The sequence below is a fragment of the Camellia sinensis genome, unplaced genomic scaffold (assembly GCF_055761805.1).
Source record: "Camellia sinensis isolate YWXY unplaced genomic scaffold, ASM5576180v1 Unanchor1, whole genome shotgun sequence".
Taxonomy (NCBI): domain Eukaryota; kingdom Viridiplantae; phylum Streptophyta; class Magnoliopsida; order Ericales; family Theaceae; genus Camellia; species Camellia sinensis.
Genome location: NW_028128987.1, coordinates 1807683 through 1879771, shown reverse-complemented (window position 1 = coordinate 1879771; position 72089 = coordinate 1807683). Strand labels below are relative to the sequence as shown.

The window sequence follows — 72089 nt, the reverse complement described above, 5'->3', positions numbered from 1 at the left end:
GAGGGCGTTTCTAGCTTGTTTTGACTACCAGAGCTCTAGGTTTAGGAGCGTTCACTATGGTTTCCCACCCCAGCAATGTCTTTTCCCTTAACTTGCCATTTCAGGACCTCCATCTCTGTTGCCATCTTCCGAACGATGGCGTCTTAGTCTCTAAGCTTGTGCTCCAAGTGTTGAGTGTGCGATCCTCTTCGTCGTCGATGCCCTTTAGGGCTCTGCGAACGTCCAGAACTCCTCGCGCGTTTGTCTCATATATCTCTGGGTAGCCCTCTAGTGGAGGTCTCCAGTCGAGCCATGTTTGGGATGGCAGGAAGGTCGTCTCGCCTCTGAACAGACTCTGGAGTGATGCCGTCAACGGTGGATAGTGGGTTCTCGTCGTTGTGCACCGTTGAAAGTGGTCAAAAGAGCTTTGAAAACAAAGTGTTAATGTCAGGATTCCCATAGATAGTGCCAATTGTACAGGGATGAAATATCTGTCGCCTTCTGTACGACTTGCTACCAGCTCGTCTCTTTGAACAGAACTCCAACTCATTGCAAACAGAACAAAGATGAGTTATCCACAGGTGGTTTTCCCAAAAATCCCTCTGACAGTCAAGTTAGCTTCCTTGGAGAAGAGAGAAAGTAGAGCACAAGAGAGAGAATTATAAGAGTTTGCATACCTCTTCCTGAATCTATGCACCCCTCTTATCTAGGCTAGCCATGCAGCCCTAGATTATGCGCGCACTATCTTTGTTGTCCTTTCCTGGACGTGTAGTTGTACTACCTTCTCATTTTCCTACACGTGTACATAGGGATGTAAATGGTTCGGTACGGTCGGTATTTAGGTAAAAAACTACACTGAACCGATAATGTCGGGTTTATTATTTTGAACACCGATACAAACCGCTTCTCCCATCAAACCGCACCGAACCGAACCAATTGAAACGGTTCGATTTGGTGTGGTTTAATCAGTTTAGAATTTTTCAAACTTGAGCTACTTTTAAATATAATCATTAATCTATATACAAATATTAAATTAGTTATTTATCTACAATTTCAAACATATCCAATCCATCCATTTAATACATACTTTTCAATTCCTAAATTAACAAAAATAAAAATAATTTTTTTTAAAAAAAAAATACCAAGGTTTCAAGAATAATGAGTTAAAGTTAAGATTATATATAATAAGAGTTTACAAACTTAGGTTATAAATATGATAAGGTTAACTAATTAAGGTTAATAATTTATTATACTTATTAATATCATTATATTATTAGATTATATATATATATATATATATATATGTATTATAAATACAATATATGTTGAATCGGTCAGTTTCGGTTTCGATTAGTGTATAAAATGTTTAAACCAATACGGAACCGAAAACCTAAAAAAATTAAATTTAAAAACCACACAGACCAATTTTTGTTAAAAAAAAAAGACCAAATATAGTTGGTTTGGTCCGATTCAATCGATTTAGTTGATTTTTTTGATTTTTCTTACATCCCTACGTGTATGCATTGATACTGCTAAATAGTATTGGCCAAATAACCAAACAATATTAGGGCATACTCAGAACGGATTTCTCTCTCTTATTAATGATCTTTTGTGAATTACTATCTATTTCTATGAGCTCCAGATCTAGCTCACAATTTGACAAAATTTGTAAACATTGTTGTTAATTAATAATATTATGGTTTTTAGCGTTTCTCAATATATATATATATATATATATGTATATATGTATCATGGATACAACCAGCAAAACAATAAAAGTAAAATATCTATATAATGGCATTGATGATAATGGTGAATTTTGATAGGAGTGAATTAGAATTTTGAAGTGAAGAATAAGACGAAGACAAAATAATTAGAACTTGAAAAAAAATAAAGGGAGTTAAATATTAATGATATGTTAGGTGGTTTGGATGTATTATAAAAAAATATCATTAATATTAAAATATTATTTATTTTAAATTTTAATATGTATTATCCTTTCCTTATTAATTAATTTATAATAAAATATAATAAAAATTTTAATTTTAATTGTACGAACGAAATTATTATTTAAGCGAAAATAAAATCACTCCCACGGAATAGAGTTGTGCGGACTACACTACCAATTTCAAACCTTAAAAATTAGAGTTGGGCTGGGCCGAAGCCCACTCACTCTGTGCCCTACCACTCTCCGGCACACTCTTTCACTCCATTTCCAATCGCTTCGGATGTTGTTCAATTTTTCCTTTTCCTGATTATTATTTAGAAATCAGATTGTGATATTTTGATAATAATTTTTGAGTTTTGGAATATGTTTCAATCAACTACCATTTGGTTCTTTCTCTGAAGATTTGGGGCTTTGAATTTGCCATATATACATTGATCGATCCTGTATAATATATGCACACACACACACATAAAAATGTTGAGAAGAAAACTTTCTTCATTGATAGCAACTTCGATTTTCAATACTTGTTCTTCAAAAATCCAATCGAAACTCTGCTCGATTGGCTCGCCAATTTCTCCATCACCATCGTTTGCTACACCAACTAATTTCAATGTCCAAGCTCAGAGTTTGAGGGCTTATAGCCTTCTGAGTTTGAATGATTTGAGAGACAATAAGGGGGCAAAGAAGCAGAAGACGAGGAAGGGTCGTGGGATTGGGTCTGGAAAGGGGAAGACAGCTGGGAGAGGTCACAAGGGGCAGAAGGCCAGAGGCACTATGAAGTTTGGCTTTGAAGGCGGCCAGACTCCGCTCCGCCGCCGGATGCCCAAAAGAGGGTTTAAGAACCCCTTTAGCCTCACATTTCAGGTATATATTGCTTCAATCATATGATTCCAGTTCTAACAGTTTTAATGATGTTAAAATTTTGTTTTAATTAATAATTCAGCTAATTTTATAGTTCTATAGGATTTTTTTAGTTAATTCTGATAAGGTTATTTGTAATTTTCTAAACCGGCAACCTATATTTTAAACAAATTTCAAGGGGTGTGTTCTTTCATGGTCATATGATTCGAGTCGGAAAATGCTAATCTGATATCTAAAATGATGACAAAATGCTTCTTGAATGCAATGTGGCAATTAAAAAGAACAAAAGATATAGTTATCTATCTATCTATCTATCCATCTATAAAGTGAACACCCTTATGCTGCCTTGAAGCGTTGGTTTTTTATGCTGTCACGCGTCCGCTTTTTTGTTTAAAATTTTAAAAAGAAAAAAAAATAGATAGATGAGAGGAAGGGACTTGAACTTGGACTTATAAGACTCTTACCACTTGACTAACACATCATATATAATAAATATTTTATTTTATTTTTACTTATTCAAATTGCACATGCATCGTGTACGCCAACTGCTAATATATATATATATATATAAAGAAGTAAGAAAGTAATATGTTTGAAAAAAATATTCAAATTTGTGGGGGGGGGGGGGGGGGGGAATGTGCTACAAAGATGAATTGAAGATATTTATCAGAATTCCATTATAGTTGGATTGACTTTGACTGTAAACATTGAGTATGGTTGTTGGGCATAACTCAGTCCTAACTGCTGAGTGATGTGGCCGCATGGCTTCAACATTTAAATCGTGCAAGAACTCCGAAGAACTAATTGAATTGAATTCTATTTCAAATTACACAGACAACAAATTATGTATGTTCTTTGTAATAAAGTAAAATGTCTCAATTTCTGAATTAATGAAGGGCTCATTCATGACCTTAAATTTCCAACGGCGAACTTCCTTGAATTGAATTGACCGCCCAAGTCACAGTAGTTCTTCTGACTTTTGCCATGATTTGATATTCTCTAAACTTGCCTGGCATATGAATATTCTCTAAACTTGTCTGGCATATGAATATCCTCAGTTCTATTACCCTATTCTTTATATCTAAGTTCAACAGAGCTCTCACCTCCTCTTTATCGAGGTCATCATGTACCTTAATTGCACCTTCTTTTCCAAATAAATTTTTCAGAAGCAATTCTCTATCCAGCTTTTTATCTCATTGTTATGGCATTTAGTTTTGGGTTGAAGACATGGTCAACTATAGTTTCAAGTCAAATAGGCTCTCACCAGGATGTGCATCTCTCTAGGTGTTGTCAACATTTACAACTCTGTCAACTACAACTCAGCAAAGCCTTGTCTCAGCAATTTGTTGTTGCATAAGTGAATCTTTTTTCTGCACTATCAAAGAGCTTCATTGAACTGCATGCAACATGATGCAGAATTTTCAAATTTAATCACCAAATCTGTCGTTGGAATGCTGCAAAAACAATACGTAATAGATCATGAATGATTTGGTACGTTAGGCATGGGCTTTTGGACTAGAGATGGTTTAAAGGGGCTGAATAGTGAGTTTAGTGAGGGTTTATAAACAAAGTATCAAACTAGCCAGCAAATCTGTAAATGCAGAGAAATCTTGATAATTACAGAATAAAGAAGAAAAAAAGAGGAAAATGTGTGGACACTCGCACCTAGGTTCTTAGGCATCACACCCAAGGAATGTTGTATCACACAACAATGACATTGGCTGAAATAGTTATTCATTCATTCGTTGCTTCCTACTAAAGCACCTGGAAAAGTGTTGACACTCACACCTTAGTTCTCAGTGGCAAAGAGAACCTGGGGTCCTAGCAAACTTGGTGCCCTAGTAATTCTTGGGGCCAAAGAAAAAGCCTATGCCATGGCTCTTTTGAACTTATGAAGGCTATTATATTTTATCCAAACCAAATAAAGCAGCCCAAACAGAACAGCCCATTCTGGCAGCCGAAATCACAAAATTACATAATTAATTTCCTAGGCAAATTCTAAGTTAGAATCTTGCTAAATAACCTTTGAGTTCAGTTTCCCGCGTGGTTTATATTATAATACTTTCCATGCATTAGACTTGCATAACAACCCTGTCAGTGTCAACTCATGTTAATTGTTGCCTTCCTCTTCTAACATTAACCTCTTTGTGCACAACGTCACTCTCATCAAGATGCAAGAGACATTGTCTCAAAAGACTTTAGTCTCCTAGCTATGGCATGATGGTCAAAATCATTATGGCAGCACCGTTGCAATGCTGCAGCTCTCTTATTTCATTATGCTTAAATCTGGACATTTCTGAAAATACTTGTTTCCAGTCCTCAGTTATAGGGGCTTTAACTGATGTAACAACCATCTTATTAACCTTATAATTTTCTCGCGTACTCCTTTTTGTTTGTAATACCAACCACATGATAGCTTTTCTCACTCAATTTGCTGACATGTTGGAGTTTTGGCATTAATGATTTGTCTTGTTGTTTTGGTTAATTTATAGTACAAATTTCAAACAACCATTATGAAATGGAAAATTATATCTTTCATGTTCATGTATCCTTTCACCTAAGAAAATATGATCATATATCCTTGTGATGCAAAATACTGAAATGGTTTACCATACTTAGCTGTTTGATTTGAAACACTTGGTGTATATTTCCTACTTTCAACTCAATATTCAAGAAAATGTACTGTTTGGGGATTTTTTTGTTTCAAGGAGGTTTTGTATTGTCACTTTTCATTGAGTTAACATTTTGATAAATTAATTATATTTTGGCAGCCTGTGGGGTTGGGAAAGATTGCAAAACTAATAAATGCAGGGAAGATAGACTCATCAGAGTTGATCACAATGAAAACTCTTAAGGTAGGAATTTTGCTATCATATGATTTTTCTAATTGAACTCTTTACTTTGTATGCTATGGTTGATAGTGACATTATTACTATCACAATAGGATGCAGGAGCAATAGGGAAGCAGATAAGAGATGGTGTTAGATTGATGGGACGTGGTGCTGAACATATAGAATGGCCTATTCATCTGGAGGTAATCATTGTTCAAAACATTCTGCATGTGATTCTTTTATTTTTTATTTTTTGGTAATCATTGTTCAAAATATTATGAATTGATGCCTAAATAATTTTTTTGACTTCCTTTTTCTTTGTTTTCTTTGTGTGAAATTCTTGCTTGTCCTGATTCAGTATCTCTTTTTTCCCCCTGGTTGAGGTTTTATGGAATCACTTTCCACTGGATGTGAGAAACTTTTTGTCTGCTTTTTAATTGTCTTCTAAGTACTCTTATATAAATGGGGATAACAAGTTTCTGCTAAGCAAGCTGATGTGATAAGGATCTGCTGTGACTTCTTGCCCAAGTCTATGACTTGATGAGAGTATTTTAGTGCTTTTTTTTTTTTCATATTTTTTCTTACCACACAACACGTGTGTATATATATATATTGATAAGTATACTCATCCTACGAATTATTCAAATGATGATTTTAGAGTTTCTTAAGGAATATGAGTTATAATACCATTGGAAGCAGGGGCCTATCAAAACATGTCTACCGTTGTGTGTGTTTGTGTGAGTGCAGAAAAAATTCAATGCAATGGTGATATTGTGTCATCACCAACACGCCGTATTATCATCCACTAATAGACCACAATGTGGGCATAGTGAACCCCACTATGCATATGCAGTAGTTATTAGATTGGGTTGGATGGTAGCCCCATTTAAATATTGGGGTTCAGTCATCCATGTGGTAGTTTATTATTGAATTATGATATCACACGTTGTTGGCAATGACACGGAATCACCATTACACCGAAGTTTTACTTGTGTGTGTGTGTGTGTGTGGTGTGGAATCACCATTACACTTAAGTTTTGCTTGTGAGGGTGAGAGAGAGAGAGAGAGAGAGATCTTCTCATTTCCTTGTTTCAGATAAACAGAAGTTGAACTTTTGAACATATCTGCCTTGTTTGGGAAAAAGTCATTTTAAAAAGTCAACTTATTCTCTCTATTTTTTTTTCACCTTAAGTCACTGAAAAAGCCAATTCCTAAACATACCCAGAGTTGAATTCTATTGCACATGCATATAATATGCTTCACCTAACTCGTGCAACAGAACTACGCATATATAATTTAAAGTTTGTTAATAATAGTCTATTTGTTCCTTTCTCTCTTTTAAGAGAAAAAAATAAAAGTTGTTCAAAAAGTATAGAAAAGAAAAGAAAAGAAAATAGAAGTTACCATAACTTGTGATTCCGAACTTCTTGTGGACATTGTTTGTTAATAATAGTCTATTTGTTAATAATAGTCTATTTGTTCCTTTCTCTCTTTTTAGGAGAGGGGGGGGGGGGGGGGGCGCCGAACTTCTTGTGGACATTGTTTGTTAATAATAGTCTATTTGTTAATAATAGTCTATTTGTTCCTTTCTCTCTTTTAAGGGGGGGGGGGGGGGGGGATGGATAGAAGTTGCTCAAAAAGTAAAGAAAAGAAAATAGAAGTTACCATAACTTGTGATCCCGAACTTCTTGTGGACGTGGATGGGATGTTTCTCACAATCTTCTATCTAGTTTAGAGTTTGTAATCCCCACTTTTCCTCTTTCAACAGATGACTGATATAAAAGGTTGCAGGTTTCGAGGGTAACTGTTAGGGCAAAGGGAGCAGTTGAAGCTGCAGGTGGGTCCGTGAGGCGAGTTTATTATAACAACTTGGGCTTTAGGGCACTGCTGAAGCCTGAGTGGTTTGAGAAAAAGGGCAGGTTACTGCCAAGAGCAGCAAGGCCTCCACCCAAACAGAGAGACAAAGTTGATAGCATTGGTCGACTGCCCGCTCCGACTAAGCCAATTTCTTTTACAGCAGAAGAGAAAGAAGCAATGTCTGCTACATCTGTCTAATGAAGCCAATTTTTGTTGAGATTTAGGATAAATTTGATGATTATCTATGTTATAAACAGATTTTGTTCTGATGTTACTTTTAAGTTGCAGCATGTTGTGATATGCCATGCTGTCAAATGTTCAGGGGCGCCGAACTTCTTGTGGACATTGTTTGTTAATAATAGTCTATTTGTTAATAATAGTCTATTTGTTCCTTTCTCTCTTTTAAGGGGGGGGGGGGGGGGGGGGGGGATGGATAGAAGTTGCTCAAAAAGTAAAGAAAAGAAAATAGAAGTTACCATAACTTGTGATCCCGAACTTCTTGTGGACGTGGATGGGATGTTTCTCACAATCTTCTATCTAGTTTAGAGTTTGTAATCCCCACTTTTCCTCTTTCAACAGATGACTGATATAAAAGGTTGCAGGTTTCGAGGGTAACTGTTAGGGCAAAGGGAGCAGTTGAAGCTGCAGGTGGGTCCGTGAGGCGAGTTTACTATAACAACTTGGGCTTTAGGGCACTGCTGAAGCCTGAGTGGTTTGAGAAAAAGGGCAGGTTACTGCCAAGAGCAGCAAGGCCTCCACCCAAACAGAGAGACAAAGTTGATAGCATTGGTCGACTGCCCGCTCCGACTAAGCCAATTTCTTTTACAGCAGAAGAGAAAGAAGCAATGTCTGCTACATCTGTCTAATGAAGCCAATTTTTGTTGAGATCTCTTAGAAATTTGATGAATATCTATGTTATAAACAGATTTTGTTCTGATGTTACTTTTAAGTTGCAGCATGTTGTGATATGCCATGCTGTCAAATGTTCAGTGTTTTGGAAAAAGATGTGGCGGCAATAGAGGCCAGTGCCATTCAGAGCTCCAAAACTCGAGGAAGTTCTCTGTTCTTATTGATGTACTGTGTTTTAGATTAGTTTGTTAAATCCTCTTTTCTTATTTTTTTATTTTTTATGGTTTAGCTTTCTTTTTATTATTTAAAATCATTTGAGTTTGTATAGAATTTCTAATTAATGAGTCGTTACCCACTAAATAAGATTAAAGAGTTGGAGAATTGTGCCATAGATCATATCAATGACTCGCACTTCATTACCACACCAGTGAAGTGATCAAATATCTTCGGGATGTTCTTAATAGAAACGAGGCCTTAAAGGCTAATATTTTGATTTAATGCTATGACCAACTATATAAAAAATTTATAGATGTCACATATTAGTAATCTCCTACCATTTTTGCTTGGTCAAAAAATAAAAAAGTAAAAAAATAAAAAACTGAAATAAATTGCAGGGATAATAATGCTTCATTCAGAAGTTAGATCCTGAGAGGAAATAAATTGTGCGAGGACAATTTCCCAATTTGAGAAAGAATTTTTCGGTAGCTTATCGAGTTTGAATAATGCTATGTGCATCAATTAGTGTACTAATTAATATATCAATTGATGATGTGACATAATTTAAGATATTTTTGGTATTTGTAATTTGTATAATGAGTGAGGTCAATAATAATGTCATAACTAGTATTGGTATATTAGTCAGTATACTAATTAGTACGTATAACACCACCGATCTAGTTTTGGCCAACTAGATCACCCAAAATGAATAGCTTGCCAGTTTGAGTCTTCCTTTTCTCGTGTGTCCGACTTACCGGACTCATTTAAATCACTATACCCAGCTCCCCCCATATAGATAGAGATTCCTATGGTCATGTCAATAAAGAATTCTTGCACATTGATCGCCCTTTATATTTGTATCAAAAAAATAAATTAATTAATTAAAAAGGGTTGTCGCTAACTAGCGTAATTGCAAACAATTGACGGACTCTTTGTAATTGAAACTTCTCAGTGGCCTTACAAGTGAAATCTGTAGCCAGTTGATTTCTCCATTCTTTTTTTCCTTTCTATTTGGCAATAGATTTGTTCAATCTCAAGGGCTTAGGCCCAGTTGGTTTTTCCTTGTACGAGTCCACTCCGGACTCCTAGTGATGAGCAGTGGATATAAATTATATTTGTTTGGTTTATGGGACTCCGAATTGGTAGTTCCTTCGAACTATAAAAGGCATTGGATGAGAATATTAGCAGTCCTTCAATCATCCTACCTACCAAAATAATAAGGGAGTGTAACAAGAGTTTGATATGCAAATGCCATGAAAATCATCTTTAATTATGTGACACGATTGAGAATGAAAAATTGAAGCAGATGCTTAAATTTGGGAGACAGAAATTGTTTTAAAATGTGGGGGCATTTTTTTTTTTATATTATGTATTATATATTTGTTTATGGGAATTGTTTTTTCCACTCCACTTTGCTCCAAATAAACTCTCTTCTTTATTCTTATTATACATTATAAAAGACACGTGATGAGGGGTTTTTTAAATGAATTTTGATGTGAAAAATATTGGCATGACTTCAAAATGAGAGAATACTAAAATGATGTTTTTCATTTATATATTAATACAAATAGGGTAATGCTAACAAGTGTTCGGCACTGATTAAAATATATTTAATGTTGTATTGATTTATTTTGATTTTAATAAATTTATATTTTAAACATGTTTATTAAATTATATGTATTTATTATTTAAATACTTCAATAAATTTTTTATTTACATGCATTGCAATACTTAATTAAGGGCTACAAAAGAAAAGGACAAAAAAAAAAAAAAAGATTAAAGAGTATGAAATACTTTTCTATTTTTTATTTTTTTTTAAAAAATCTGCTTTTAATATTTTACATTTTTTATGCATAAAAATAATCATTATTTATAATTTATATTTAATAATTTCAAGACTAATAAAATAAAATAAAATATCATTAATTACTCTTAACAAGTGTCTTAATATGACATATTAAAAACAAACAAATTAAAAAGGCATGTAAGCATACAAAATAGGAGCACGCAAATTTTCTACCACTATTTTGAAGCAAAAATTAAATAATAAAAAATCTACAAAGACGTTAAGAGAAATTATAAAATATTTACATAAATTTTACAAATTATAAAATGATCAATCAATAATTAATATTTAAAGACAAATGCTAACAAATGATCTAGGGCATTTGTTAAGATTCATTAAATGATAATTTTAGTGAATCCCATTAACCAAGTTTTAGGCAATAACATTGTAAAACATGTCAACAAAATTTCAAATGACAATAATAACCTAACATTTACTTTCCATCAAGCTTAAGAGCATCCGCAATGGGATAGTTAAAATTATTTATTAAAATATATTATATGACAAAAAGTATTAAAAGTGGGACACATTTTTGTGTGTTAAAGGGTTTGTTAATTTGGAGACTGAGAGGTGGTGCAATGTTAAGGAGTATGTTAAGTGATGTATAAATATATTATATATAAAATTAATTAAAAAAAAAAACAAGTAGTCCAAGCTTTTTCTCTATGTCACCCCCGGATGTTTTAATACAATTTACAAAATATGATTCTCAAAAACAATAAAATATTTGTTAAGATTTCCATGTGATATACTCTTCCTCATTTAATTATTTTCCAAACAAATACATAATTGTTCCCAAAAGTGAGCATTTGAGTATACACTACAGTTCAAAAAGTTAGAGTGATGTGCCCTAATGACTTACATGTTTCAAGACATGGATCTTGATTACACAAAAATAGATTTCAATCCAAAAATAAAAAATAAAAAACATTCCAAGCTTGGTAGCTTTAGTACAACCAACATCCAACAAGCATTCCGTGCTCCATCAAAAGTAATCATCACCATCCATCAATCAGGTGGCAATACATTACTTGTTCCTGAAAAGTTAATAATTAGGATGAGCAAAGTTGCCCAATAAAAACACATTTAACAAAAATATATGCTTGAAATGAATATGATCATGCTATGTACATGCTTAGAAAAAATCCTTGTTTTTCCTTCTTTCAAGTAACAAGATGCAATGAATTCCCAAGTAATATTAAGAATTAGCATGTCCAATTACTCCAGCATCATTAAGTTACTCTCATATTTGTCGACTCACAATATGGCAGGGTGATGGGCACCCAAATCAAGCACAACCTTTTCACATTTGTCGGCTCATAATACGACACAGCCAGTGGACATCCAAAAACATATATTTTTCCACGTTCACCAACTTGATATGGTAGGGCTAGTGGACACCCAAAAGCATTTTCAACATTCGTCCGACGATAAGCTCAAGACAGGACAATTGGACAACTAAACTGCCTGCGTGGGTACCAATACGATGCTGAACTCATTAACACCATCCAACTTTATTATCAAGACTCATACACCATTTATCTCATTTTTACATTTTCAACAACCAAGTGCACTACATAGGGATAACCATGGATACTATGTCATGCATGAATTTGCAAATGTTTTAAGTCACTTAAGGTTCAATTCAATCATAAGTGACATCCAAGCCTTTAATACGAAATTCATGAAGTGGGAATCTTAAACATCAACGTCAACCATTCTTACAAACTTCAACAAGAATAACCACATCTCAAGGTTTGTAGTAATCACGTATTTCTCACATAACAATATCAAATCAATCTTAATTTCATAGGAGAAAATCAATCTATTCCAAAATCCCCCATTAATTAACATTTAAATTCTAAGGTTTCCAAGAAATTGGGGCCTTTCTCATTTCTTTGATAAATCATCAAATCTTCATGTATCATCTTCTAATAGGTCAAAATATTCAAAAACATTTCAAAAACTTGGAAGGAATCACCCTTTTTACATCAACATTTCATTGAAAATCAAGTGGTTCATCTTATACATCAATATAGCTAGGAGAATACCACGTACACATCTCAAATCATAGATATATTAGGTTAAAGGTATCCCTACCTTGAAAATAAGAGCTAGAGATAAAACCTAAGTAGAAAACTTTGAAGATGATGCGATTCAATCAGTAGGAATGTTGATCTTTACTTCCCTTTTACTAACACAAGATCGAGGATGGTCTCTTGATTAAAATGGGTGAGATCAAGAGTTTAGAGCTAGGGTTTTTTGGACAAGAGAAGAGAGACAGAAGAGAAAACAAAAAGAAAATGTGAGAAAGAATAAAACAAAAAGTGATTTTTAACGTGTTGACCCCGAATAGACCACTCGAGCTATTAATCTAGCGCTCGAGCGGTGTGAGAGCAAAGACTGCTCGAGCGGTTACTTCAACGCTCAAGTGAACAATTCATTCTCTCAGAATATCAGACCTGTAAAAAGAGATACTGGTTGACTCCTTTCACCGCTCGAGCGATAACTCCACTGCTCGAGCGGTCCCTCCTTTCCAGAATGTTACAACCTTCCCCCCTTACAGAATTTCTTTCTCAAAATTTCGCTACACCTTCACAACAACAACAACATCACAATAACAACAACAACGACGTAATCATGGAGTTAAGACAAAATATTAACAACTCAATTTGAGGAAAACATCAAAGCTGAAATGTCAATGAAAATATTACTATTTGTTTACATATTCACATCTATATTCGAGATACAATAAGGAAGACTAAACGAAACAGCGAATTATACATCATTAAATAAATCAGGATACTTCTCGCGGACCTCGGCCTCATGTTTCCAAGTTGCTTCTTCTATCCCATGATGATGCCACAACACTTTAACTAAAGAATTGTTTTACCCTTCAAAATTTGCTTTCGAGATTCTAAGATTTTCACCAGTATCTCTTCGTAAGAGGCATTCTCATCTACCTCAAAGTTTGTCTAATCTAAGACATGAGAAGGATCGAGCTCGTATTTGTGAAGCTTAGAAACATGAAATACGTCATGTACCCTAGAAAATTATGGTGGCAAGGTGAGACGATAAGCTACCTCTCCCACTTATTCAATAATGCCGAAATGACCAATGAATCTAGGCGATAGCTTCTCACTCCGATCAAATCTCATCAAACCCTTTCTAGCTGATATCTTCAAAAAGACGTGATCATTAACCTCAAAGGACAAAGGTCTCATCCTTTGGTCGGCGTAACTCTTGTGGCGGCTTTGAGCCGTAACCAACCTTCTCCAGATGAGAGCCACTTTTACGGTGGTTTCATGAACTAACTCGGGCCCAAACATGAGTGATCCCTAACCTCAGTCCAACACACTGGTGTTTTACAAGGACGTCTGTATTAGGCTTTAAAAGGTGTCATGCCCATGCTAGTTTGACAACTATTGTTGTAGGCAAACTCTATTAGAGGTAAGTGCTTCTCGCAAGAACCCATAAAATCCAAAACACTCGCCCTTAACATATCTTCTAAAATCTGAATAGTGCACTTGGACTGTCCATCAGTCTGAAGGTGGTAAGCGGTGCTAAAAGTCAATTGAGTGCCCATTATATTTTGAAGACTCTGCCACAACCGGACGATAACACGAGGATCTCTATCCCAAATGATGCTTACTGGAACTCTATGAAGTTAAACAATCTCTCTAACATAAAGCTCGGCCAAATAATCAACCAAATCACTCATACATATAGCAAGAAAATTGGCCGACTTCGTTAATCAATCCACAATTACCCAAACCACGTCATTACCCCTCTGTGTTCTAGGAAGACCCGAAACAAAGTCCATAGTGATATGTTTCCACTTCAACTCTACTATAAGTAAGGGTTACAACAATCCGACTGACTTTTAGTGTTTTGCTTTGAATTGTTGATAGGTTAGACAATTAGATACGAACAAAGCCTCATCCTACTTTATACCTCTAAAATAAATTGACGACTAAGATCATAGAATGTCACACTTATGTCCTTTAAACCATTGGAAAGTGTATTTGATTCCATTTGTTTTGTTATTGAGATCCTTTAGGAGGTGTATTGTTGTTTTGGTTGGGTAAAAATTCGATCTAAACTTTGATAGAATTGTTCCTTTGAGCTTGGTTATGTCAAAGAGTGTTTCAGAACCTTGAAATTCTATCCAAGGTGTCAACACTAGCCTTCCCAGGGTCAACACCAGTATTTCTTTCTTCTTCCCTCTCGTTTATGCTTTTTGGGATCGACATAATCTCTTCCCAGTGTTGACACTGCTAGACCTGTGTAATAGAATTTTGGGGTTGCTTTCTGGTGTCGACATTAGGGCTTGGTGGTGTAACGCCCCGAAAATAACAATAATGGATATGCATCATAACTCTCAAACATACATGCGGAACCTTACCAATCTCAATCATTTAATATCGAAAACATTTTTGGAATTGTCATTCATTCAATGATCTTCTTACAATATTACAAAAGACGTCACATGCATTAATACATTCATCAATCCTAGATTATGAATCTATTACATGTGACAGATATATAGAAACAACAGTGAATAAATACAAGTTCATGCCCTAAAAGTTACAAGTTTCCAAAACTTTGATTGGCTACAACAAAAGTGGATTGAAGGCCAATATAGGAGAAGCCCTAGCCTTACACAAACAAATTTACAAAACAAAAATGAGCATCCAGTTCCACAGTCGCCCAAAGCTATTCCCTTGGCAAAGGCATATCATCAGGATCTGAAAGTTGATTTCCACATAGGGTGAGCTAAAGCCTAGTAAAGGTAATTTTAATGATTTGTATGATGCTTAACAAAGCCATATGGTGAATGCACATAAATGCCATTACCAAAACATGCATTATCTCTTTTCAAACAATGTTATGCCAAGTTTATATCACCATTAATAAATCGTTGCTTCCAAAAAACCAAAAAAAAAAAAGATAGTAAATACACACACTAAGAATCTCTAGGTACGTGTCTGCAAGTAAGCTATAAAAGTACTACCAAAAGCCATTTTACCGGTACTGATTGGAAGGATCGGTACCTGACCGCGTGAGTTTCTAGACTTTCACCAAGGACACAAAGGCCAACATAAATAACCACAACCACACCCCCTAACCAGATTCACCATAGTATTCACCATTTTTTTCTTGAAATAATCATTTTCAACGCGTAAGTATGAAACAAATGCTCAAATGTAATGCATGAGTGAATGGGTTTCAATTAACCTAGTTCACGTGCAATTTCTATAACAAACAATGCTATCCTCTACCGATAACCAAAACGGATATCTCTATTCAATATATAGATTTCAAGAGACAGATATAATTCCATAATCTCATATTTCCATAATTTCAACATAGGAGTAACAATCACATGTTCAAACTCCACTTTTCCAACTCAAACAAGAATCATAACATTCTTCCAATATTTCATTATTTTTCCCTTTTTGTTCCGAATCAAGAACCATCAAGGGTTTCCATGATACCAAAACAAATATTTCTTTCAACATTCCTCATTTTAAAAATAATTTCCTCAAGTTCCAATACTACCCATTACCATAAACAATTCTGACAATATTTCAAATAAAAACATCCCAAAACCCCTCTTTTGTGAATCAATTCAAGCCCTAAATCAAACCCAAAGGCTCCCAAAGTTTAACTTAATCAACTAACAGATAACGAGGCCAAATACCATGCAAACTTGTAAAGAAATCCCTACCTCAATAGCAGAAGAAAAGATGAACAAATCCCCAAAATTGATGGAGACGAAAACCTAAACTTTTCAGATAAAAAGGACCCCCTCCTCAAGCTTTACCTTTAATCCCAAAGCACGACTATCAAGAAATTCATGGATTGTAGTAGATCAGAATTTTTGTACAAGATTTCTATAGAGAGATGAGAGAAAATGAGTTCTAGATATTTGTAGAGAGCGAGAGAGAAAAACCAAAAAGTGAGAAAAAAAAAGTGACTTTCGTCACAGCTATATACAATCAGATCGGTTAAGCAACCAAAACATTGCTTGAGCATTAGACACAATACATAGCTCGAGCGACCAAAACTAGGCTTGAGTGAAGAAACTAAACTTCCAAAAGTTTAGACTATAAACAGACCACTTAAGCAACCAAAACTCTACTCGAGCGAAGAAAGCCCTACTCCTAAAAGTTCATACTGCAGACCCAGTTTTGGGAGAAAGCAAAGACTGCTCAAGTGACCAACCCATTGCTCGAGCAAACCCAAGATCAACCAACCAAAGTTTTCCTAAAAAACCCAAAATCTTACCTATTTCAACATAACTCAAAAAAACCCTAGAACTCAATTCAAATGATAACATTGGACCTGGATACATATCAACCACACCAATAGGTACAAAATCTACACCAAAGAGTATAAAAGGATTGGGTCTAAACCCAGGCTGCTATAGGTGGTGTCGATACCTGGCCTATTTTAAACATATTTGAAACCCCCACTACTTTTCGATATTGACACCTCTCCTATTGGTGTTGACACTTGACAGTAAATTTCAGAAATGTTCCAACGGGTTGGTCCCTACTTTTCGGGAGTTTTGACTTATTCTTTTGGTTGACTTTGGGGCTAATATTCTATTATTGCCCTAGCACTATAAATAGGCCCTCAAACACTCTCTTTCCTCAATTTTCTTTTGCTCTTTCTCTCTCTTTTCTCTTTTTATGTCGTCATCTCACTAAACACAAACTTTTCCACTTTGATCTCTAGATCTACTCACTTCGAGCCCTCTCCTCACCTTGGTCCTTTGAGATTGATTGAAGATCTCGTTAAGGGCTTTCTTTTGATCTAAGAAGTTCGTGATTTCATTGTCGTTGAGTTTTTTGGGTTCTCCTCTTTGCTTCAAGAGGTACGAATTTCCTTAATTCTCTTCAATACCTTGCTATAGATAGACTTGTGGTATTTTCCTATTGCATAAAAACATGATTTTGAGTAGAGATTTTTGAAAGGCATATAGATGTGAGTCAGGGTTTTGAATCCAAAGAGAAAATCTTACTTTTAATGCTGATTTTGAGAACTTAAGGTTAATGGAACATGATTTTGATGATTTAAATAAAAAGCCCTAATTTTTTGGTTAATTTAACAATTTTGGAGGAATAAACTTACAGTTGATTAATGATTTATTGAACTAATTTAATTTAATACATCTAAGAAGATTTTTATAAAATGGGTTTGTGCTATAAAGGTTAGTGAATTAAATTAGTAAATAAACAAATGGTGTGTTCAAGGAAATTAAATCAAAAGTTCTAATTTTAATTATTCTATAATGTTGAACAATGAGACCCTTGAAGTTCTTTCGAGTTATACGGATTCTTTGTAAGTTAAGAATGTGACCTAGAAGAAATGAAAACTTGGGTTTTGTTGAGAGTTGTAGATCTATGGAAATTAGTTATGGGAGTTATGTATTGTTTTGATTGTTGAAGTATAATGAAGATTGTGTTAATGATATTGGAAGTGTGGAATGCTATGAGAATTGTATTGTTTTATTTTGGGAACTATATGTTGTTGATTGTTAATGAATAGGTCATGCTTATTATGTGTTGATGATTATTTGTGAAGTTTGAATGTTGTGGAAATGATTGAGAGATGTGAAGGGTCTGTTTCCTACCGGCTTGTCACAGGTAAAGCGTAACGCATTGATAGAGGTTTCTCTTCCTTCTGATTTGCGCCTGATAAAGCGTGGATAGAGGTTCCACTCCCTTTCGGATAATGACCAATAAAGCGTAGCCCATTGACACAGGTTCCACCCCCTTCCGGTTTGCGCCCAGTAAAGCATGTTATGAATTTGGTGACTCGTATTCGGTCTTGATGAAATGGATTGATAGGTGCCCAATTTTCCTTCCATACTAAGGCCGGTAAATATGAATATATGAGGATGTTTCATTATTAAAAAACATGTGAGATGTTGGTAGTTATGTGGTGAGTAATTAATGGATGTGATCAGTACGTTTTGGAATCGTTATTGAAATTATGATCATTTATATAATTTTGTGAAATGATTTGATTGGTGATAATAGAAGGTAGGTTACTAATGATTTAATGTTTAAAGCTAGATTGTACTCGACTACATATGAAAACATTTTGTGAAACCAAATGGAGTTGATGAAGTTATTTTTGAAATACTAATAATGATTACTAACTCTAAGTAAGAATGAGTTTTCTTGGAATGTTGAAAAAGATTTTTGTTTGGAAAATTTATGCATGTATATGTATTTTGAATATAAAAAGAGGCATATTCTATATTTGTATAATATCGAGCACCATGATCATTTTTATTTATAAAATATTATTGGTTTAGAATCATTATGAATCCCTACTAGACCTTTGTGTTCATCCCAATCATTAAAAAAATTCCAGGTGCAAAGTTGGATGCATCGTGCAAGAACCAAGGCGTTATTTTGTTGTGTTTTAGATATGGAGTAATGGTTGGAGAAATGTTCGTATACTGTAAAAGAATGTATTGCTATTCATGGTAGTCAATTTAGTCTGTGACTTTCTATGAAAGCCTAAGGGCATGTATTTGAATATTTTATCATTTGTAATATGTGCGAGAGAGAACATTACTATTTATTCATTTTTTGATCTTGTTTTCGCATTTATGTTATGTAATTGGACTTTAATAAGGAATTGGGAAATGAAATCGAGTAATAAAATTTAGGACGTTATAGCTTGATATCAAAGCTAAACGAGTTTGAACACCTTAGGCTTGTGAGAAGTGGTTTTTACCACAGTGGATCTTGTTACGCTTGGTGAGGACGTTTGCATATAGAAAGACTAGGAATTAGGATATTATGTATTGCATTTATGTGGGCATGTGTAGGCGGCCTTTTTCAAGTCTAAGGCATATTTCCCACACCAACTTGCTTTGACCAATAAAGAGTTACCACTTAATTTTTAAAGGGGAATTAAGAAACCAATAACAATGAAAACTAAGTTAAGGACCAATCCATCACAACCAAGAAAAATTATAGGATCAGGAGCTTAGGTACAAAAGGGGAACGTCGTTGAGTGATAACACCTATTTTGCCCAATCCGAAGATTGGCCTTTACTAACTCTCTATTTTATGATTTTCATGATTAATTATTCATATAAATTCATTTTAAACCCTAAAATCCTTAACTAACCTACAACTATGTGATTTGAAAAATAAATATCACCTAACTTATATTCTATGAATAAAATCATATCCAAAACAAAGATTTCTTTGCCAAAAATGGATTTTTCAAGGACATGATCATATTTATGAATTAAGTTAAGCAATACTCATGAAAAACATACAAAACACACAATTTTGCATAGAAAGCATAGAAACTTACATTATTTAAAAGACTATGCAAATAACAAGCACATGCTATAGAATTTACCCAGATGCCCACTTTCAACATCTTACATGCAATACTTGAAATAAGCATGACCTAATCATGCAACTACTACATACAAAAATGAAACTTAGGCTCTGTTTAAGGGTTTTAACATAACTTAATGCATAAAAAGATAAATAACATATAAAATAATGCAAAACTAATATACATAATACTTAAAACGGGCCATATACATGCAGAAATAGAGACTAGAACACCCTACGGTCATGTTTGTTTGGACAGACAGGATAAGGGGGGATTCTAATCCATCAGATTATTAATCTTGGGATACATTGTCCCTGAACTATTTAGTTGAAAATGATGTGTATCCAATGTTTGTATAGTCATGGGACTAGATGTTTGAATTAGATTATTCTATTGAATCCTATATTTGTTTGGGATATTATAGAGAAGGATAAATGTTTAAAAGACTACTTTGCCTTTTTGAATTGTTTACTAAATAATAGAAATACTAAATCTGAGTTATAAATTTTATTTAATTTTTTTACAAGAACTTTTAAAAAATTAAATAAATAGAATATCAATAAAAATTACATTAATTTATTTTAATTTTTAGTTGAGATTTTTAAATTTTATTTTACTTTACTAAGTATAATTAATACTAGGGTTGTGCACGGGTTGAGTCGGACCGGCTTTACCAAAAATCCATCACCCAACCCGACCATATCGAATTGAAAAAAACTCACCTATTCCCGAACGATGTATGGTTCAAAAATGCAGAACTCGGTTTGATCAGTTTGGTGGTCAAATCGGACGAAACTGAACAATATCAAACGAGCAAAAGAAAAAAGAAAAAAAAATACATACTTACAAAAGATCAGTAACATATTTGAATAAAAGAAAAATCATCTCATCAATAATATTTGCAAAAATAAAAATAAATTACAAACGTGAAAAAGAGATCTAGAAAATTACAAAGGCTGTTAGAAGGTTTTTGTAGGTCTTCAAATACAGATCTAATTTTTTTTTTTTTTTTTTTTTTTTTTGTAGAGATAGAGTGGCATAACCATAATCATCAGTGATGGAAACAATAGAGCCCAAATCATCGAACACGAAAATAACAAAGCCATTCGCCAAAGATGGAAGTCATTATTCGCCAGAGATGGCCTTTATCTCCATAATCGCTAGCGAAGAAACTTTGATCTTTAAAGATAATGGTGCTGGGGTTTCGTTAGTTGAGAATTTTGTGAGAGGCAAAAAGAGAAATGGTTGAAATTGTAAGAGTAAAAGACTTAAAGATTTTGAAATTTGATATTATTTTTTGAGTTTTGTTTAGGAATTTTGGTAACAAGAAAGTGATTTAAAAGTTTGAGAGGAGAGAAAGAGCATGAGTGAGTCGGTGGTGTAAGGTATGTGAAGTCAAAAAGGTGAGGTCTTTGTCTTGGGAAGACCACAAAAAAAATATATATATATAGAGTAATGTGCAATGTAAGGTGAAAGGTTGTCTTGGGAAGGTAAAAAATAAAAAATTCTTTTGACTAAATAAATGGTGAGATGCGAACGTTATATTTTATTAAATATATAGCGGTCGGTTCAAATTAAATGATTTTTTTCCCAACAAACCATGACTTGACCGAAATTTACAAAAAATTGATGAGTCTCAACCGCAACCGACCATTCACACTGACAAAATCGTCTGTGAAGTTTTTGGGTTGATCGGTTCGGATCGGATTCATCGGGTGACCGATTATTTGCACACCCCTAATTAATACCATGAATGCACAAAATATGAAATTTTTTTGGCTTCCAAGCAAACCTAACACTGACATTGGAGCACCTACACAAATGTAGGAACATTGTCCCAGAAACACAAGAAGTTAACTTTTTTTTTTTTTTTTTCTTTTTCTTTGAGGAATAGAACAACATAATGCGAACATGTTATCCAACTGTCCTAATGAAAATAAAACGGTAAGTTAAAAGTTATCATTCAACTCATCACATTAATATTCATTACATTACAAAATATATATTAAAAAAAAAGGTAGGATAACAGTTAGCATTCAACGTGTTCCATTAATATTCATTACATAACCAAATACATAAAAATCATCCCAATTATAGTTAACAAAATATAGGTGCTTGTACACAAAAGAAGTAATAATTAAGTCTATCAACAAGTTTATAATAGACTTAACAAAAACCATTCCCTATCATACACATCAAATCATGCCCAAAAAACAAATACTCCTATCAAATGTAACAAGTTTGTTATGGAGTATGCCTACCTAGCAACCTCATCACCCACCTTAGCCTATCATCATGTGTAAAGTTAAAGAACATGTCAAGCTTTTGGACTTTGTGGGATATGATTTCACAAGCATCTAACCTTTCATCTACAGTTGGCAACTTAGTAAGTTCATCGTTTAGATGCAAGATCATGTGAATACCCCATTCTTTTTCCAGTGAATTCTAGCTTATTATTGGTTGTACCTAAGACATCCACCAACTTGTCAGCAAGCATGGTCAATCCTTCAACTACTTCATCATTGGCTCTACATCTTTTGTTGTCTTTATTTTTAGCAAAACTATCAAAAGGTTGTTAAGTTGCCGAGTTTGAACAGTCCATTACTTCACCGGTCTGACTATTTAATCCCATTTGTTCAAGAAAAGTGTCATTATCTGCAAGACCATGCACCAACACATCTTCCTAAGCATTCATAGCCTCAACTGCATCACCAAGGCCTTCAGCAAACTCTCTTGTAGCTCAATCTTTGCCAAATATTTGAATCTATTGATCGAAATGTGCGAAAGTTTTGTTCTTCAGGTGGTTTGTATCGTTATCCCTCTACAATGACCAACTAATCCCAATCAATATCTTCAACATGAGGTTAAAGTACATTTACAGTAGTAGTTATGTAAAGATACAACAAATTTTTGTTATGATCTGACAAATTGGTTCATAAGAGAATAACAACTATAACAAATGCAGTAAATGTGACCTTCCAACATTCATAAGATGTAGCAAATTTTTGTTATGATATTATAATAGTGGTAATGTAAACATGTAGCAATAAAATAAGGTAACTAAAAGGAGATAACTTTACCCGAACATATGCCTCCCATACATTATCACTCTTTACATCAATTCTTTTTTCAATGTCATTCCATTTAAACCCATTATTAGCAAGCATATCAATTACATAATTATAGTGTTTCTTTCATATTTTAATCTTTGATTCGATATGGAAAGAGAAACATAAGTTTGTCCCGGATAAAAACTCCGCTAGTTTATTCTCTAGTTTCATAAGATAGCCTACCTTGAAAGAATTGGCAACTTTCATTCTGTCATTGACAATGAACAACAAGACCGAAATTAGACAGTCATCTTCACGTAGGCTCTATACACACACAACCTTGTCATTCTATTTCTTACAAAAACTGGATACTTCATTATCCATGCCTAAAGTAATAATTCAACATTTCATATGCATTACAATAAAGCGTAAATAACTCACAAACATACATATCATAAATACCAAGTATTGCAAATATAATTCAACATCCACAATGTCAATTATTCATAAAAATACATAGTAGTGTTACATCACAAATTTAAATGGTTTAACAACAAATTAAAGTAGAACACAATCGTGATGCAAAGAAACACAAAGTTATCTTTGTCCAGCCCCTCCAATAACTAACCAATTGATGTACAATATTGGATTGCAAGTGTATCTCGCCACTTAGTCCACTCATTACATGTCTCAACAATCTCAATAAAATCATCTCCCATTGGGGGTTAATTTTCTAAGGCATCCTCTAAGTCTGAATCATCCTCTATGGGGTCAACTACCATCTCTCGTCGAATGAAGTTGTGTAACAAGCAACATGCTGTGATTATTCAATTTTGGGTTCTAATGGGGCAGTATGATGCACTGCAAAGTATAGCCTATCTTATTTTCAACATTCCAAAACACATTTCTATGATATTCCTAGTTGATACATGTTTTATGTTGAAATATTGTTTGTAATTATTTGGAGTTGCCCCTTCTCTCTAAATAGACAAATGGTATCGCTGACTATGGTAAGGTGCTAGGAATCATTTCCCATTTGTATACCCCACATCCACTAGGTAATAGTAACCTATGCGTGGAATGTTATGCATTAGATTCAATTATTATTCATGAATTTAAGAAAAAATAAGTATTTTTGTATTATCATTTGGGATCCTTAAGCCATTAGGTCAATTAATTGCATCTCTCAAGACCGTAGAGTTGGCCGCTGACCCTTCCCACCCGACAACACATATATGAAATTCATGTCTTGGGAGAAAACTAACAAAACATTAGTAGCAATCTCTCCTTTTCTTGTCTCATACCTTGCTTGATGAACCAGAGGTACACAAACTTTAATATGTGCCATCAAGTGCTCCAATACAATTCTAAACAAACCAAATCAATAGACATTATACTAGTTATGATTTGTTTTTTGGTAAAAAAAAAAATTTAATAAAAGAAATAAAAAAAAAGTAATGCAATGTTACCAAATTGTTACAAAATCCATTAATTGGAAGCAATTCCACTTTAGATTGGTGCTTGCTTCAGTTATAGGATCTGGTGTGACGAGTAAGTTGGCTTGTAGGCGTAACATAGCCTTTAAGACATCATTGAAATATCAACTAACAGTCTCTCCAAACTTATAGAAATTGAACTTAACATTTTGTATTTTCAAGTATTGTCCCAAGATGAAGAGGAAGAAGGCCACTTTCTTTTCTAAAGTGACGTGTTTTGAATGCCCTAACCTGCCTATTGTATGAACCATATTGCACAAGGTCATAAAAGAAAGCCAATCCATATGAAGTTATTCAACACATGTTATGTCACTTTCTCTCACTAAACGGTTAATATGGTCCATTTGTTTTTGCAATCAATTGAGCCCTCTAATAAGATTATGGAGATACTTAGATAAATACCTCTTTAAAACAGTCTCAATGACAATAAAAATTATGGTGCATAAGGCATGTAATTCTTGCATTACAGCTTGCAAGTCTACGTATAATTCAAGCTCATCGTTATTCTCATCATCAAAATTATTGATATTCTTATCCATCTCTATATACGAGAAACCATTTAGAATTACAAATAAATTAAAGAAGGGAGAAAACATAACAAAAAATCATAAACAGTTACAGTAAACATGCATATGAAATAAACATGATGTCATTCAAACTACCAAATATTGGTTACTAGTTATTGTCGTTGCATCTATGTTCATTCTCATATAATTGCCATTACATGATCTATCTCTTAATTAATCATGAACTTCCTAATCTTTCTGGATCTACCTTCCCTCCCCTTTTTTTTATATTTTTCTTGGATTTGGGGATGGAATATGTCTATAATTTTCACAAAAGTAATTATACTCAACAAAATGCTCACAATCCACAAAAATTAAAACAATGAACAATAGAATTATGACTTTCAATTTATAATTTTTTACTCTCAACATTCTGCCACTACTATAACAATTTATACTCAATTTAACCCATCTTCTTACTCAGAAACAATTATGTAAATTTTACTCAGAGATATCACGACATCAAGTAATCAATCCCACATGAAAATTTCTACTATAAGTTGTTCAGAATATATAAAAGCTTTCATGTGATAAGAGCTGTTTTGTATGAGATATTGCCTAATATTTTACTTTCAACATTTAGCCACTACTACTACTACTACTACTACTACTACTACAAATAAAATAAAATAACTACTACTACAAATAAAATAAAATAAAAACAGAGCATAAAAGAAGAAATTAGAGCATAAATTTTTCTTTTTGTTTAAAAAAAAAAAAAAAGAGCAAAAAAAGGGTTGTAAGAATTTTAAACAATATAATAGTTCTTTTTTTCCATCTATCATAGATCCAAGGTATATAAAAAAATAAATAAATAAACAGAATAGTAAAGAAGCAGATGTAAATATATACAAAAAATGAAAAATATAAAAAACATACAGAGCACTAAACGAATATCTCTAAATCCACACAGAGCACTAAACAAAGAGCACTAAGCACAGAGAGCAACAACATACAACATAGCACTATGAAGATCACCCAACGGCCACAGAACATTGATGTAAATATAAAAAAATAAAAATGAATGACCAATAAAAACTAGAAAAAAAAATCTAAGCAAGCAAAAATAATCCTTCATATCAAAATGAAAAATAATCCCTCATATGAAAAGGAAAAATAATCAGAGGGAAAAATAAACAATATCATACAAGAAAATCTCTAAATCCCTCATATTGAACAATCAAAATCAAAATAAAAAATAAATACCAAACAAAATCAAAGATGTAGAATATGTTTCAAACCTAAATGAAGATCGGAGATCGAAGATCTAAACTTGATGTGAAGGTTCAATAGAAATTGCCTCTAGGGTTCTACCGTTGTGAAAGAACGAATGTAGAAAAGATTAAGAAAAAAAGATATTAAATAGTAGAGGGTCAAAACTTTAATTTTACTATCTAATTCCATGGGATGAGTTATCCCAAGTTTTGTGTCCCACACCCCTCACTGGATACAACGATCCAATATATTTGGGATTAATAGTCTAGATGGACTATTAGTCCGGTGCAACATTTTTGAACCAACCAATGGACTATTCCATCCACCGAATGGAGAGTTCTATCCCTTCAAACAAACGTGCCCTAACTATATTGTTCTAAGAAAAATAATGAAAACATGTGGAATAAAGCGAACAATCAGATAAAACTAACACCCTATATGATGGAATGATAAACTAACACCCTAGTATGCATGGATACCAAAATAAAAACTAAAAGCAGTACTGAAATTAATAAAAATGAGGAGTTTACTTGTTGGTTTGCTTAAACCAAAGAACGCACGAAGATATAGTAAAAAAATGCGAGTTTCTTTCTTACAAGCCTCTATCAAGCTTGGATTTTTGAACGTGTTCGAGTTCTTCAAGCCTTAGAATGTTTCTAAGTGTTTTAGAGTTGTTGTGTGTGCTATTTTCGGAGTCAAGGCAAGGAGGGGAAGAGAGGGTGTTTTTGCTGTCAAATGCTCACAAAATGGCTTCAAATTCCTAACCCATTGAAATAGAGGGAGAGAGGCTTTATTTATAGGCTTAAGGAGGCGTGGGGGGAAAGCTAGGGCAACCCCGTTGCTTCCTATACTGCCTGTCATTGAAAATGAACCAAGAGTGAGTTTTCATATCTGTCTCTACTACACTTGAATGTGCACACGTACAACTATTGTGCGCACTTACTATTAACGTGCACACACACATTTTGCCTTGGTATGCATGCCATGCATGCATGCACAAGGACGGGGTCCCATGCCCTTGGCTTGCGTGTGGCTCAAGTAAACCCAAGTTGCTTTATGATTGATGCTTTTGATAAAAACATTCACTAATTTTGAAAAATATATTTAATCAAAGTACAACTGGGTCTATCTGTGTGTCTCTCTTTCTCGGGGTTAAAAAGTTAGTTTTTGACTAAAAAATGGTCTAGAGGTAAAATGGTCATTTTCACAAAAATTTGATTTTTGGCCAAAATAAATTTATATAGCAACACTAAACTACTTTAAATATTCCAAAGATGGAGCAATTAATGTTTCATCATCGGGAGACTTGCAAACGCTTAAAGTGATCCGTCATAATACAGTGTCTACAGTTGCCCATCTTTGACAGAAATCAAGCAATCATGAAGTGATGTGGAGTGAATGTCAAAGATTCGAGACTATCCCTGTTAACATGATCCTAAGGCTTAAAGCAGTGTCATACATTTATACAAGTGATTGAACTCACAGGTTGTTTACATATCCTTGATGCAAGGAATCAGATCAGTGTAGTTCGGGCCCGCTTGTGCAACAATTCATACGTGAGTGAGTGTGTGCAACAAGCACTCATACATTCATCCAAGCATGTAATTTAAAAAAAAAAAGAGCGGGCAATACTTTCCATACTCACCTTGTTGTGCAAAGCTTATGCCAAGTTCCTTTCCATTCCATTTCAAGTTGTGCTAGTCCTGCAAATTTTTCAAAGAAAGCCATTCCAAACAATAATACACAACCAGTGTGGTTATAACGATGCCATTATGATGCTAATGTATGCCATTCCATGAGCTAGTGTCAGACGAGGCACGGAGATTTATAAATTGGTGCCATTCTATGCTTGTGTCAAACGAGGCATAGGGGTTTATAAATTGGTGCCATTCTATGTTTGTATCAACGAGGTATGCGTGTTTATTGAATGCCATTCCATGCTCGTATCGACGAGACATGAGGGTTTATTGAGTGCCATTCCATGCTCGTATCGACGAGGCATGGGGATTTATTGGATGCCATTCAATGGCCCTGTTTGATAGGAATTATTTCCAGCTTATTTCAGTTTTTAGCTTAATTTAAGCTATTTTGATGTGTTTGGTTCAGCTTAACAATACAGCTTATAGCTTTTTGTAAGTCAAAAATTAACTTATTCTTTAAGTGGGGAAGGAGAAGCTCAATTTATAAGTCAAAAATCAGCTTATGTTCACAACTATAAACTATAAGTTGTTAGGCTATAAGTTATAATCACTTTCCCACAGCTCTACCAAACGGGGCCAATACTCGTATTAAACGAGGCATGGGGGTTTAGTGGATACCTTTCCGTACTCGTGTCAGATGAGGCATGAGGGTTTATAAATTGGTGCCATTCCATGCTCGTATCAACGAGACATGGATGTTTATTGAATGCCATTCCATGCTCATATTGATGAGGCATATGAGGTTTATCGGGTGTCATTCCATGCTCGTATTGACAAGGTTTTGGGGGTTTATCGAGTGTCATTCCATATTCGTATCGATCTCGTGGATAGGGGGTCTATGTGTGCCCGACAGTTGACCTTTAGTCTGGTTCTATGAGTGCAATGTGAAGCGAAATAAAAACCTATATTTGGCAATTCCATTGGAAAATCCCTTAATCACAATAAATGCCAAAAATGGACTACATCACCAGACTTAGAGTCACCACCTAATCTTTTCGAGAAAACTAGGAAACGCGTGACTCATACCCAAAGGACATGATCCGTCATAATCAAAGTGTCTCGGCTCGAGAACTTAGATATAAGGAAGGAATGCCATGAATTGAGCATCTCCACTCACCCCAATCAAATATTAGCCTCTACTATTTCATGATATGGGAATTATTAACACGACAAGATAAAATAACCTAATTATTATTACTATCTTTACTATGTAGAGAAATAGATATAGAGCAAATCACCTATTTTGAAATGTTCTAATCTCTCGCTATTTTTTTAGAAAAAGGGTTAGAAAGATAGGAATCTAATGAAAAATTGAGACATCCGCCTCATGAAGAGATCAGAATCATTTTAACTTAGGCAATAAGACCTCCATACAATAAGCAATTAGAGAGATATAGCAAATAAGCTCATAGCCTCATAGTAGCATGGTATAAGCAATAAAAAGCAATCATAAGCAAGATACAAAGATAAAAGAGGCTCACCTAGTACTCCTCCATACTATGCTAAGAGCGTAAAGCGCTAAAAAGCAATGTGTGATCCTAGATGCCAAACTAAATGATATGCAAAAAAAGAGCATATAAATGCTCACCAAGCACTCCAACCAAGCAAAAGTGGAAAATAGGCTAAAACAAGAAATGTATGATCCTAGATACGATATCTAATGTAAAAAAAGTTTGCACACAATGAATCCTATGAGGCTTTGGACACTATCAAAATGACATTGATATCAACAAAGCATATAACACATAATTTAATATAAAAATAATGGTCAAGCCTGGGTGCATATTCCTATGCTAATCATAGGATCATGATGACAGTAAAGTCAAGTCTAAGTGATCAAAAAGTAAAAGAGTGGAGAATAAGGGTAAGGAGAAGAGAGACCCATCACAACGCAAGCAACAGTGTAATGAATGGAAGCTAAGAAAATAACGAGACAAAAATAAAAGAAACTCCAATGAAGATGGAGAGCTTCTCTCCCTCTTACACATGGAAATGAGTATGAGCTACACAAATCCATGAGAAGTCATGGGAAAAGGGGAGATCCAACCCATTTTTGCGGAAGAAGCCATATCTGAGCTTCTACATCATCAAACCTAGCTAAAATGGTAAAAAGGGGAAAAACTCTAATGAGATGAGGCAAATTCTCATCTTCCTACTCATGAAAAAGAGCGTAAACCATTTGAATCCATGTAAGATAGGTTTGGGAAGAGAGAAACTTCATCTTCTTTTAGAGGAAACTATGCTTGGGTTTTTAACCCATAAAATCAAAGAGAAAGCAATTCGGGCTTGGCCAAAGCCGCTATACAGGCCTCTACTAACTACAGAAAAGAGGGGGGGAGAAGAGAGAGAGATCAAACTAAGCTAGCAGCAATTCCAACCGATCAATCCCAATAAATCTTCACAGAAAAAATAAACTTAAAATTAAAGTGGAAGTAGGGATTACCTCTAGAATAACAGAGATAGGGCCCAAGCTGATCATAAACTTTGACCTAAGCACCCTCTGATCAATAAAGGTCTTTTAACTCCAAGTCATCTAAGCAAATATAGGTAGAAAGTAGTCTAAAATTCTCACCAAAATTCTCCCTCTTTATATATTTGACTTAAAATGTTAGAGGAAGTAATAAGGATTAAAGAATTAGCTCTTAGAAAGTCCAAAAATTAGAACCCTTTTCCCTCAAAATGGGTGGTGATTTTATAGGTATTTAGGACTTCGAATATGCGTATAGATCCCATAGATCCGGATGGCATATTCCAAGATCATTTGGACACCGCACAAGAAAACTGCTTGGCTGACGTAAAAGCAGGATATACCGGATAAGCCTTGCCTGGCCGGTGTAGAGTGGCTTAGCATATTTCCTTAGAAATTTTCCCGACAAAGTTGGAATGGCCCGGACGTGTATTCCTAGAGCAAAGTTGTTCGACGCGTTGCCTAGAAAAAAGTTCGATAGAGTAGAAAAAGATTTGGGCACGCGTCAACAGGTCAAAAAGGTTCGGTGTGTTATAGAAAAGATGTTTAGTGAATCCGAGATTCTCCGATTGGTTTTCTTGGAAGGTTTCCCCTATTTTTTTATTCATTCTGGCCTTCTAAGTTGTTTCTTTTGGGAAAGCAGATCAAAGCATTTTCGAAAACATATTACCTATATTTGCCAAAATGAATGAAAATGTATCAATTGCCTCAAAAACATTTTGAAAATAGGTTTGAGAGTATAAAAAATGATTTGGCCAAAATGGGTATAGGGCAAGTTTGGTTTTCTTTCCCACTCCTTACTTGTTATTTGGAGCGACCTTTTGTTTCTTTATCGGGAGCCTTGGGTAAAGCGTCCAAGTCTTAAGACTGGTCAAAAATAAGTTGTCTACAGTTTCCTTTCTTTGATAGAACTTGGCCCGTCATTTTATGACATAATTGAATGTCAAAGCCCGAAGACAACCCTTTTGACAAGTTCGTAAGACGTAGGTAAGATAAGGCATGTAATAATGTAGTTGGTTGAACCTGAAGGTTGCCTACGTATCTCTTTGCAAAAAATCAAACCAACGTAGTACAGGGGCAGATGCAATGCAAAAATTCAAAAATCAATTGAAAAAATTTCTATAAATATTAGAGAAAATTGGCCATAAATCTAATCTGGGGATTACTTAAAATGTTTGGTCAACTAGGCATTTTTTTTAAAAAAAAATTTAGTGAGAAGTACACTCTTTGTTGAATATTGTGGTGAGAAGTACATTTTGTTATTTTAAAGCACATTTTGTTTCCAATTTTTCCTTTTTAATTTTTATTAACACCTATTTATTGAAATTTTTATTCTATCTGTATGAAATTTTATCTGTTGAAATTCCTATCCTAATTTGTTCTTATCTATCCAAATTATTTTAATATTTTTAATGTATCTATTGAAATTCACCAAGCTTATTGAACTTATCTGTGAATCTATCTGTGTGAAATTTCTATATGTTGAAACGATTTGTCGAAATTTTATTTGTCTAAATTTTTATATGTACAAATTTTATATATTTAATTGGTCTACTCAAAATCTTTCTAGACTCTCACTCTTTCTCTCTCTAGATTTGTCTCTTTAAAGCTATACATTTTTCTTCATTTCCACTTCAACTTTCTTAGCAACTAAACAAAAGGTTTTATCTGTTCAATTAAAGGTAAGAGCACACCTATTTAGTTGTAGAGAAAATGTAAGAAACACCAAGAAACTACAATTTTGAAGCTTATATTCTATTGTTAAGAAAACAAATACAAGCTTAGTTAGCTTAAATTAATTTTAAGTCTTTTTAGTTTGTTTCTATTTGTAAAGAAAACAAAAACAAAGAATAAACTTCCATGCTGTATTTTCTTTAATTTTCCTTTGTTTTTCTCAGCAATCAAACGAATCAAGAACAAAGAACGTATATTTGATTTTACAAAAATAATACCCACAAACACAAATTACATGACACGAGATCGACCTGTCTGAGGGAAGGTGGTTAGGAATTAATGAATTTGAGAAGAGGCATGGGAAAGATGAATCTAAGAGAGGTGATAATGGCACATTTGAGAAAAAAAAGGTGGGGGAGTGATGAATCCGATGGAGGCGACGATAGATCTACAGAAGCTGGCACCAGAGGCGCTACTAGTGGTGGTGACATATCTACGACCTTTCATACCCATCTAAAGTCGTTCAACTCTTCAAACTCTAAGGCCTCAACCAAGTTCTCTCTCTCCTAAACCCAGACCCAGACTTAGAACAAGAAGAAAGAAGAAGAAGCCACTCACCGTTCTGGAACTGAGTTAGATTAAAGGATTTACAGCCTTAGTCCATTAACAACCTGAATTCATCATTTATTAAATCATCGGCATGGTAGAGACAAACAGTGACAGGTTTTTTCTCTAGCCATGGGAGTCTAGTCTTGGATCGCCAATACCAACTCGTTGTCGTCGTCATAGCAATGTCTTGATCATCGGCGACATATGAGTTTGGACACAATAGTGGCGTCTTAATTGTCGACGACTAAGATGGCCGATCTGCGGTGGTAATGGAAGAGACAGAGATGAGAAAGAAAATGAGAGAGGGAGAGAGAGAGAAAATGCATTCGGGAAAATATGAGGTTGAGGAGAAAGAAGAGAGTTGTATACGATAGATACATACTGTAGACACCCAATTTTTGACCGACCTCAAGACTTAGATGTCATCGTTTGTGCACTTGATGATTGTGCTTGTTTTGAGCGCCCAAAGTAACGCCTTGTCTTTGAGCCTCTAAACCCTTTTTGTTTTGTGCCTATTTTTTGGCCAAACCTTGGTGCTTTTTTCCTGGAAGAAGGAGGGGCCTTGTCAGCCACTTTTTGGCCTTGTCGGCCACTTGTCTTCTTTGTCGACCACTTGAAGTGGTGAGTCGGCTAGGTGAGGTGGCCGACGGCCATTTTTCTCCTTTTTGAGATATTTCTTTGCCAGCTGTGCCAGCTGTTGTTCAATGAAGGCTATCTCCATACACGTGTATGGAGAGATTAATACAAGCCTTTGGCTTGAATTTCTATATATAGGGGGGTCTCTTCCCCATTTGAGGGGTTAGAAAATTTGAAGTAAAGTTTCTCCCTCTCTCTCTAGAATTCTCTCTCTCTCCTCTTGTTTTATGCTTGAAAGTTAGAATTCTCTACACATTTGCACACTAGCCCTTAACCAATTTGGACTACCTTGGAGCTGAGGCCTCTTGGAACCAATTTTGGGCTGTTGAAAGGTTATTTGAGCCTAAGAGAGTGGTTGTTTTGTGCTGTTCTTCAAAGGTATAAGGCTTACCTCATTTAAGCTCTTTGTACATACTTGTTTTGACATCTTTCTATGTTGTTTTGGGCCTAGTTTTCAACTACAAAAACTTTGATTTTTTGGGCCTTAACATGTTGGTTTGAAGCCATTTTGTGCTAAGGGGTTGTCTACCCTTTTTGTTACTTGTTTGCATGAGCTTTCGCACCATCTTTTAGCATGATAAAATCAAACTTTTTGGGCCTTTAAACCACTGAAATTCAGAGTTATTTCAATAGTAAAAAGCATGTTTTGAAGTCCAAAAATGGTTGTGTCTCACTTCTATGTCTAGTTAGCATCACATGATAGCATGTTTTTGTGGCTTAACTTAGCTTAATTCAAGCATGTTTTAGGCTCTAATTTGGCATGATTTAGCTCTGTTTTGGGCTGCTTTGGTCATATGAACCATGTTTTGCATAGTTCTAGTGCAAATGGCCTTCACTAGCTTAGCGTTTTAGGTCTCTAAACATGTTTTGCATGGAATGATTGCATGTTGTAGTGTCATTTTACATGTAATTTCAGTGCATATAGCTCTGTCATATGCTCATTTGCTTCACCTTTTCATTGTTTTTTAGAGTTGCTCTTGAGTCTTGTTTGCAAGCTAACATGTGAGCATATTTTTCTAGCTTTTTGTACTTCAATCTCAGCATGTTTTAGCCACTATTTTGGCAGGTTTTAACTCTATTTTGAGCTGGTTTGGTCAGTTGAGGCTTGTATTGCATGCCTATAGTGTTGTGATCTTTACTAGCTTAATGTTTTAGGCTCTTAAGCATGTATTGCATGTGTTGCTTACTTGATTTTGTGTCATTTTACATGCCATTTCAACACTGAAATGTCTGTAACCTATCTCTATTCTTCACTCTTTATTTTGTTTTGAAAGTGGCTTTGAGCCTCTTGTTGGCTTGAGTGTGGAATTGAGACCCTCATGCCTAATGGTTTATTTCCTTCGGGAGTTTATTACCAACAGCATGAGGCCTCTTTCATGCTCAAGGTACTTGAGGTTTAAGCCCTCCTTCCATTAGTGGACATTCACCTTTTGGACTTAATCGATTAAAGGACTAATCGGTAATGTAAAATGAGTAAATAAAGCATGACAAGTAAAACTTGAGCAAGTTAAGCATGTTGTGTTGCATTGCATGTGTTTGGATCAGACGTTAATCCGAACACAAGAAAAATGGGACGTTTTGTAACGCCCTCAAAATAATACATAAAACCCATCACTTTAGACATGCATTAATATAAGGAAACCAACCAGTTCTATTCATCAGAGTAATTCTTACAATTGTATTACATGTTAACAACAAAAGCAAATGTCCTATGGGCTTACAGCTTTCCAAGTTAACACTTGGTTACAAAAAAAGAGTGCTAACTCAATACATATTAAGCCCTTGGCTTGAATTTACATGTAATACATCAAAATAAACAACAAAAAAGAGTCTTCAACTCTCATCATCATCCAAGCTATGTCCTTGGAGGTGACATACTACATGTACCTGAAAATAATGTCCCATATAGGGTGAGCCAATGCCCAGTAGAGATGTGCTAAACACAGTATGAGCAATAACTAAGACATTTGTAATTGATAAATGTTCAATTTCCATAAACCAATTTATAACCCGTTTCCATTTCTTATCAGTTTCACAATTTACATCAACGGCTCAGAACCTGACCAACCACTTATATGAGACAGTGACTCATATTAAACATTTCCCATTTTACAATAGATAAACATACTAGTTGTATCACATCTCAACAGATAAGCATACAAGCTGTATCCACATTTCAACAGATATGCATATTAGCTATATCAACACTTCCAATGATAAGCATATGAACTGTATCAACACTTCCAAAGATAAGCATATGAGCTGTATCAACACATTTTCTGACAAGCATATGAGCTGTATCAGTGGAGTCCATCCCATATCTCCTCCCAAACAACATCCGGTTTAGAGGTCCATCCCCTATCTTCCCCTAAACCGTGGAGTACATCCCTTATCTCCTCCCACACACACAACGTATATACACAAAGGTCATATACATAATCAAACAATACATAACGTTAATGTATTCTATCAACCGTCATACTCTATGACATATCCAATTAATTAGTTTTAGTTTGCCTAATCACCATGCATTATCTACAACGTTCAAAACTACCCTCCACCGGTAGCCCAAGCAATTATTTCTAAACAGATAATAAAAGCTCAAACAGATAAAATATCAATGTTTTCAAAAGTGAGCGATTAATAAATCTAACTCCACTATTCTACCATATAATGAACCAATTTCATTATTTCCAACTCAATTCCGTATAGCTACGATTTTCCCAAATTAATTATACCAATTAATTTTAAACAACAAATTAAGGCTTTTACCCCAAACTCTCAATATCAACTCAAAGGTTCAAATATCACAAACCAACAACTATATCATCATTTTGAAACCCAAAATACATATTATGAGCCCAAAATCACAAAACCCTCTTTAACACATTTTGAAACCCTAAGTCCCAAAATCAACCATTTAAACAATAAGCTCAAAATCTAGGTTAAAACCCATAAGAGTGAGTAGGAATCCCTACCTCAAATTCAGAGCTCAAGGAAAGAAGGTGAAGAAACTCAACGTGCTCCAAAACTTAATATTTTTGGATCAATGCGTAGCCCTCGACGATCAACCCAACTCTTGCAAAGGCCGAAGGAAAAGGAAACACTCTAACTAGATCAAACCCTAGAGAGAAAGGAGTTTCTAGAGAGAGGAACTCTCAAAATGGCTTTTTAGAAAGTAAGAGAGAGAGAGAGAAAGTAAAAAGTGAATTTAAAACGCCCAACTGCCAACTGATATACGACATTCCCGCTCGAGCGGAGAACACAACGCTCGAGCGTCAAGAACAAAAACTAGGTACGCTCGAGCGCAAGAAGACCCGCTCAAGCGCCAAGACACAAGAATAAAGCACATTCGCTCGAGCGCGAAAACCAGTCCGCTTGAGCGTGGATTTCCTCCTCTCAGAACTTACACCAAAGAGTACTACCCGCTCGAGCGCCACAACACCCGCTCGAGCGCTACCGCTCGAGTGTAAAGTAACCCGCTCGAGCGTAAAAATCACACCTGCAGAAGTTTTGCAGGGACACGAAAAACTGGGAGCGTGCAATCTCCGCTCGAGCGCAAGAAGACCCGCTCGAGCGGACCTCCAGAAAACTGGGCAACAAAGAATTGAAACCAAAGCCTAACCAACCTGTAACAACTCTGCCCAATACATCCTAAAACTCAATCAAGCGGAATTAAAGGATGACAACAAGATAGATACAACTACCAACTTTACGGAACCGAGTCCGGAATACAACAAAATAGTAAAGGGACAACTGGGATCGCTATAAATACTCAAAGTGATGAAATGTGCCACTTTTCTTAGTCGCCATTACCCTTGATCATGCATGATAGGGTGGTGGTCCTTCGAGTCTTATTTGTGCATTCATTAAGCTTTTACTAGCTTCGTTTTCTAGCCATCATGCATTGAAAATGCTTGGTTGGTGGCTTGAGAGCTAAGCGCTACACTCCTTTGAGTTGAAAAATGATAAGGAGGGTAGCAGTACACACATTTTCTTGAAAATGCATTGCTTTACCTCTGTTTGCTCTCTGTTGCAGCAAAAGCAGAAATTCAGAAAATGGGGTGGCTGACCGGCTACTTAAACTAGCCGACCGGGCAGTTAAGGTGGCCGACAGCCACTTTTTGTGGCCGACCGGCCACCAGTGAATTCTTGTGCAAAAGTATTCCTGTGTTGGAGCAGAAGCAATCTGGAAATTGGTATAGTTTTTAGTAATCAAAGCGAGTGCAAACAGAGGCATCCGATGGCAAGGGAAGGGCATTTTCGGGAGGAAGCAACCGAGCATGCATGCATCACTCGTCCCTCGAGGCCATTTAAATCGCTTAGTTAGTTAGCGTAACTAATTATTCAACTCAAGTGTTGTATTTTAATTAGCTTAACATAGCTAGTTATTCAATTGTGTTGTAATAATTAGCTTAGTTTAGTGTAGCTTAGCTTATTCATTCGGACCCTCTTTTGCGAAGGCGCAATGTTGTAATAAGTGTGCGTGCGTGTGAGCATGTCTTCCAACCCCACGTCTTTCTCCCTTTTATTTATTTGCTTTTGATGGTTAGATTAGAGACATTTTCAATTAGCATACCTTATGCTTGCATGTTTGCATTCATTCATTTGTCTTGCATGTACCGAGGCTCGACGCATCATTCAAACTGCATTGTCAATTCAATACTTATTTGAATACGTGTTTCAAAGCATGTTATCAAATTGTATCATATGCCATATTAGTAGCTAAGCCTATTAATTGCATTATTGCATGTGTTGCATTAGGCATTTTGTATAGTTAGGATCATGCATTGTTTCTAACTAATTTCTGTTTTGGCTTGGAGTATTCGGTGAGTCTTTACGCTTTAGCATACTTGCATGAGTGTGATTGTCATATTGCCATGCTTCACATGCTTGCCATGAGGCCATGTGCTTAAATGCTAAACTACATGAATGCCTGTAGATGAAGGCTTGATTGTTTGAATTGGAACAATTCGACGAATGTGAGTTTTAAGCCCACTTTGCGAAGTGGCAAATCATGTTTTAAGCCCATCTTGTTTGGTGGCAAATCCGTTTTTTAGCTCACTTTAGGGGTGCAAATTCAAATCATTTTCGAAAATAAATATGAGTTGATTTGTTCCAATTCTTGCGATTTTGGTCTATACTTGTGTGTGCGTCACATAGTAAAGTTAACTAATAATCGGAATACGAACACATGAGGTCTATAAAACAATATATCAGGATTAGTAGAGACTGATTTTTGATTGGGCGAGCGGGGGTGCTCATTTCAGGACCTTCCCCTCTCGTACCCAAGTTTCCGAGCCGAGACAACTTTGGTGATGATGAACACATGGCCATTGGCACGAGTCAGGGTTTCCTAAACTTTTCCAAAACAAAATATTTAGGTGGCGACTCTGTAATCTGGCAAAGCAGTCTAGTTTTAGCATTATTTGATTCAAAATCGATTTTCCAAAATGATTTGTCGGATTGGACTCTTGGGTGTTTATCAGTTTCACATTGCACTTTGTGAGACTAGATTCAGAACCGTGACATGAGTCCAAATTTTAGGACCAATTCGAGCTCTCCGAAAAGGCGCGCGAAAAAGTCGAGCTACATATACTTGTATAGTTCGATCATTTCGCAAAAACATGTCCCTATGAACTTAATAATTAAACGTGTGAACTTTTAGGCAAAATAAATCCAAATTTGGACATATAGGTTAGGCGCCCTAAATATTATATTTTTTAAGTATATATTAATTAGGCGTATTTAAAAAATTAATTTTTTTAAAAAATATTAAAAATTTTAAATACAAAAATAAAATATTCAAATTCTAAAATGTGGGCACAATTTTTTAAAACTGTGATTCCGCTAGGATCTCGCAACCACCACTCCCAATTTATCCCACATAATACAGGCGAAAGCAAATTACTACAAATTTGCTTCAAACACGACGGGAGACCATCCATACTCACAAATAAGATTGTAAATGAATAGTATTATTTACGAACATGTTCGACCCGACTTGTTAAGGACTTGACTTGACGCGACTCGTTTTGGGCTTGACTTCGTTTAGTAAATGAATTGAACCCGAACTCAAATATTAAGCTTATTTTGTAAAAAGAGACAAATTCAAGTTCAAATAATTTTGACTCATTTATTTTTATTTAAATTATGTAATATAAATAATATTTTTAAAAAATCTTATTTACCCAACTCAAATCAATAACTCATCGAGTAAACTCAAAACTCAAAATCAATAAACAAGTTAACTCGCACTCAACAAAACTCGGCTCGGTTGGATTGCACCTATTCGCAGATCAGAAACAGGTAATTGTCGATTCATAAACCTGTCGTAAACCTCAGGGAGGACAGTTGAGAGGTCAGTCTACCCACTATAATTTTTTCTCGTATTCGGTGAACTGCTTGGTGTTATTCTCCGAGTTATCAGAAAGGAAAATGGTTTCTTCGGCTCTCTCGAGGCTTGTCAACCTTCAAAGGCACTTTCAAGTTCCCAAGGTACTACTCTCTATACTATTTTCCGATGAAACTTGGAAGCAACTGAATTCTTTGAAATCAATTGGGACTTAAATTTGGCAATGGATGGTTTAGGCGTTTAGTGCGTTTAGCATCATGATATATCGATTGCAATAATTCCAAGAAATTTGCTATGATTTATGTTAACCCTTTTGACCAAGAGATGTCGATTTCTTTTATTTTTTCTCCAATAAATTTACTATGATTTATGGTGTTCTTGTTTGTTTTATAGGGTAGTGACGACAATTTGTGCATTGGCATGGTAAAGTTAACCCCTGATGTTTCTGAAGCGTTATCGCGTGGAAGAGCTGTTGTTGCACTTGAATCCACCATAATATCACATGGTATGCTATGCTATGCTATGTTAAGCCACTCTGTATGCAATATATGGGTTCGTTTGGATGTGGGTTGGCTTTTTCGCTTTTTGGGATAGGATTTTAGACATTTTTTTTTTTGGACTTTTTTAAGAGAAAAAATAAAATATTATGGTTTAGATGTGATATGTTATCTTATTGGACTAAAAAAATCATTTTGTCTTTTTGTGACTAAAATAGTTAAAAAATTAAAAAATCTGGCATGCCAAACGAAGGCCATGTCTGTTCTATTGGTTAAGTTATTTAATTATTATTATTTTTCATATGGAAATATTGCTTTGGAATGAGCTAAAGAGACGCTTTCTTTGACTTGATTGAATCTTTAACGAAATTTTAAATTTTGATAAGTTTATTTTTTTGAATGCAATCAATTTTATCCGTTTCTACCTAGTGATTTTCTGAGAAATGACAAGATATGGTGAGAAATGTAACTTTCTTATTTTATAAGTTTCATTTCTTACCAAAAGTGGTGAGATTTTGTGAGAAACAAATCTCATATCCCCATATCCCCATATCGCATGCTTTGCTTTTTTCTTCATCCAAACATGATAGTTAGAGAAAACACAACCATTTCTTCTCTTATCTCACCTAGATGAGAGACTGCAATCATTTCTTTTCTTTTCTGACGCCACAATCCAAGCTTAATGGTCTAGTAGGGGTTTAGGCCATATTGTCCTCCTGCATTCTCAAAGGGTAAAAGTTTAAGCGTAATGAAAAAGTTTTCTAGAATGGGCATTCCTTTCCATTCCACTTTCATAGGGAATGTTCAAGCATAAGGTCATATTTGTTTGCTTGAACTTGTTACTGGTATAGACTGCCGTTTAATTTCATGTCATACTGGCAAGTGATTGACATTTTTAAATGTACCTCTAAATTATCACACTTGCTTAATTGTCTATTTGGGAGAACTCAAAAAGGTCAACCAAACATTGACCAACCTACTTAAACAACCTGAAGGCTTGGTTTAGTCTGAAGGAATAAAGAAGTCTCTTGTTCAGGGATGGCTCTACATATTGCTTAGGGTATTTAATTGAAGGAAAATTCTAATAACCGCCCTTAGGGCATTGGTTAAGATTGAAAAATGTGTTACATGTGTATTGAAATATGTGAAAAGTGTATAAATATAATATATATACATAAGTGTATAGAAATAAGTGAAAAGTATTTTAATTTTTTTGTCTTTACCCTTAATTGAATACCCTAAGCTCAATTTTTTCATTACATATATGACATATATATAAGTGGTAGATTAATTTGAACTCGCGAATACTCTCGCAATGTTTTACGATTTACAAATGTGGTAAAAAAAGTGGACAATAATATTAAGATGACAGATTTGACATATGTACAATTTTTATGGTGAAAAGTAGCAAAATGTTTGTGGTGTGTTATGCCAATTGTAGTAAAGTTACAAATAGACAAATCTATGGTGTGCAGCACTAAAGCGAAAGTTACCAGCTATTGTGATTATGTGTATAAATGTTACAAATTGTTTGTGGTGAGAAATGTTACGAACCATTTTGGTGAGAAAAGCTATGAAGTGTTGTTTTGTTCGTTACAGATCGTTGTGGTTATGCTAAGTATGTTGTGGTAAGGTGCATATGGTATGCCATTTTTTAAGAGTACACACCGTCAATACAATAGATTTTACATTAGTCTCATTAATATTCAATTTTAAGATTGTTATGAAATAATTGATTGCATTCAATTTTATGGGTCATGCTAAAAACAAGTTCAATAGACTATTAATAAGGAAAGTAAAATGTCAAAAAACTTAAAATCATTTGAGCTTTTTACGCAATCCAAAATACTCTCACATTTTTTACATATATTTTTAACACTCTGTAATGCACTTTTTGTACATCGGTCATTAACAATTTTTATGTTAATAATTTATATAAGATCTCTTTATAATGAATACCCTGGGAAGAAATCCTAAAGCTGCCACTAATCATGTTACTACACGTGATGGAACCTAACCCAGCAGTTCATGAGTTCAATTGAATTGTGACTGGTGTTGCTCAGTCTAGGCTTGTTAGACAATCAAGATTGATGTGAAAAGTTTGTTTGAATTTCAAGTGAGCATGAACAAAATTTTGATAACCAAACTACAAGCTATTTGCAAGCAGCATGGTTATTATTAGCCCTAGCTCCTACTACTAAGTTGGCAGAATCCTTGCAACATGAGTGTTTCTGATTCAACCAAATATTTGGATGCTAATTTCTGGCATCCCATGAACATGAAACCATTCCAATAGTTTCAATGATATTCGCATAAAAATCTTGTCTTTGGTATCATCTGAAATGATAGTCTATTCCGTACTATGCACCTGTTTATGTTGGGGAAAGTGAAATTTCATGTCTCATTTTGAATATGGAGAACAATGTGGGACATGGTTTTAGTTTAATCATCAACTACATCATTTAATTTATGTTACAAATGGTGTTTGAAAGCCAATTTGATATGTAGATTGCTACCAGAAAGCCCATATATGACTTCTGTAATATTTGTCGTTCACTAGTGGGATTCGCTCTTATCTACAGGAATGCCCTATCCTCAAAATTTGGAAACAGCAAAGGAGGTGGAGGCAATTGTGAGGGAGAATGGAGCTGTCCCTGCAACAGTTGCTATTTTAGATGGTGTACCATGCGTAGGTGTTTATTTTGAACTTGTCATTTTCAACTTTTGCAGTTTTTAGTCTGGGAAAAAGAAACAGGACCCAACAAATATATATAATTAAGAACTTGGGCCTTGCATCCCTTCAATTCATATTGGAGATAAAAGCTAGAGGGGAGGCAACATTGAACATCACTGGTCTGGAACAGGAGATTTTGTAAGCTAAAAGCATCAATTGAAGCTAGCTCTATTAGAAGATCTTCTGGTCCAAGAGAAGTCAACCTGAGAAATTTTTTGTGAATTGAAATTTGATGACTTCGACACTTGAGGCTCTGTTTAATGAACATGGATTTCCTGAGGGTTAAAGAGCTGAGAACAGCTGCTTCCACTATAAACAGATCCGCATTTAAGACTTGAAGCCATTAAATAGCTCTCCTTACATACTGAAGTTGTGAGACGAACCGAGATTCTCCTGTGAAAAATCCCTAGCTAATTTCTGCAAAGACAGAAAAAGCCTTGACTTCACGATTAAAAGCCCAAGGCCGAGTGTTATAAAATCCCCTTTGTAGGCTTTTTCCAAGCGGAGGGAAAAGAATAGAAGGAATGCAAGATTTCAGTTGTCCTGGCTAGGCTGAGAGATGTGTAGAATTTTCCTCAATGATGATAGACCTGCAAATTTTGTCATTTCTTCTGTTCTAGATAAACCAATAAACCGAGGCATAACGAAACAAGGCTGGAAGCAACAGAAAAAAGTTTACTGCTGAAACCAAACCTTATATCCACATTTATATGTACGCGTGTGTGTGCATTTGTGTGTGCATGCACTTGTGTATGCGACGTTTGGCCCCTCTTTTTACCATTTTTATTGAAATATATTGTGAGAAGAGAATAATGTTGATTTGAGAGTAATTCTTTCTTGGTTGGGAGTGCTTGACCAAGAAGTACATATGATGTGTGCCTGAGAAGGATTAGTATCAACCGTTGAAGGCATCTTACTAATTCAAGAATTATTAGCTTGATTGTCTCAGCATAGCAATTTTTATTTCAACTTTCTTGATCACTGGGACATTTAAGATACAGAATAAACAGTTGAAATAAAATGACTTGTTTTTCATTCTCTCTTGACTATGGTCTCTTATATATTTGACTTGTTTAAACAATACTTGTATGTAAGTTGCTCAATTCAGATGGTTTTACAGTAAGACAATAGGCTCTATTTTTAGTAAACAAATTTCTTATAGTTCACACTATACCATTTTACAAGCAGAAAAATTATGTTTAGAATCTATACTTCACATAACTCATGGGAAAATTATTTGGAGCAACTAATGTATGGTTATATAAGTAATGAAGTATTACATGCCAACACCAAAAGTGATTATCTAGGGTATGCTTAATTGGACCTGTTAGATGTTGGGCAGTGGTTTTCTTTCCCCTTTTGTTCCTGATGTGATGAAACTTTTTTTGGCCACTTGCAATACCTCACAAGATCCTGGCTGAGGTTGTGTATTGAATGACTCGTAGCATAACCGGCAGGTGGGCTTATCCCCATTCACCTTAGCCCTGAAGCTCCAATATAGATATGAAGCCATTGATTATCTAATTGATTGGGTTATACTATTCTCAGTTCTGTTGTGAGTATTATTCAAATCTCTGACATTGCAAAACTAATTGTAGGTTTGAGTGCAGAAGAACTTGAGAGGCTGGCTAATTTGGGAACCAAAGCTCGAAAGACGGCTCGCAGGGACATTGCACATGTTGTGAGTAGCACTCTGAAATTATCAACCAATGCTCTTGTGGAATGTACCAATGTATCTTTCACTATTTTTGTATCTCTGCATTTTGATTTGGATAGATTTAAGAGGCTCATATATCATATATTTGGTTAAAGCTTATTGGTCACCCCAGATACATGATAATGCAGCATTCTTAAGGTATAGAAAATAATGTATAATTCCTCAAATAAGATTAAGTTGAATATGTATTCAATACTTTAGGTTAAGAGGAATTTCCTAAAAGGACTTCTGTTTGTGCAAACAAGTGCCATACCAGCTATTTCTTGGACACTTTGTGCTTGTCTATATGATAGCTATGGATTTTATTTCAAAGATCTTTGTAGACTCTTTATGCCCACTTTCCATCATGTCACTGATAAATTTAGGGTGTCAGGACACAGTTCTCTTTTAAAAGAGAAAAATGCAACCCTAAAAAAAAATAAAATTTAATGGCTTAAATAGTTTTTTAATTAATTTTTTTTATCATATTATTGCTTTGGACTTCGGATTGTGAGGAGAGTCATCATGATAATGTGTAACTGTGCACATACATACAAATTCAAACATATAGTACATACATTTTTCTGTTCATACATAGATACAGACATTATGTATTTACTACATTTTTGCAAAGCACTCACTTGTTAACACCTTAATCTCATGTTGTTTTTGTATTAGTGCGTTCAAGTCCATGTGACACAGATTTGACCATATTTAAATCGGATAAAAAAAGGTTTCACCTAAAATGAGAAAAAGTATTGTAGGAGGAAAGGGGCCATCATAATTGTGATATACACTCATGTGGATGCATGCAGTCATAGAGTTTTACATATTGTCTTGCCTCTACAATATTGGAGTCCTGATTTTTAATTATTCCGATGTTGATGTAGCATATAGTTTTGTGGTTATGTCCATGTAACGGACCTTTTCATGTTGCATCATGTTTCTCCAAGGATTAATCAGCCACAACCAATGGATCCACTGCTTTGATAACAACAAATGTATGAGATGAAGGCATTTATGTCTGAAACTCTTCTTTTTTTTTTTTTTTTTGAGAGGTTCTTCTGACCACCAAGCCTTTTGTATTTTGAGGCCTTTTTACAATACAACACACACTGATAGATTATAGAAGTTAGTTTACTTCTCTACGGTTTCTGATAAGAGAACATAATGGTCCTTACTAGAGAACCTCCTCTTGCCATGCATCTAGCTTTTTAAAAGCAATCTGTAAAGCAGGACTATGTAGCTGGAGGAAACATTGCAACATCAAGGCTACTTCATTTTTGCAGACAGTCTCAACCCGACTGTTAGTTTTGATGTTTTGACCTCAAAAGAATTTTAAGTTTGAACATGCCAATGAGTGCAGGTGTTGCAGAAGAATCATCAAGTTTATTAGCAATAGCTGGATCAAGTAGATCAAATGGCCAAAAAAAAAAAAAAAACTGAACAATGGCCTAATTGGTCTTGTAACTCTTGTGGGCATTTTTAGAAAGCGAAAATATGTGACATCTACACAAAGTCTGGTGTTTGCTTTATGTAATAGTATAGATAGTATAGATACTAGTATATATTTTTCCTTAATAAACTTTCAGTAAGGAAAAATGTTCATAAATGTATAACATAGCTGGACCAGAAAGATTTCTGGATCCTGTAGTAATAAATATCCAAGAATATGCTGCATTAGGTCAGAATCCTCTGAACTAATCCAGCATATTCTTGAAGATTTGTTACTTCATGATTTCCGAAACCTGTCTAGTGTAAGGTTGTATGCTCCATCAACATTATTCATGATTTCATAAAACAATGCTGTTAAGGAATGTCTTGATTGTCCCTTGGCATTGAATCAGTCCATTAAGCCTTAGATAGCACATGGAATTTTTTTTTGGTGTATTTCACTTCATTTTGTTTTTGTTTTTTTTTTTGGTGATACGTTGCATATACAATAGCATCTAGTATATACTGTTTGCTGTTGCAATACATTGAAAATTTCCTCTCGGGTGTCTTGAACTCATGAAATACTTGTCTCAAGCTTCTTAGGTTTGTTGCCGCCATTTGCCTACATTCTAAAGGGTGACCTCTTTGCATTCAAATTCTACAGAATGACCTCTGTGGGACATTGAAACACATTCTTGTATCTTCAATGAATTTTGTGGTGGATGTCTTTGGTTAATTTTCTAGCTTCTACTATTAAGCTTAAATATTTGAAAAAATGAAATGGTCTAAAGGGCCCATGTAGGAGAAAATCATTTTCAGGTTACATGAGTGCAGACTGTTATTAATGTTGAACTGATGATTATGAAAATAACAGGGGCAACTAATGAAGAAAAAAGTAACTATGGTTGATACATAAAGTTGAAAGACTTAAAATGTAATTCCTGTAACTGTCCCATGCAACAACCTAAAACTGCATCTTCTTTCTGATGTTGATCAACTGCATTAAAGGTTCAGAGCTATGAAGTGTGGACACCTCTCCAAAGGTCACGTGCAGTTGTCCAACACGTATCGGACATGGACATGTGTCGGACATGCCGCGGATACGTTGGGACATATTGAGGACTATTTTTTTCAAAATTTTTTTTTTAATGTTTTTACTAAAATAGCATACCTAAAGTTGATAAAATTAAATATTTGACATAAAATACATATTAAATATTTAAAAATATGGCATATAATAAATATGTAAAATTATATGTTTTGCATGTGTCCCCAACGTGTCATGTTCTGTATTTTTTGAAAATTTGTGCATCCATGTGTCCATGTCGTGTCACGTGTTCATATCTGTGTTTCTTAGTTTCAGAGCAATTAGTGCTGAATAACTCCTCTGTTGCTGCATTATTGACCTTAGTCACAAACACCGTTCAAAGAATTTCTACCTTGGCTTTTTAACCTGTGTTATGTTGGTGATTGCATATTGAAATGCTCTCATGTTAGTTTTTGAAGGTATTTCCACTATTCAGTTGCAGATTGACAAAATGAGGACTTATAGAACTAGGTTTTAAAGCTTGCTAGTTGCTACCTATAAGGTTTACATGAACTGAAAACACTAAACCTCTCTATTGAACTTGTAAAAAGTGAAATTTTCTCTGAACTTGAGGAACTTCTTATATCCAGATATATTGTGCATGAGTTGAGTGCTGATTAGTTGAGTGGTTCTCAATAGTATGTATGCACTTATTGTTCTCATGTGTGTACTGTCCTGCCACTCTTTAGCTTTGATGAGCCTTTTGAAGTTAATCTGTTATGTGTAGCATTAGACAGGTCTTGTTGAAGTACATAATATGTGTGTGCATATATGAATAACTAAATTGGTCAACATATTGCCATTAAACTTCTGCTGTACAAAACTACAATGCCTTGTTTGATTAATAGGATTAATAGTGAAAGGATTAATAATCCCATTAATTAGTGTAGGATTAGTTATCCAATTAAATTAGTGAGATAACTATTTATTTTGTATTCATTTTATTATTATTTTTTTTTCTTTCATACTTGAAATTATGATCCCAGCCCCTCTCAATATTAAAAATTCGCCAATTTTATCAGATTGAATGTCACTGTACAATTAATCCGGTTAATAAAATTTGCAATAAAACATAGGATTGTGAGTTTATGGACAAACAATCCCGATCCTATGCTATAACCCTACTAATCAAACATGCTCTAACTGTATTAGCTTTTGTGGTTGTCAGTCCTTGATAGCTTGATGTGTGGGTTTACTTTCTTTTCAGGTGGCTACCAAAGGGGATGGTGCAACCACTGTTTCTGCCACTATGATTTTTGCTTCTATGGTGATTACTCTAATCTTTTGCGTTCTTCAATTTTCTTGTACAAATATACCATGGGCATAATTTTATCCTTCAGATAGGTTGTTTATCCTTACAAAATTTCTGCAGGTTGGCATCCCTGTATTTGTCACTGGGGGTATTGGCGGAGTGCATAGACATGGAGAGAACAGTAAGAACCAATATCCATATTATTGTAGGGGGTCTAAAATGAACAGTAATAATATTACTTAAAGAGGCAAAACTATGTTAATGGATCAATAATCTGGGAAGGTTGGAGAAAGAGTAGCCGGGTTAGAGTAGAGCAAGTGGTTCAAGAGAAGAATGTGGCAGTGGAGAAATGGGCAGCATCTCCCTAAATCCCTCAAAGTTCTCCTCAAGAGTTCTCCTAAGAATGTTGTCCTCTTGATCCTCTTCTGGAGTTCTCAAATCTTACGAAATTGGATCTATTTACAGGATTTTCCTTGGTACTAAGATTACCAAGTGGCCAAATAGGGTGATGACGTGTTCAAGAGGACATATGGAATATTCCATTCGTTGAACTACCAGGCTTTGGTATACACGTCCCTCTACATGTGCCTTTTTGGTACGAACCTCAGCAACTGCCACTGTACTATCTGTTTGGCACAAAACCACATCAAGTACCTTTTTGGTGCGAACCTCAGCAAGTGCTGTTTTGGTACGGACTGTAGGAGGTGCACCTACCTCGGTGGCACTCTCTGCGATGGTACTTGCTGCGGCACCCGCCTTCTCAGTTCTGTTTTCCAAAGCCTGCATTCTTAGTATTCATGACTTGTTATTAGCCATACTTGTGTCTACCTTAGCAACTCCTTTACCCTTAGCTACCTAATCACAAACTCCCCAGCTTCCCAGGGCGAAGGCCACAGCTAAGTCTGCTATCAGTCATGTTATGCCTTAGTACCAAGCCTAAGGAGACTTCCTTGGTCTTGCTAATGCCACTAAGGCAAGTCCATGACCTAGGTGATGGAAAGGGAGTCCCTTGCTTTGAGGTTGCCCTACTCCCATCTTTGCAGGGTCGCCGTTGTATATTGGTATCTCGGCTTGCTATTAGCGCCGAGCTAGTAATGCTTTGAGGCCTGCTATCAACACCAAGCATTAGTTTCAATTTGCAAAGGGGAGGCCTGCCTCAAAGGTTGCTATCACGCTTGTGGAGTCTCCATTGGTAGGTAGTTGCGGCGGTTGTAGTTGCTATAACAACTCTTTCCCTCGGCAAGTGCAAATGGTGGCGCTGACAATACTGGAAATGGCGGCGTTGAGGTAAAGTGCCTTAACAGCTTGACTGCTGCAAGTGTTGCCTCGACAAGTAGTTTGCGGAGGGTTTGTAGTTGTTGCGGCTGCTCTTTCCTTCAGTAAATTCAAGTGGCGGCGTCGACAATACTTGAGATGGCGGCGCTGAGGTAAAGTGCCTCAACAACTTGACTGTCGCAAATGTTGCCTCTGCAACTTTCCTTAGCCATTTTGCTGCATGAAGCCTAGTCGGAACCTTGGCCGGTTGGACCTAGTTCGGCCCTCTAGTTAACCCGCTTCCCTTGGGTTTTAGCCCCTGCTCCTTTAATCACACTTGCTCATCTAATAGAGGTGACCTTAGCACTTAAGTTCATACTTAATTTCTGCCCCTCTACATTTGCCCGCTGTGCGTGTGGAGAGCATGTGTGTTGGCTTGGGTTTAGGCCAGCATCTTGCCGTGGCGGAGGCCCGGGGTAAGGCCAAGTCACAATCGACTTGTGGCGCTTGGAGCTATATCCTTTAAGGGAATAAAGTTGTGCCTTTACCACTACCTATGAGTTTTGGTGAGATGGTAAGTGCTGAGGTCCTATAATTGGTATCAGAGCAAGGCCTCAAGTTCAATTCCCCCCAATGCCATGCTGCTTGCGGGCATGTGTTGGGAAAGGGGGGAGTGGGGATTGTTGGCTTGGGTTTGGGCTGTTGGCATATTATAATCACCGAAAGTCACTTAGTATTTTATTAGCCGAAAGGCAGTAGGGTCTGTTATCATTGTTATGCCCTCAGGGATCATCTTGTAATTGTCGTGTTTGTAAACCCTAATCTTCATGTATAAATAAGGGGTGATATCTCATCATACCCTAAGCTGATTTATTCGAGCTTCATGGTATCAGAGCTAAACCTATAGGGTTTCGGCTCACCCTCGTTGGTAGACCTTTTTTCACCAACAACAACAACACTCTAGGGTTCGAAGCTTACCTGGGTGGATCTTCCTCAGCCGTCTTCCTCGGTCGATCCTCCTCAGTCGATCTCCTCAGCCGTCTTCCTCAGTCGATCTCCTCATTCCCTCAGCTCGTCTTCCTCAGCCGTCTTCCTCGTCGACCTCCTCTGTCGATCGTCACTCGACCGACAGCACCGCAGCTCGGCGACCTCCTCCAGCCATTTCGTCGCTCGTCTTCTTCGTCCTCAGCCTCTGATATCACTGAGGTATATAAATCTATATATATATATAACTCTATATATATCCGGCTCTATTTATATATATATATATATATCAGGATATATAGTTATATATATATAAAGACATGTATCAATAAATCAACGTAAAAAAAAAAAAAAACAAAAAAAAAAAAAAAACAAACAAACAAACAAAAAAAAAAAAACAAAAAAAACAAAACAAAAAAAAAAAAAAATAAAAAAAAAATAAAAAATAAATCAATAAAACAAAATGAAATGAAATAAAAAATATATATATATATATTCAAAAAAAAAAAAAAAAAAAAAAAATCATTTCTTAATTTTTGATATGTCTTTATAGTGGTCATTGTGCCTGTTATCTCACTACCACCTTCCGGGTTTGGGATTTCTACTAGTTTGTTGTGGGTTTGGTAGTATTGTATCCATGACAGATTCCACTAGTGTGTCCTCTTCGTCTCAAACACCAAAGAGTGAGAGTCTCATTCTACCTACTACCATGACTGAGAATCCCAACCCTAGTCTGAAAATCACCACCTCTCTATTTAATAGTCAGAACTACCTAGCATGGTCTCAAAGTTTGACTTTGTTTTTGAAAAGTAGAGGAAAGATGGGGTATGTTGATGGCAGGATACAGGCACCTAGTACCACTGACTCAGGTTATGACCAATGGGAGATTACCAACTCTTTGATTACGAGTTGGCTTATCCATTCGATGGTTCCAGAACTTGGTGAGGGCTACTTGTCTATGGAGACTGCCCAGGACATTTGGGAGGCTGTGGCTGTTACCTATTCCCGCAAAGGAAATTTTTCACAGGCCTTTGAGTTGCGTCGCTCTATTGAGAGCACACTTCAGGGGGAGCAGACTGTTCTTCAGTACTTCACTTTCCTCACCAACGGCTGGAAACGCCTTGACCACCTGGAAGACTATAAGCCCGTTTGCCCTACTGATTCTGTCGGGTACAAGAAGTTCATTGCTCGGGAACGGGTCTTTAAATTTTTGGCCGGCCTAAATATGGAGTATGATCCAGTTAGGGGTCGAGTTCTGAGTATGGACACCCTTCCTTCACTACAGGAGGCATTTGCCTATGTACAAAATGAGGAAAGTCGTCGGTCAGCTATGATGTCCCCTGTCTCTACTGACCGTTCCGCATTACTGTCTACTCCCCGAGATGGCCTCAGCCTGCCTCCTCCGTCTGCTGCTAAGGAGTCTATATTCTGTGATTATTGTAAGAAGCCGCGGCATACTCGTGAGACATGTTGGAAGCTTCATGGAACTCCATCTGGGGGTCGAGGTGATCGGTTAGGTTCTCGAGGAGGTCGGTCAGGCCACTCTCGAGGACGTGGTTCCTATTCCCGGGCTCATCAGTCTAGTGCCGTTGATACCCTTGATTCTAATTCTACTTCTGTTACCCAAGCTTCTGATACTGAGCTGGAGGATGCTTTGCGCCAATTGTTGGACCGCCGATCTTCTACTGCTCTCAGTACCGCTTCCTCGTCCTTTGCCCGATCAGGTAACTTAGCATCTGTTCCTTGTGCTTTCCTGTGTCATACATCTTTGCCTTGGATTATTGATTCTGGTGCCTCAGATCATATGTCTGGCTCCTCTGATCTTTTCTCTGCCTATAAGCCCTCTTCAGGTCAGGACAAAGTTAGGATTGCCGATGGAACTGTTTCTTCCATTTCTGGAAAAGGTTTAGTCCAAGTCACTCCTACCATGCATCTATCTTCTGTTCTCCATGTTCCCAAGTTTTCTGTTAATCTGTTATCCTTAAGTCGTCTTACCCAGGATTTGAATTGTTGTGTGACGTTTTTTCCTGATCATTGTCTTTTTCAGGACCTTGTCACGGGGAGGACGATTGGCAGTGGTAGTGCAGAAAATGGTCTCTACTTCCTAGATCAACCGGACAAACTTGCTTATTCTTCCACCGCGTCTTCTACTACCCCCGCTGATATATGGTTATGGCATCGGCGTCTTGGGCATCCCTCATTTCATTTACTTAAGCATTTATTTCCTTCTAGTTTCGCAAATCATCATGTGTCTGACTTTCTTTGTGAGTCTTGTCAACTTGGAAAACAACATAGAGCTTCTTTTGCTCCCAGTTTGAATAAAAGCTTAGTTCCTTTTTCATTAATACATTCTGATGTTTGGGGTCCCTCTCGTGTTCTGTCTGTGAAAGGTCATCGCTGGTTTGTTACATTTATTGATGATTTTTCTCGTGCTACTTGGGTGTATCTCATGAAAGATAAGAGTGAAGTTTTCTCTGTGTTTCGCACTTTTCATAAGATGATTTGTACTCAGTTTGGGGCCACTATCAAAATATTTCGTTCTGATAATGGTGGGGAATACATAGATTCTGGGTTAGGACAATATTTCTCTACTCATGGCATTATCCATCAGACCTCTTGCACCAATACCCCTCAACAAAATGGGGTGGCCGAACGCAAGAATCGGCATCTTCTTGACATGGCTCGGTGCATGTGTTTTTTTATGAACGTGCCTCAACCCTATTGGGGCGACGCTGTTCTCACCGCTGCCCATCTTATTAATCGTCTCCCTACCCAAGTCTTGGACAAACAGGCTCCGCTTCACGTTCTCCTCGGTTCTCAGTCCTTGTTTTCTATTTCTCCCAAAATATTTGGTTGTGTCTGTTTTGTCCATAATCACTCTCCCTCTCGTGGTAAGTTGGACCCTCGCTCCCTCAAGTGTGTTTTCCTTGGTTATTCTCCTACTCAAAAGGGGTATAAATGTTACCACCCTCCTTCCCGTAAATGGTTTGTGTCCATGGATGTCACTATAGCGATCCCGGGTTTACCCTTGTTGTACAGTGATCCAGACATGTGTCCGTGGATGTTGGTAGTTGTTTATTATCTTGTTTGCATCCTTTCTTACTTTGTATTTGAGTTATAGGATGTGTTGAGCGGGTTTGTTACAGGTTGGTTGAGTTTAGAAACCAAAACTAGTTGCCCAGATTTTTGGCCTGTACGCTCGAGCGGGGGTGTTGGCGCTCGAGCGTAGATTACATCCATCCAGTATCTTGTTGTGCAATGTTGTGAGCTCGAGCGTAGGGTTGGGAGCTCGAGCGGAGGCCTGGTTCTGCAAAAGTGCTGGGCGAGTGCATTCTGCGCTCGAGCGGGAGGTTGGCCGCTCGAGCGGAAGTCTGTGAGTGGCCGCTCGAGCGGGGTGTTTTACGCTCGAGCGGAAGACTGGGTTTAAATCCCGAAATTGTGACTTTCCAAATCACTTTTTCACTTTCTCTTCTCTCTCTTACTTTTCCAAAATCACCATTGTTGAGCCTCTCACTCTAGACTCTACCTTCTCTCTAGGTTTTGATCTAGTAGGAGTGATTTGCTCACCTTTGGCCTTTACAAAAAAGTTGTTGATCGTCGAGGGCTTCATTTTAATCTGAAAATCTCGGGTTTTGGAGCACGTTGAGTTTTGTCTTCTTCTCCCTTGGAGCTCCGAATTTGAGGTAGGGATAACCTACTCCTCTCTATGGGTTTTGTCTTTAAATTTTGGTATTTTGAGATGTTGGGCTTGGTTTGGTAATTTTGTGAAAGTTTGGGGCTTTTGTGTAATTTTACAAAAGTTGGGGTTTTATTCATAATAAACCTAGATGCATGTTTGGCATAGAAAAGTGGAATGGTTGTTGAATCATTGATGAAAATGGGACCTAAGGGTTGAAATGGTAATTATGGAAAATGGCCTAATTACATTGTTTAATTAATTGGGATAATTAATTGGTGAGAAATGAGGAAATGAAATGTTGATTGAATATCCATTTGTGCATTTATTTTCTGTTTTAGAAATAACTGCTTTGGGCTATCGGTGGAGGATAGTCGAGATTGTTGTAGACAATGCATGATGATTAGGTAAACGGAAACTAATCAATGGAATGTGTCATGGAACTTGACGGTTGATAGAATACATTAATTGTGTGTATTGTGTGATTGTATATAGAACCAATGTGTTTATATACGTTATGTGTAGAGGAGGAGATAGGGGATGTACTCCGCGGTTTAGGGGAAGATAGGGGATGTACCTCTAAACCGGATAGGTATTGGGAGGAGATAGGGGATGAACTCCGTAGACAGAGCTCATATGCTTGTCTAGAGAAGTGAAGATAGAGCTCATATGCTTATCTTTGTGAAGTGAAGTGTGGATACAGCTTGTATGCTTATCTGTGGATATTGTTGATATACATATCTGTTGTAGAGTGTGGATACAGCTTGTATGCTTATCTGTGGATATTGTTGATATACATATCTGTTGAGAATGTGGATATAGCTTTTATGCTTATCTGAATGTGAGATATAGTTTTTATACATATCTGTGGAAATGATGATAGAGCTAGCATGCTTATCTGTTGAAAAAGGGAAAATGAAAAGTAATTGGGACTTGTAAGTCGTTGACATAAATATGTAATTTATGTGATTGTATCAGTGTTGACCAACTATCAATTGCTAATGTTTTAGTCATTGTCCATGGTTGGTTTAGTGTATTTCTACTGGGCTGTGGCTCACCCTATATGGGAATATCATTTTCAGGTACAGGTAGCATGCCACCTCCAAGGACATAGCTGGGAGGCTAGTGGCGGGCATAGTTTTGTCGTTTTACTTTTGATGTATTACATGTAATTTCAAGCCAAGGGCTTAATGTGTAAACGAGTTAGAACTCTTTGTTGTAACCAAGTGTTAACTTGGAAAGCTGTAAGCCCGTAGGGCATTTTGTTATGAGGTTTACATGTAATACTTATGTCTTGGAATTCTAATGAATGAAAGGAATGCGGTTAGTTTAAATGTAAATGCATGTCTTATCTGATGGGTTTATTGTTATTATTTTGAGGGCGTTACAGTCACTTTCTTTGAGTCCCAGTCCTATTTCTTGTCCTCTCCGGTGTCACCGTCCTCATTTCCGGGGGAGCCTTGGTGTGAAGTGAGTCCTGTGTCTCCTATGGTAGAAGTAAGTCCTGTGCCTCCTATGGTAGAACCAGTTGTTCTTGCACCCCCCTCTTCTACTGGAACTATCGAACCCACTGTCACCAAGAATAAGGATGGGCATGTTTATGTCCGGGACATCGACAGAAAACAAGTTAACTGGATACAAGGGACTGTTTCTGCTACTCCACTGCCATCTCCTGCTTCTGATGAGAGTCTAGGTAACTTTGAATCTCGTGAGTCCATTGATCTTGATGTTCCTATTGCCAAAAGGAAGGGTGTGAGATCTTGTACTCAACATCCTATCTCACAATTTGTATCATACTCTCATTTGTCATCCTCATATAGAGCGTTTGTGTCCAATATTTCCTCTGTTCGCATTCCTAACCATTTTCAGGATGCTCTTGCTATCTCTGAGTGGAAACTAGCCATGATTGAGGAAATGAAAGCACTTAGAAAGAATGGCACTTGGGAATTGACTGAGTTACCTACGGGCAAACGACCTGTGGGCTGTAAATAGGTATATACTGTGAAACACAAAGCAGATGGGTCTATTGAGCGTTACAAGGCAAGACTTGTGGCAAAAGGGTTTACTCAGACATATGGCATTGATTATCAGAAGACCTTCGCACCCGTGGCTAAAATGAATTCAGTCAGAGTACTTCTCTCTCTAGCAGCTAATCTAGATTGGCCGCTTTATCAGTTTGATGTCAAGAATGCTTTTCTCCATGGTGACCTCGAAGAAGAAGTATATATGGACATTCCTCCGGGTTTTGAGGATCATCAAACAGAAGGGAAAGTATGCAAACTTCGGAAGTCATTATATGGTCTCAAACAGTCTCCAAGGGCTTGGTTTGAAAGATTCACGCAGGCTATGTTTAAATATGGTTTCAAACAAAGTCAGGCAGATCACACATTGTTTGTGAAACATTCCTCATGCGGAAAGACTACAGCACTTATTGTTTATGTAGATGACATAGTTCTTACAGGCAATGATAGTAAGGAAATACCTCTGTTAAAGAAATACTTAGCCAAAGAGTTTGAAATCAAAGACTTGGGAAGCTTGAAGTATTTTCTGGGAATTGAAGTTGCTCGCTCTAAGGATGGGATATTTATCTCACAGAGAAAATATGTGCTTGACCTGTTGAAGGAAACTGGGATGCTTGGCTGCAAGGCATGTGCCACCCCACTAGAACCCAATCAAAAATTGGGAGATGATGAAGGAGGAGAAGTTGTGGATAGGGGGAGCTATCAACGATTAGTGGGTAAGCTCATTTACCTATCTCACTCCCGTCCTGATATTGCTATTGCTGTCAGTATAGTTAGTCAGTTTATGCATTCTCCTCATCAGATTCACTTTGAGGCTGTCATGAGAATCTTGAGGTATTTGAAGTCTGCTCCTGGTAAGGGTCTGTATTTTTCAAAGTATGATCATCTTCGTGTAGAAGCCTATACAGATGCTGACTGGGCTGGGTCAGTAACTGATAGGAGATCAACTTCAGGGTATTGCACATTTGTCGGCGGCAACCTAGTTACTTGGAGGAGTAAGAAACAAAATGTGGTTGCCAGGTCAAGTGCAGAAGCTGAGTTTAGAGCTATGGCACAAGGTGTGTGTGAACTTTTATGGATCAAATTATTGTTGAGTGATCTAGGTATTGCTCAGACGGACTCCATGCGGTTATATTGTGATAATAAGGCCGCCATCAACATTGCTCACAATCCAGTTCAACATGACAGGACAAAACATGTTGAGATTGATCGCCACTTCATTAAGGAGAAACTCACTAGTGGTACCATTTGTACTCCTTTTGTTCAGTCTGGTGAACAACTTGCTGACATTCTCACCAAGGGAATTGGGAATAAACCGTTTCATGACATATTAGGCAAGCTGGGCATGAGAGATATCTTCGCACCAGCTTGAGGGGGAGTGTTGGCATATTATAATCACCGAAAGTCACTTAGTATTTTATTAGCCGAAAGGCAGTAGGGTCTGTTATCATTGTTATGCCCTCAGGGATCATCTAGTAATTGTCGTGTTTGTAAACCCTAATCTTCATGTATAAATAAGGGGTGATATCTCATCATACCCTAAGCTGATTTATTCGAGCTTCATGGGCCAGCATCCTGTTGTGGCAGAGGTCCAAGGTAAGGTCGAGTTATAGTCGACTTGTGGCGCTTGGCATTGTTCCCTTTAAGGGAATAAAATTGCGTCTTCACCGCTACCTATTGGTTTTGGTGAGATGGTAAGTGTTGAGGTCCTACAATGTGTTTTCTGCGCTTTCATAATGTCAGGCTTCAAGTGAACCTCATCAGTAAAGAGCCTTGGCAGTTTAATCAGTGCAAATTTAATTTTCCCATATAACTAGTTTCTGTATGAGAGTGGTTCAAGTAGCGGTGGCTGCTGCACCTTCTAAGGTTCACGCCTCACCGTTTAGGAAGTGACTTCGCAAGGTACTGTAACACTTAGAGTAATTTTTCTTTACTTAGTACTCCTTTGATTTTAGTTGTATAAGTGTGTCTTTCTTTGTCTAAGGTCTGTTCATCTCAGAGAGGGACAATGGTTGTGCTATTCCTTCATCAGGTTCAGGTGGCCCATCTAATATTGTGAGGCCTCACTGATCCCTTTGCCGAAGACTCGCAGGTTGGTGCTTTTAGACACTGAGGACGAACTAGTTGGCAAGGGCCAAGTCATGGAGGGAGACCGTGGCAATTTCCCCATTGAGGGTGATGGTGATGGTGATGGTGATGAGCAGCGCCAAGTTATAAGTTGTGGGTGATGAGATAGCTGCTGAGGATGTTCCAAACCCAGAGGTTCCAGACCCTATTGGCCTTGCCCTTATTCCAGATCCATTGTACACTCTGACAGCTCCTTTGTTGGTGGTGATGACTTTGTTCCTGAGACCCTTAAAGATGACCGTGGGGTATAAATATCAAAATGGAGGTTGTCTCTGGGGGTTCATCTCATTCTGCTGAATCTCCGTTGGTCCCATAGAGTGGAGTTGCTAAGACATGAGTTGTTGAGGGGACTGAAGACATAGCAGTTGGCCTTAGATAGTTGGGCGTTTTGCAAGTCTGCCCCCTGTGACTTGGTGGTACCGTGGCAAAGTCTTTTGTGCCTTGTGGGAGGGTCTCCTTCTTGAGCTATTGGGTATTTGCTGAGGCTAGCTCCATACTCATTTGCGTTTAGGCTTTGCATCCTAAAGCATTTAGTGCCTTCAATATCCCAAATCCAATGGTGCAAATAGCGTTGTTGGAGTCTCTTGCTGGCTGCATTTGTGACCTCGCTGCTAAGAGAATATTGACAACTTCAGGGAAGTTTGTGGAGACTTCTGAGCTGAACCTCGGCAGGTTCGAGGCGAACGACTTGAACTTGGCGTGGATGAAGACTAGGCTTGAGAAGCTTGATGGGTTGCTTGATCATGCTGATAACATTGCTATCATTGCCTCTTTGGAAGGGTTCATTAAGGACTACAAGTGCACACTTGAGCAGCACCGCATGATCTTGGTTCAGTTCAAGGAGAAGGACTTTACCCTCGCTGCTCGACTACCTCAAGATGTTGGTCTGATAGACTCTTTGTTGAAGGGTTTGATATGATATAGTTATTGCTATTCTTTTCTTCTTTGTAACTTCTTTTCAAACACTGCAATCATGTTCTGGAAGTTCAACTTATATGAAAAGTATGAATGTTCTGGTATTACTTTTGAGTTTCATTTCACTGTCTTCTTTACAATGCTTTACATAATTTAAGAAAAGATAGACAACTTTAGCATTTATTGGACCAACTCTAAATTCATATGCAACTCTCGCTAACTTGTAACACCCGCTGCTACTTGCCTTGGCAACTTTATAAGGGCAAACTTGGGAGTTGGTTGCCACCTCATCACTACATCCACTCCTTGTAGGGCTAGTTCTGAACTCTTCCGCAACCCTCACTAATATTGTAACATCTGCTGCTACTTACCTCGGCAACTTCATAAGGGTCTTCCCACTTGGGTGAAAACTTGGGAGTTGCCCCCTAATCACTGCGTTCACTCCTTGGTTATGGCCGCCGGTATTGTTCTTTTCTCAATGACGATGGCTATACTTTCTTCAATGATATCCATTTTTGCCCCTAGTGTAGCCAACGTGTCGGGAAAGAAAAAACAAAATTTCTTCAAAGCAATTTCGCCAATAACTTGATTCTTGATGGTCTTCGAGGTCATAAGTACTATGTTGTGAATTGGATCATTCCTGATCACAACTTGGATTGGATGTGCCAAAATAGTACCACAACTTCTTAATAGTGCCTCCTAATCTTGGACAAATTAGGTTCCAATGGACTGAGGTGCAGAAGTACATCTAGTTTCTCAGGTTGCGAGACAATCATAGTAAGTGGCGAGGTAAGTGCTCTCTCTTCACTACATCAAAGGCCTGTTGGTGGTCTTGCAACCATTTAAACTCGTGATTCCCTTTCAGCACTGTGCCAAAGGAGAATGTCATTTCAGTAGGGGCTGAAATGAACTTCCTGAGATAAGACACTTTGCCTAGGAATTTTTCTAGGGTCTCCTAAACTTGTTATTCCTTTTCAGTAGTGTACCGAATGAGGAGGTTATTTCAGCAAGGGCTGAATGGAACTTTTTGAGGTAAGACTTTGCCTAGGAATAACTTTAGGGCCTGTGATTTCTTTTCGACAGTGTCCCAAAGGAGAAGGTCGTTTCAGCAAGAGCTGGAATAAACCTCTTGAGGTTAGACACTTCGCTTAGGAATGTCTTCAGAGCCTCTAGGTCAGGATGATACTTCTTAGCATGTTGCTTCACTAGCTTGGAGTTAGGAAAGGTGTTGAGGTGAGAGGTGTTGAGGGATGAGTAAGGGCCAAATATCTCGTCGTATATCCAAGCAAAGACATTACTATACTGCTTCAAGAGTGCTATCAAGTCTTCCATAACAGCTGAAGCCATTGTATTGCTGATGAACACAGGCCTATTTTGCCATTGCAAGTTGCTGAGGTTGACCTCGCCTAGTATCTCGTCTTGAGGGTTTGGTCCATCCTATATGTATTCTGCAGCTACTTTGTTTGCCTTAACCAGCTCTTTTTCAGAGAATCTTCCCTGCACTTACTTGCCTCGGGGCCATCCTCCTAAGGTATGAAGTTTGGTCCCCTAGACCGTCAAAGGTAATAAACTGTCTTGCCTCCCTCGCCAACTTTGACAATCTTTGGTGAAGGGCCTAATGACTTACTGCTTCTCTTGCGTCCACTGCTTGCTAGCACTTTATCTTGAATGTCGTCCCACCTCAACAACTTTACCTTGGCAACTTTGTCAACCTTTGGGGCTTCTTTAGTTTCGCAAGGCCTGGGCAGTGGACCAGTCATACTAAAGGGTTGTTTGGGGTGTCCTAAATAAGTGCACTTTTTGTCTTTTTGGACTAAAAAATTGAGGAAAAAAATATGGATGTTTGGGTTAACTTTTTGTCTTTTTATGGAAAAATGTGTATTAAAAGATTGTATAAATTAGTGTGTAGGAAAAAATTAGGATTGGGAGTTGTGCAGCAGTAATTTTTTACTTTTGGTGAATAGTGATAACTTTTTAACTTTTTGAATAACTTTTTGACTTTTTGGCTTTTTGACAACTTGCCAAACTTGGCTTAAGGTTACAAGCTGCATCAATCAGAGCTAAAATGATAGGCAAACCATGATTTACCAGAAAGAGTTTGTAATCTCGTAAGGCGCCCTCCACACATATACTAACTAGGTGAGCCTCGTCCACTGGTTCGTGGCAATCAATGGCTTTGTCTTGAAATCGTTTGACATAGTCTAGGATGTCTTTGCCTTCTTTTTGGGTTTCTCGGCCAAGTGAGAAGGTTGTGACCTCTTGGACTTGAAAAAACTTTGTGTGAAACTTGTTCACCATCTCCTCCAGCTGTAAGCCCTCGCGGTAAGTGATTTGGAGAACTCCTAAAGATGCAGAGGGTAGTTAGTACTGTAATTGCCAAGAGTCTCAGTGAAGCGAACAACATGCTCTCCCCCGTTGCCTTGCCTCCTGTCGAACTTCACAAACTTAGGCACTGCATACCCAACTAGATAAGGCATGGCCAGTATCTCATGAGGGTATAGGGGCTTAACATCTAGATCTAGGAGTGATGGTAGTTGCTTCTTGCTCGAGCATAGCCTGGATGTTGTCTATGGTGACAAAGTGGTTCGGCTGGAAGGAACCAGTCTATGTCTGAGTAGCGGAACCTATAGTCGTACCGTTCACTCGAGGGATTGTCGGAAGGTTAGGCACTTGGATCGGAGCCTGGTTCTCAGGGAACTGGTTGATCTCAGCATTTGGAACTAGTGAGGATGGAGGGACTTGCGTCGGAGTTGGTATGGGTGCCAACATCAGAACAACATCGGTAAGGGTTTGCGAGGAAACTTAGATCTCCCTCTGGGCATCCTGAAGAGATTGTAAAGCCTCCACCACCACACTGTTTTTTGTGGCCCTCAGCATGTGTTGCTCTGTCAGACCCTTGTTGTTGAGGCTGCTAGTGAATATCTTTTTTTGCCATTCTTTCTGGTGTAGTATGTAAACCACTACAAGTATTGACCATCAACAAATCTGCCTCCCCAGTAGAGTCGCCAAAATGTAGGGGGTCCAAAATGAACAATAATAATAATATTACGTAAAGAGGCAAAACTATGTTAATGGGTCAATAATTTGGCAAGGTTGGAGAATGAGTAGCCGAGTGAAGGTAGAGCAAGTGGTTCAAGAGAAGAATGTGGTAATGGAGAAATAGGCAGCACCTCCCCAAATCCCTCAAAGTTCTCCTTAGAGTCTTGTCCTCTTGATCCTCTTATTGAGTTCTCAAACCTTGGGAAAGTGGGTCTATTTATAGCCTTTTTCTTGGTACTAAGAGTACCATGTGGCCAAATAGGGTGATCACATGTGTCCAAGAGGATACATGGAATATTCCATTTCCTGAACCACCAGGCTTTGGTAGACACATGTCCCTTTGCATGTGCCTTTGTTGTACGAACTCAACGACTGCCACTGTACTATTTGTTTGGCACAAAACCTCTGCAAGTACCTTTTTGGTGCAAACTTTAGTGAGTGCCGTTTTGGTATGGACTATAGGACGTGCACCTACTGTGGTGGCATTCTTTGCAATGGTATTTGCTGCAGCATCTGCTTTCTCAGTTCGGTTTTCCAAAGCATGCTTTCTCAGGACTCATGACATCTATCAGTCATACTTGTGTCTACCTTAGAGACTCCTCTACCTGTAGCTACTTAAACCCAAACTCCCCACCTTCCCAGGGCGAAGGCCACAGCTAAGCCTGCCACCAGTCATGTTGTACCTTAGTACCAAGCCTAGGGGGGCTTCCTTGGTCCTGCTAGTATAATCAAGACAGGTCCATGACCTGGGTAATGGAAAGGGAGTCCCTTGCTTTGAGGTTGCCCTGCCCTCATCTTCGTGAGGTCGCCGCGGTATACTAGTATCTTAGGGGCCTGCTATCAGCTCTAACTAGTAAGCTTTGGGGCTTGCTATCAGCGTTGAGTTAGTAATGCTTTGAGGTCTGCTATCAACACCAAGCATTAGTCTCTGTTTGCAGAGGGAAGGCCTCCCTCAAAGGCTACTATCACCCTTGTGGAGTCTCCCTTGGTAGGTAGTTGCGGCGATTGTAGTTGTTGCGACAACTTTTCTCATCAGCAAGTGGAAATGTCAACGCCGACAATACTGAAAATGGTGGCGTTGAGGTAAAGTGCCTCTGCAACTTGACTGTTGCAAGTGTTGCCTCGACAAGTAGTTTGCGGAGGGTTCATAGTTGCTGCGGTTGCTCTTTCCCTCAATAAATTCAAATGGCGGCGCCGACAATACTGGAAATGGCGGCGCTAAGGTAAAGTGCCTTAACAACTTAACTGCTGCAAGTGTTGCCTCCGCAACTTCCCTTGGCCATCTTGCTGCATGGAGCCTAGTCGGACCCTTGGCGGGTCGGACCTGGTTCGCCCCTCTAGTTGACTTGCTTCCTTTGGGTTTTAGCCTATGCTCCTTTAATCATACATGCTCGTCTAATAGAGGTGACCTCAACACTTAAGTCCATACTTAATTTCTGCCTCTCTACAATTATAATCATAGAAATATGTTTGTTGTCATGGTGGATTATGGATTTCACTTATGTTAGATAGAATGGCATGCGTACAGTGTAAAGATTGTAATTATAGTGCCACTTATAATATCCCTTAATTGCTGAAATTGAAGTTTTTGTTTAAATCACAGTTAATTTAATAGAGCGTCAACTTGACTTGATATCCACTACAGAAGTATGGGTTGTTGCAATGAACATAGTTGTTAAATCGATATTCGAATCCTGAATTGAAATCCTACTTTTATGAACTATGAATCAAATCGAATCATGAATCGTAGGAGTTGGAGATAATTTAAAAAGAAATTAAAAAAAATAAATACATGTAGACATGTTGAGATTAAAATAAATGTGAAAATGAAGAATTTAGACATATAGTCACAAAAAACTTGATGTGATCACATGGTCTCAGAAGTAAGGAGCCTAATTGGAAATTAGGATCAATCAACTCAACTCAACTCAACTCAACTCAACTCAATAAGCTTTCATTCGTGATCACTTGGGTTGAGCTACATGGATCTGTTTTCTTCTGTTGGCTCTATCCAAATGCAAATCTTCAGTCAAGTTCAATCCAATTATGTCCCTTCTCATCACCTCAACCCATGTCTATCTTGACATTTTTCTTGTTATTTTGGTTCATTGTACCTGGGGTATGTCACTCCTTTTTACCTGCACATTATTCGGTCAATAATACATGGCCTAACCACTGCAATAGATTTTCTCTCATTTTATCTCAGTGACGTAATTTTCAAGGGTGTATGTTTTCCTTAGCTTTTCTTATGAGGTCACTCATCCATCTCAATGTTTGTATTTTAGTGACATTCGTTTTTTGAAAATTTTGTTTCTTGTTGTAATGTAAACATATTGGCTATTGTTATTGAAAATTTATTTGTTTTTCCTTCCTTTCTGACACTAGCTACAATTCCATTGTAGATGGCCGTAATCACATCAACATATGTTTACATTAAGAAGAAAGTAGGTTCCATAGTAGATATCTCAAGCATAAAATGAAACTAATTCATGAAAATTATCTCTTGCCTTAATTTTGGCTTAATTATTCTTTTTAAATTTTTTATTTTATGACTCATAAGTGTAATACCACAGTATTCATTACACTTTCAATATCATTTTTATTCTCAAGATGGCACTAATGTGCTTTCTCTCCTTTCATCATGTACTCATAGTCTATAAAATCTTGTTAACAAATTAGTCAACTGAATTTCTCCTTCATCACTTGAACATTTCCAAGCTTTAATAGGAATTTCATCTAGTTCTACAACTTTTCCTATCTTCTTATTTTTCAAAGCCTTATTTAGCTCTTCTAACCCCTTTTTTTATTTTTTCCTTTCTTTCTTTTCTTTTTGGGGGAAAATCTGTGACATTATTGCCCAAGTTATTCTCCTAAACTTATGCTCCCAAAGCGATTTTCATTAAATAACTTCTGTAAATTACATCTCTATTGTTTCTTAAATTAAACTTATTTCCCTTCACTAGCACTCTCTTATCTTCTGCTTTCATGCACTTAACATTGTTAAGTCTACCCCTTTCTTTCTTCTTCTTCTTCTTCTTCTTCTTCCTCTTTTATTTATTTATTTATTCATTTTTTTGGATCTCTTATTTAACTTTAAATCTTCCTTTTTTTTTTTTGGAGATCTCTTATTTTACTTAAAATATAGGTCAGTGCAAGCCTTATATTTAGTGTGAATAGCATTCCTAATCTCTTTATTAGCTTTGTTTTAGCTAATTAATACTGTCTGGAACTTTAATTTATTTTTACATGCATGGATCATCCTCTTTTTGCTTTATTTACATTTTGAAACTTTCCATTCCACCACAAAATTTCATTAGTTGAAGGTCCACTCCCCTTGATTCTCCAAAATATCTTTTCTAATTGTTGTAACCTAACTAGCTGTCTCAAACTACATAATATTGGCTTTCTTATTTGAATTCTATGTTCCTTACTTGATCATTTATTCTTAAAGGGGACTAATTTTCACTTGTGATGTTCAACCTTCTAGTTTGTGTCCGTTTTTCCTTTCCGTTTCCTCCTTTAATACTCCACATCTAATACCACTAATCTGTATTATATAATTAGGTTCTGTCCTACTCTTTACTTTAGCAATCCTTGCATGTTCATCCATAAGCTTTTTTTACTAAGAAAGAAATTTATGAACATTTGTTTTACTTTCAATGAACCTCTTTTTGAAGTAAGTGTTTGCTAAGATTGTTCTGCCTTCATAATTTCTCTTTACAAGTAAAAGCCCCCACATGCCCTCTTATATCCCCCCAGTTCCTTCCCCTACATGGCCATTTAGATCCCACTCATTCCTATATTTGTCTTTTCCTCTATACCAAAGTTCATGTCCTGTTTCTCAATTTTCATACATGTCTTCGCAATCCTATTTTAGTTTTCCTTCTAATCATATTACTTAATAATTCCATTACATTGCAAGTGTATGTTCCATGTCCCAAGTTATTAAATTTATTTTATTCTCGTGATTACCTTCTTTACCTGCTAGCGCCTATCAAAGTGCAAAAACCCTAGCCTACTTCTCACCAAATCTTGATGCTAATTTGCGTTGCTTTAGGGGAATGCCTTAGATAATCCTTGCTCATTCATCATTGCACCCAGGCTCTAATGCGCAAGTAAGGAGTGCCGAACTAGAAAATTCTTAGGATTGATGCTCACGAGGTGTGACTATAAGTTTTTCTTTTTTGCTTTTGTAGTTTTGAAAGTGTGACTACATGTTGGCTTTCTGCTTATTAGAACCTTCACAACATTTTTTCTTCTGGCTTGTGAATAAGAATAAGTTGGGACTGCATGTGTAAAAAATAAGACACGCCTTGTGAATAAGTTGGGCAACTAAAAATGTCTTAGCGTTCTCATCCCTCATGTTATGCATGCTTACTTGAGTGTGCATGGGCATGGCTGACCTGGGACACATAGTGGGATACTTCTAGATGTCACGTGGGTGACAGCTTGGCCTTTGTGACATGTTGCTCATGAAGAAAGTGGATGCTTATCATGTTACCTTGGATGGGGTTTTAAAAAGAACTTCACCAGCCTCCTTGTGTTTCTCAACCTATTGAGATACTGATAGACTACATTAATGGGTCATGTTGAGTGGCGGTAAGTCTCATTATAGAGCCCACAGAGAGCATTGTTTCAGCTGATTACTATGTATATAGTTTACACATTTCTTCAAGTAAAAGGTTAATTATAAGGATTTAAGGTCCAATAAATCTTTGCTATGACCTAAGTTCATTGTGCTTCCTTTTTTTACAGCAATGGATGTATCATCTGATCTTACAGAACTTGGAAGGACTCCTGTTGCAGTAATTTCTGCTGGTGTAAAATCAATATTAGATATTCCCAGAACCCTTGAGCATTTGGTATTTACAATTTATCTTCAAATATCATGGGAAACAACATTGATTTACTCAATATATGATGAATTGTTATTCCGTCAATGGTATAGGAAACTCAAGGAGTTTGTGTTGCTGCTTATAAAACTAATGAATTTCCGGCATTTTTCACGGAAACAAGTGGATGTAAGGTACATGCAATATATGACACCTTATCTTCTTATGCTTAACAGTTGCAATGATCTTCCTACTAATATTGAAAGATGATGAATCTAATTAACATAGTAACATGGTGTCGCAACTATGACACTACCTTTCACATTTGGCTACCATCGTAAATCTATTCAAACAAAGAAGAGGTTAGTGTGTCAATTTGGCGTGAGGGCTCATTAGTTAGATAGCATAACTGTTGATGTATGCACTTGTTCTTGAAACTATCACATGGGATATGTGTGGTGGTAGTTAAATATTCCAACACATGGTTTATGAGGATTCTAAATCCCTCACAAAAAGTGGTAAATAGTCTTCTTTTTTGGCTCTATCATTTTAACATTACGAAAGAAGTTGACTTGATGTTATTGTATTTAAAAATTAGTTGTAAGATATATCAAATGATAATGATTCGAAAAAAGAACAAAGGAAAAAAAGAAAAGGGGGAAAAGAAGAAAAGAAAGAAACAAGAATGAATGATTTATGTAATGGAAGTGGATCGATGGTTTAATTCTTTTTTGAAATGATATTGTATTACATGTGAAAATGTCTCATGAATTTTCAATTCTTGGCTGCTGTTAACTGTAGTTGATTTATGTTGTAAACATCGCAGGCACCTTGCCGGGTAGACACACCAGAAGACTGTGCTCGGTTAATAGGCAAGTGTCAACACAATTTGTCTTTCCTCCTTGTATAAAGATATAGTGTACTTGCTTTTAATTTTTTAACTTGTTTTTGATTGCAGATGCAAACATGAAGCTCAAGCTTGGAACTGGTATTTTGATTGCAAATCCAATTCCAAAAGAACATGCTGCTTCAGGAAGTTTAATAGATTCTGCAATACAAAGAGCCCTCAGAGAAGCTAGGTAAAATAAATTTTCAATCATTGAAATTGTGAAGTGCCATATCGCTCTTTAATTGTTATTAATATTTTCTTGTCTGAGGTTGGAACCCCAGGGATAAGGGTATAACAGGCAATGCTGAAACTCCATTCTTGCTTGGTAGAGTGAATGAACTAACTGGAGGAGCCTCTTTGTCTTCAAGTATCCTTTGTCCTGATGCTCCAAAAACATGGTTACAGCTTTAAATTTTGCATATTCTTGTGAATTAATTAAGCCATGATGGAGACTTAATTTCAATTTTCTGAATCTTTAGTTGTCATCGGTAATCGATGTTCTTTGTTTTATTGAATAAATCTCCTTAATGAATCCATAGATATCGCTCTCGTGAAAAACAATGCTCTTCTTGGCGCTAAGATTTCTGTTTCTCTTGCTCAGATGCGAGAACGTGATGACAGAGGTGAGTTTTTGTCTTCCTAATTTGTTGGCAAAATTTTTACGATACCATGTCCTCTACTAATTACATGACATGCTCAGTTTGGAGGAGCATATCACTAGAAGGAATCACCTTTCGGTCCACTTTAATCAACATAGTTGGATTATTCTTAGGCTATGTTTGGTTCATAGATTTGGGTATGAATTTGGAAAGACAAAAGAAAAATATATGTGAAATATAGGTGAAATGTTACAATTTTTCTTTTATTTTCTAAATTTCTTTTCCAAATCTATAAATCAAACAGCATTAGTGATTTTACTTTTAGAGTCTCTCCTAGCATTTATAAGGAAATGTTTGGTTGCGTTTGTTTTTTGTTTTTTATTTTTTAGTTTTCATTTCATTTTCTCTTTTTTAGAAATGGAAACAGTAAAAAAATTTGAAAACACCCGTCATTTTCATTTTTTGTGCAAAAACAGTTTTTGAAAGTAGCTTTTTGGTGTTTTCCTAAAAGGTCGGTTAATTTTCAGAATTTCTTTTGAAAATAGTTTTCTTAACTGTTCACTAGTCAAGTTTCCTATGATTTGCAGAAAAAAGGAAACAACCAAATATGCTCAAATTTTACTTTAGTTTCTCATATTTTAACTTTCACTTGAATTTTATATGATGAGTGATGGGAGGAACTCATTAACAAAAAACATATGAAATTGGGATAATTACTGTTTGGCTTGCACATTAGTGATTGTTGTGCGATTCACAAGATTGGTTTTAGGTTATATTTTGATGATCCAAATCAAGGTTTTAAAAAGCGGCCGCAACCGTTACGTAACGGTTGTGGTAGTTACCGACACCCGTTACGGTCGCTTTTGCAGTGTGATTGAGATTCACAGTTGTATCGGCTGTAACGGCTGCTATAGCGGTCGTAACAGTCCTGTTACGACACCATTACGTAACGGTTCCAAATTGCTTCTTTCAAAAAAACACAAAAAAAAAAGTTGAAAATGGAGGGAGGAGAGATAGAGAGAGAAGAGGGAAGGTGGAGGAACAAGAGATAGAAAGAGAGAATAGGGAAGATGAAGAACATGTTATTGATTTGTTGAAGTTGTAAGACCTATGTTATTCTATTCAGCTATTATCACTCATCTATTTTGTTTGTGTGTCTATTTATATATTGTTTGAAAATAATAATAATAATAATAATAATAATAATAATAATAATAAGTGTGGTCATTATCTATTTGGCTTGATTAATATATATATATATATATATATTTAGAATTTTATTTATTCTCTTACTTTTATCATTATTTATCTTATATATAATAGTTAGTGATTATTTTTTGTAAAATATAAAGTCATTAATTATTAAAATAAAATGTAAAAACTCAATTTATAGTGATTTAAAAATATGAAATATATTAGCTCAAACTTAAAAATTTATAAAAATTGATCAATATTTATTTTAAAACCCAATAAATATAATCATGGAAAAAAAATGTGCGTATTGGTAAGTTTTTTTCAAATTGTGTGAAAAATAAAAAAATTCACGGTTCCGGTTACCGCAATCGTTACGCTACGGCCTTTACATTCCGCAACCGCAACCGCACTACTGCAACCGTTACGGCGACTGCAATCGCTTTTCAAAACCTTGATCCAAATTGTTATTTTTTAGGAAATATTGAGTAAATGATACCTGTAAAAAAATCAAATTAATCAGATATCGATAATTTTTTCATCAAAACACATTTGTATATATAAAAAAATAAGGAAAAATTACGTGTAGGCCAAAATAGGTGGACTTATTGTCTAATAGGTCTTATGATAATTAATGATATTTTTTATCAAATGCTATTAAAAAATGTCACTAATTGCTAATTTTCAGTGATAATTTAAAAATTTTGTGACGAAAAATATCACTAATTATAAGTTTTGGCGACAATTTAAAAAATTAATCACAAAAAAACGTTACTAGTTTTTAACTTTTAATGACAGCTTGAAAAATTCATCAAAAAAAAAAAAATCACTAATTGTAAGTTTTAGCGATAATTTATAAAAATCGTGACAAAAAGTCACTAATTATCAATTCTTAGTGACATGCAAAAATCGTCATAATTTATTTTCAATAAGATTTGATGGAGTTAAGTCTAACTATTATGATCTATTAGTAATTTACTCAAAAAATAAATATGTAAGTATTAAATTAAATACAAATACGAGTTGATGAAAGGTCTATCGGTATCTGATCTACTTGTGTTTTTACAAATATGTTCTATTGAATGTTTTTTAAAAATTAAACAGTTTAAATTATCAAAATAAAGTTCAAAATAATTTTCATGAGCCGTTCAACAGTCACTTGCATAGGAGTGACTCTAAATCCTTAAAATACTAGTTTGAGGAATTAATTGTTGCAAGGCAAAGAAGCAAAGTTAAATTCAGGTCCAAGTTAGTGTGTGAAAAATGTTATTTACCCTAAATTCTATGAGTCAATTGTACTCAAAATTTTGAGAATTATGTGAATATCCATTTTTTTGTCTTTTTTCTTTACGGATTAAATTATTCAACTCATCCCGCTTTATACATTTTATTTTAAGCAATTGGTTTCATTTGTTTTTTTGCTTGTTTGCAGGTGCATAGGTCGTAGAATGTTAACAACTGTCAGATGTTGAATTCCTTGCATGAGAATCTTATTTTCTTATCTTTCATTTTCTTCTTGTGGGGATGTGTTGAAATAATAATACAGAAAAATAGAGAGATTGTTTCAGAAGGAAGGGCTCATATGAGAATTGTGTGTACATTAGACTGATAGATTTACATGCAAGCTGGTTGGTTAAAAAGTTAAGACTGCTTCTACTTGCACTATTACTTTACCTCTTTATACCTTTCATGGGAGATGGTTTTTTTTTTTTTTTTTTTTCAATTTTACTCATGTGTGAAATTATTTTTAAGGACAAAATATTAAAATTAAATATATTTTATTATCTTTTTATACCTTTTAGTCTTCGATCCCTATTCTTCTTCCTTTCTCAAATTTTCTCTTCTTTTACACATCTCTTTTCAAAAAGTGAAAATCATAGTATTTTGATCATACAAAAAAGCAATGGATGAAAAAAACGGTGGTGAAGAACCATTAAAAAAGTGAAATTGTGAGTTTTTTAATTTATTTGGTGGGTTTTTGTTTTGTTTTTCTAAATTATTCTTCGACTTTTGTTCGGTATTTCAAAATCGAACAAAATAAAATAGTTAGGCATCACATTGCCAAACAAAAAATATGTCTGGTAACCAACTGCCGAATAAAAATATATTTTCGATAATCCAAGACCGAATTTTTTAAATTTGTTTGGTCACTCATTACAGTGTATTTTCAGTTTCGTTTTTTTTTTTTTAATTATATATTTTTTATATTTTTTTTTTGGAAGGATTATACTTCTACTCAACAATGCAAGTATTGCATTATAGTGGACTCCAGTCATGAATTTATTATAGATGAGGTCTATTAAGTTTTTTTTATGAATATAATTTT

At 36.2% G+C, this 72089-nt stretch overlaps 2 protein-coding genes across 4 annotated transcripts; both read left to right on the top strand.

Moving 5' to 3' along the window:
• The first annotated feature begins 2080 nt into the window (after nucleotides 1-2080).
• On the top strand, nucleotides 2081-8599 carry LOC145788636 (uncharacterized). 2 transcript variants are annotated; one of them, XM_082911076.1, is made up of 4 exons: nucleotides 2081-2791; nucleotides 5560-5643; nucleotides 5733-5822; nucleotides 8079-8599. In XM_082911076.1, the coding sequence occupies exons 1-4, from the start codon at nucleotides 2402-2404 to the stop codon at nucleotides 8340-8342; spliced, it is 828 nt and encodes a 275-aa protein (XP_082767202.1). In that variant the 5' UTR covers nucleotides 2081-2401; the 3' UTR covers nucleotides 8343-8599. The 2 variants fall into 2 exon arrangements, with proteins under 2 accessions (XP_082767202.1, XP_082767201.1); XM_082911075.1 differs by lacking the exon at nucleotides 8079-8599 and adding an exon at nucleotides 7411-7855 and having other exon boundaries at nucleotides 2087-2791.
• Nucleotides 8600-39374: 30775 nt separating this feature from the next.
• On the top strand, nucleotides 39375-71408 carry LOC114305203 (pseudouridine-5'-phosphate glycosidase). Of its 2 annotated transcripts, XM_082911072.1 has the most exons (13): nucleotides 39375-39679; nucleotides 39930-40041; nucleotides 42616-42726; nucleotides 44366-44448; nucleotides 48192-48251; nucleotides 48357-48417; nucleotides 67008-67114; nucleotides 67201-67278; nucleotides 67911-67956; nucleotides 68043-68163; nucleotides 68255-68340; nucleotides 68513-68596; nucleotides 71196-71408. In XM_082911072.1, the coding sequence occupies exons 1-13, from the start codon at nucleotides 39620-39622 to the stop codon at nucleotides 71201-71203; spliced, it is 1017 nt and encodes a 338-aa protein (XP_082767198.1). In that variant the 5' UTR covers nucleotides 39375-39619; the 3' UTR covers nucleotides 71204-71408. The 2 variants fall into 2 exon arrangements, with proteins under 2 accessions (XP_082767198.1, XP_082767199.1); XM_082911073.1 differs by lacking the exon at nucleotides 42616-42726 and having other exon boundaries at nucleotides 39452-39679.
• Nucleotides 71409-72089: the final 681 nt, after the last annotated feature.

What these genes read in the sequence shown, in the direction of transcription:
- LOC145788636 (XM_082911076.1), top strand. Translation starts at nt 2,402, where the DNA reads ATGTTGAGAAGAAAACTTTCTTCATTGATAGCAACTTCGATTTTCAAT. An exon ending in CCTTTAGCCTCACATTTCAG is followed by an intron (nt 2,792 to 5,559) that starts GTATATATTGCT and finishes ATATTTTGGCAG; the next exon opens with CCTGTGGGGTTGGGAAAGAT. An exon ending in TCACAATGAAAACTCTTAAG is followed by an intron (nt 5,644 to 5,732) that starts GTAGGAATTTTG and finishes CTATCACAATAG; the next exon opens with GATGCAGGAGCAATAGGGAA.
- LOC114305203 (XM_082911072.1), top strand. Translation starts at nt 39,620, where the DNA reads ATGGTTTCTTCGGCTCTCTCGAGGCTTGTCAACCTTCAAAGGCACTTT. An exon ending in AGACTGTGCTCGGTTAATAG is followed by an intron (nt 67,957 to 68,042) that starts GCAAGTGTCAAC and finishes TTTTGATTGCAG; the next exon opens with ATGCAAACATGAAGCTCAAG. An exon ending in AGAGCCCTCAGAGAAGCTAG is followed by an intron (nt 68,164 to 68,254) that starts GTAAAATAAATT and finishes TTGGAACCCCAG; the next exon opens with GGATAAGGGTATAACAGGCA.